General features: G+C 42.8%; 1 protein-coding gene across 3 annotated transcripts; it reads right to left on the bottom strand.

Moving 5' to 3' along the window:
• Positions 1–15907: 15907 nt before the first annotated feature.
• On the bottom strand, positions 15908–50602 carry TEKT3 (tektin 3). 3 transcript variants are annotated; one of them, XM_086358749.1, is made up of 8 exons: positions 50462–50602; positions 41550–42157; positions 38214–38297; positions 32979–33049; positions 28073–28216; positions 26218–26440; positions 23964–24118; positions 15908–17770 (listed from the first exon to the last, which is right to left on the bottom strand). In XM_086358749.1, exons 2-8 carry the CDS (start codon positions 42126–42128, stop codon positions 17554–17556), a joined length of 1473 nt encoding a protein of 490 aa, XP_086214875.1. In that variant the 5' UTR covers positions 42129–42157; positions 50462–50602; the 3' UTR covers positions 15908–17553. The 3 variants fall into 3 exon arrangements, with proteins under 3 accessions (XP_086214875.1, XP_086214876.1, XP_086214877.1); XM_086358750.1 differs by lacking the exon at positions 50462–50602 and adding an exon at positions 44874–44996; XM_086358751.1 differs by lacking the exon at positions 41550–42157.
• Positions 50603–72089: the final 21487 nt, after the last annotated feature.

The raw sequence follows: 72089 nt of genomic DNA, 5'->3' as shown, positions 1-72089 counted from the left end.
GATGAGTCCTTGTAGAGTCATCAACTGTAATAAACATACCATCTGGTGGGGGACATTGATAATGGGGAGGCTATGTATGTGCGGAGGTGGGTAGAAGCTGTATGGGAAATTCCTGTACCTTTTCCTCAATTTTCCTGTAAACTTAAAACTTGTCTTAAAAATACTCATTAAACTTATCTTCACAGTGATAAGAGAACAGACTCTGTATGATTTCAATACCTTTAGACCATGAAGTTTTTGTACCTTGTTTTATATCCTTGGGTATGTTCCAACATCTCCTAGTTTATAGTCTATGGGAACTTAAATACGATTACTATCTTACTGTTGTATGAAAATTGCATAAATCTTAATTATTTTGAATTGGCTTATGGTGCTGTTCGAGTCTAGTATGTCCTTTTCTGTATATTCATTCTATTAATTTTTGAGCATTTGATATTGAACTCCAACCAAAAATCTTAAATTATCTACTTAAAAAATAATTGTAATATATAGTGGAACTATATATAACTTTGTTCTGTATTTTCCAAGTCTGCTGTAAAGGTGTTATCACACTTTCACAACTTAAAAAATAAAAAAGAAAGGGGAAAAAATAGTCATTAAAAAAATCACTGGAAGGCACAGGCCTGTGTCCGTACTCAGATACTGCTGACACCGTGAATACCAAGTCCAGCTGTTGAGAATCTAATTACACTTTATCGCATTTCTTTCTTTTTTTAATTTCCTTACTGATGTTCTCCTTCTAGGCTCTGGTCTTGGAAGGCTGAGACTTGTCTTACCACTCTTCCATCCCTATGGCTAACTTCAGTCCCTGGCATAACATACACACTTTATTAATATTTGTTGCATGTATGAATGAAGGGGTTGTTTGAAAAAACATACAAATCTCCACACCTCTGTGTTTCACTAGAAATCTGCACATGAAGGTAGGGATCCCCTGTTTATATGCACCACACTCTGACTGTTAAATATTTCTTTGAGTTGCTTTACAACTCATTTATTTATGTTACTTCAACATTTAAAATTTCCAACCTCTTGGCTCATCAACTATCCTTTCTGCTGCTTGGACTTCAAGGTGGGTTTAAGGAAAATAGATTTTGGTACGGTAGAATCGTAGGATGTCTCAAGAACGCTGGGGCAGTGATGAATGTGTTCTTGAAGGTCTTTATCACTTTAGCATTTATCACCTTTCTCATCATTTTCTATGTTTCTTCCTGAAGGCTAAGGTGTGCAGGAACTTTGAGAGCTTCCCCACCACAAAGTAGGAACCCTCTTTGCTTTTTAATCTGACTAAAAACCTAGAGCATGTATATGAAGACACACTATTATTTTATTTTTTTGGCCACACCCTCCAACATGCAGGATCTTAGTCACCCAACCAGGGACTGAACCCGTGCCCCATGCACTGGGATCATGGAATCTTAATCTCTGGGCCACCAAGAAGTCTCAAGACACACTATTATTATCACTGTGCTCAGTCGCTCAGTCATGTCCAACTCTTTTCGACCCCATGGACCGTAGCCTGCCGGGCTCCTCTGTCCATGGGGATTCTCCAGGCAAGAATACTGGAGCGGGTTGACAAACCCTCCTCCAGGGGATCTTCCTAACCCAGGAATCGAACCCAGGTCTCCCGAATTGCAGACGAGTTCTTAACCATCTGAGCCACCAGGGAATTGTTTTATTATTCCCATTTTAAACATGAGGAAAGTGGGGTTTTGAGTATAAAGAAATGTCCAAGTCTATTAGAATTGGACTCTCCTGCCACCAGCTCCATCTCAAGCATCAACTTTCTCCTGGTTCACTTTATCTCCAAGGATAAACACTTCATGGTGCTCGGTCTCTCTAACAGTGGATCTGATAACCCTTGACGAGCGCCGCCTGGAACAGGCTCAGGATTTTATGTGAACTATTTGGAGGCCTCTGATGGAAGGCTGTGTGGTATGAACATTCAGTCATGTTCAAAACATCTGAGGGACTGAGCTATGTTTATCCAGACCTGGCAGTTCTTGTGTTCAGAACTATTTTCCTGGAGCACACTGTGGAGGGGCTTGCCTTTGCCAGAGAATGTTCCTATAAGCTTTCTCTCAAGTGAGAGGAGAGCATCGTCCCTGCTCTGAGGCCCTCCTAGGGGTGTGGGAACATAGTTTTCATCAGATGCTTATAGACACCTTGTTCATTACATGGCCCTCCCAGAGCACATGTGGAAATGCCACAGCCATACAGATTCACAGCATGTCCACACCGGCTTACAGACAAGCCCAGGGGTTGTGATGCTGGGTTCTACCACTCTTTTCCTGACCACGAACTCCAGCCACAGGCCACTTGTGGTCTGAGTCCTAACCCAGCTCTCAGCACATGTGACCACATGATTTCTGGACAAAATAATGGGCTGTGTGAGTGGGGATCCAGCTCTGGACCCTGGGGTGCAGGAGGCATCAATTCTTTCCTGAATGGGATGAGCCATTAGTGAGCTTAAAAAGCAAGCCATTTCTTACAAGCCGGATGACCCAGTTTTACCTTAATGTGTCTGGTTCCTTTTTGCTGTGTCGCAAATTTTATGAACAGTTAAAGCTAGGCTTTTTCCAGTAGCCATGTACGGATGTGAGGGTTGGACCCTAAAAAAGGCTGAGCACCAAAGAACTGATGCTTTCTAATTGTGATGCTGAAGAAGACTCTTGAGAGTCTCTTGGATGCAAGGAGATCAAGACTGTCAATTCTAAAGGAAATCAACCCTTAGTGTTCATTGGAAGGACTGATACTGAAGCTCCAATACTTTGGCCACCCATGCAAAGAGCCGATTTATTGGAAAAGACCCTGATGCTGGGAAAGATTGAGGGCAGGAGGAGAAGGGGGTGACAGAGGATGAGATGGTTGGATGGCATCACCAACTCAACGGACATGAATTTGAGCAAACTCTGGAAGATAGTGGAAGACAGAGAAGTCTGACATGCTGCAGTCCATGGAGTCACAAAGAGTCAGAGACAACTTAACAATTGGACAACAATAAACTTTACAGAAACTTGCCTTAAATGTTTGCTCTCAGCTATGTTCTTAGACATTAAAAGAAGTCACTTTCCACCCATCGTGTATCATTTGCCAGGATGGCCCTAACAAAGTACCCTAGAGAAGACAGCCACCTTCTCCCTGTGTCTTCACCTGGTCTGTCCTCTATGTATGTCAACATCTAAGGTGTCCTCCTCTTATAAGGACTCTAGTCATGCTTGATTAAGACTCACCTATACGGCCTCATGGTAACTTACCTCTTTAAGAATCCTGCATCTTTATACATCCCATTCTGAGGTACTGGGGTTAAGACTTGAACATGGGAATTTTAGAGAACACACTTCAGCCCATACCACATCCCTACACAGAACAGTGTTGGAGGACTTGGTAATTAATGAGCAATTATTCAAAGGGAAGGAAAATTTGAGAGGAGAGAATTGGAGCTTCACTCCTAAACTCCCTTCCCCCCAAAGGAAGAGACTTGGGGTTTCTGGGCTCCTTCCTTTTTCCTTTTGGGGTGACATACATATTCAAACCATAGAAGCCAGTGAACACTAGTGCCTGAGAGAAGGAATGTCTTTCTCTACTTTTTCATACTTTGGTTCACAGAAGAATGGACTTTCTCTCTCCTCCCTATAGACAACTTTTAAAGGGGCCCTGGCTGACTTTTCTCTCCCACTTCCCAGGGTCCTTCCCCCAGGTAAGAATGGGATCACTGACCCATCGAACATGAAATTCATTCATGGCACTGGGGTCACTGGGTTCAGACCACTGCTCATGGGCCCACACTGTGGTATTTTCAGGGGATTATATGTAAGGCCAGCTAGTTATCCTCACTCCTGGGTGACAGACAGTAGCTGAGGGACTTCCCTGTGGTGGTCCAGTGGTTAAGAACAGACCTTCCAGTGCAGAGGTCGTGGATTCAATAGCTGGTCAGGGAACTAAGATCCCCCATACCTAGGGGGCAACTAAGCCCACACACTGCCGCTACTGAGTCCATGTGTCCCAGCGAAAGATCCCATGTGCTGCACCTAAGACCCAAAGCAGCCAAATAAACACGTAAATAAAATAGAACAGGGCGGGAAAAGTCAGTAGCTGAGTCAGGAATTTTCAAGGCCGTGCCTCTCTCTCTCTCCATTGCCATCTGAGAATGTGGTCCCAGATTTCAATTCTGGGGTAAAAGCCAGGAAGTGAGAGACCCCTGTCTTTGATCCCAAGCTTGAGAACCCTCTTCTAATTACCCACACTTTGCATTGGGATATTGGGCTCTGAACTGGTGTACTCAATATGCCATTAAAAAAGGAAGCATGCAAATGAAAATGTTTCTCTGTTGTTTAGTGAGACCTGTGTATATAATAAATAGCAGGAGGAGAGAATGTCCCTCCCAACGTCTTTTCACACCATGATAATTAGAAGGTTAAAGGGAGGATTAATTAAAATAATTGGGGCATCTCTTGCAATAAAGGCCAAAAAAACCCCACAAATTGGTTGGAGGTATTGAGAAGGACATTGTCTGATAGAATGGGGGATCATATTCTCTGAGGAACTACAAGCTTTGAACTTTTCAGATCGTCCCCATTTCCTAAAAATAAAGACAGAAAGTTTTCTACATTATCTGTCTCTAGGGGTACTGAGTGTTGCTTATACTATTTCCACAAGTCAACTTTTACTGAACATCCTGTTCAAGGACATCTACCTAATTCATTTAAGAACTTCGTTTTATTTTCTCTTTAAATTTTTTTTTTCAAAAATTTGTCATTGTTTTTTGTTATCACTCTGCTGTTTTAAATCCTCGGTTCACAGAAAAGAATCAACGGCTCCAAGGTGGTTTGTTAAGAATAAGAGTATATTGAAAATAGTAATGTTAATACTAGAGCTCAGAATAGCATCATAAATATAAATAGGAAAGAGGATTCCAGTACAGTTCAACTATAGACTATGAATCTGCATGTGCCAGAGCCGTGATAGGAAAACAGATTTCCCACAAACAACTCCAACTGGAGGGTTGAATGAAAAGTCTGACAAGTGAGTTTTTAAATTGGATTTCACTGGATGAAGGAATTTCTTTCTTTCTATTTCTGCACTGATTTGTCCTGATCAGAAACTTCGCTAAATAGGAGTATGAAGATTTTGCATCATTTTTCACCAGTGACCTCTTTAATAAACCCACTGAGCAATTTTTTTCTAGAATGACCACAAAATACTGCTTTCCAGTCTTCAATGGAATCTTTTTCTCTAAGAAGTCTAAAACTTCAAAGCCAACATTCAAAGCCTTCTCCAAAGCATCAACAGGTTGAGTCAAAATATTTTCCCAAAGTTCACAAAACCAATTTCATAGCCTTTGACACATTTGTACTCAGAGAGTAAGTCAAATGAGCATGTGGAAATCATTAGGGCATTCACTACCCATTTCTAGTTCTCTGCCTCCTGCGTGCCTGACAGCACTGCATCTCTCAGCTGCCTCTGAAGTCAGGCACAGCCACATGACCGGCTTCAGTCTGGAAAAAAAGGTGGATAAACAATTTTCAGAGTTCTCTCTAGCCTGCTGCCAGGACTTGTCCATGTTCCAGCAGTGGCTGTTTCACCACCCTGGATCTCAGAGTAAGGATGATGTACAGCAGTCTTCAACTGCCTCGTGCCAGTCACAAACTTTGCTGAGTGAGATCAGGGGCTCACTTGTTACTGCAGCATAACTTAGCTCAACCTGACTGATGTGTAGTGATGGGATTTATTCATCAGTTCAGTTCAGTTCAGTTCAGTCGCTCAATCGTGTCCGACTCTTTGCGACCCCATGAATCGCAGCACGCCAGGCCTCCCTGTCCATCACCAACTCCCGGAGTTCATGCAGACTCATGTCCATCGAGTCGCTGATGCCATCCAGCCATCTCATCCTCTGTCGTCCCCTTCTCCTCCTGCCCCCAATCCCTCCCAGCATCAGAGTCTTTTCCAATGAGTCAACTCTTTGCATGAGGTGGCCAAAGTACTGGAGTTTCAGCTTTAGCATCATCCCTTCCAAAGAACACCCAGGACTGATCTCCTTTAGAATGGACTGGTTGGATCTCCTTGCAGTCCAAGGGACTCTCAAGAGTCTTCTCCAACACCACAGTTTAAAAGCATCAATTCTTCGGTGCTCAGCCTTCTTCACAGTCCAACTCTCACATCCATACATGAGTGGACACCAGATGGATGATGCCCTGTATTAATAACATCTAATGTGAAAGAGCAACGTCATGAAGGCTGGTGGTAAGGCTTGTGTTTGTTTTTGGTTTGTGGTTGGATAAAACCCTGGTGTACCAACTTTTGAACTCACTTGGAATACGAGTGAATATCTCAAGGAAGAAAAAGCTGACAACTTTTTCTGTTGGAAACTTATAGTACAGAAGAGGTATTTATTTTAGTGAGCAATTATTGTGTGAGTCATGCTGAGGACTGGAAAATGTGCGTTGGGAACACTAGCTAAGTAGGTATGGTGAGAGAAGGAGCTGGTGAAAATAAATGTTGGGATTACCAGTGTGTGTGTTATTCATGACGCAGTAAAGCAGGGAAGATGCTCAAACTGGAAATTTAAATCAAGCGGTGCCCATTCAGCATAGGCCTTTTGACACAGGGTGTGAAGGTATCAGCAGGAGGTATAAGATTTTATTCTCTACAATAGACTGTATTGAGTAAAAGGCACTCAAATGAGTATTTGAATTTAGGAATGAGCGTTTAGATTTTTAAAAAACATTACTTCATGGCACTGATAATATCTCTTAAGCCCAACTCAGTGATGCCCAGGGCAACAACAGACTGGTTCCAAATAGGAAAAGGAGTTCGTCAAGGCTGTATATTGTCAACCTGTTTATTTAACTTATATTCAGAGTACATCATGAGAAATGCTGGACTGGAAGAAACACAAGCTGGAATCAAGATTGCCGGGAGAAATATCAATAACCTCAGATATGCAGATGACACCACCCTTATGGCAGAAAGTGAAGAGGAACTCAAAAGCCTCTTGATGAAAGTGAAAGTGGAGAGTGAAAAAGTTGGCTTAAAGCTCAACATTCAGAAAACGAAGATCATGGCATCCAGTCCCACCACTTCACAGGAAATAGATGGGGAAACAGTGGAAACAGTGTCAGACTTTATTTTTCTGGGCTGCAAAATCACTACAGATGACGACTGCAGCCATGAAATTAAAAGACACTTACTCCTTGGAAGGAAAGTTATGACCAACCTAGATAGCATATTCAAAAGCAGAGACATTACTTTGCCAACAAAGGTTCGTCTAGTCAAGGTTATGGTTTTTCCTGTGGTCATGTATGGATGTGAGAGTTGGACTATGAAGAAGGCTGAGCACCGAAGAATTGATGCTTTTGAACTGTGGTGTTGGAGAAGACTCTTGAGAGTCCCTTGGACTGCAAGAGGATCCAACCAGTCCATTCTGAAGGAGGTCAGCCCTGGGATTTCTTTGGAAGGAATGATGCTGAAGCTGAAACTCCAGTACTTTGGCCACCTCATGCGAAAAGTTGACTCATTGGAAAAGACTCTGATGCTGGGAGGGATTGGGGGCAGGAGGAGAAGGGGACGACGGAGGATGAGATGGCTGGATGGCATCAGCGACTCAATGGACATGAGTCTGCATGAACTCCGGGAGTTCGTGATGGACAGGGAGGCCTGGCGTGCTGCGATTCATGGGGTCGCAAAGAGTCGGACACGACTGAGCGACTGATCTGATCTGATCACACTATATATTTGGAAATTCATGAGGATTTTTCAGGAGATGGACAATTGGTATAAATGAATAAGTGAGTGCTAGTCACTCAGTCAGGTCCAACTCTTTGCGATCCCAGGGACTACAGCCTGCCAGGCTCCTTTGTCCATGGAATTCTCCAGGCAAGAATACTGGAGTAGGTTGCCATTTCCTTCTCCTGGTATAAATGACTTAATAGCAAAGAATTTGACTCTTTCCCAGTACCTGTTGATTTTTTTTCCATTATTAGAGGAAGAGAGAGATGACATTGTTGGGTAGACAACATCTTAAAACTGCAACCAAAATGATGTCACAGAATTTGAAAAATTAAAAAACTCAATTCAACCAAAAAGTGCATGAGGAAATGTTCACTGATCCTTCCCAGTTTTTGACTTTCACTTTTATTGTTCTTCTGGATGTTTGAATAGATACAGAGAGTGTATACTTTCATGATACTTAAAAATCTATAGTCATCTATAATTTATACTAATTTGTCTTACTAAATTACAACCTAAATTAATTTTTTTGGCAAATTGCTATTTATTGAGTGATCCATCCTCCCTCCTACCATTATGGAGCATCGATTTTATTAGATCCACATATATAAGGGCATGATTTTGGACTTTCCTGTTTCAGTGATCTGTCTGCCTATCTCAGCTTTAATTACTATAATTTTAAAATGCTGCTTCTGTAATAAGTAAAAGTAGCTGAAAGATTTTTAAGGACACTTAGAGAAGTCTTACCTTAGAGTAACTTTAAAATTGTTACCAAGTAACTCATCTCTTTAGAAGGTAATATACGTAATCTGACTCCTCCAGTCTGATTTCTTCCTCTCTTCCTTGGCTTCTTCTCTATACTTGCAAACGTGAACAACGTATTCATATCTTGAAGAAATTTGCACTGTCTTGGATGTTGCAATCCTGCTTTGTCCCCAGCAGCTCTGGACATCTTCTGGGTGTGGGAGAAAGGAGCCCTTAATGAGAAAAAACCTCAACACGTGGTTTTCCTAGAAGCTCTCCCATCTTTCCGTTCTGACCACCACAAGTGTATCCTTCCTTCTTCCTCGGTACCTTCCACTGAGAAGTTCGTCAGAAGCTTCTCTGGCCTCTTGCTGCCAATAGCTCAAATCGAAATCTCTCAGCCTGGAACTCAGGACCACCAGAGTAAGAGCACAAACTTACTTGGCAGCATCCATACCCATTGCCACCCTAGTTAACATTTGGCCTGAAAGGGTCTGCGTTTCAGTAGCTGTGTGATCTTGGGCCCTTAGCCTCACTCCCTACAAACCCTGAAGTCCACCAGGAAGTGGCTTAGCCAGTGGGATATTGAGTGTGTCAGACAGTGAGGAACCTGCGGGATTGGGAGCCCCGTCTTTAGCACACATGCAGAACACGGCCCATCTTGTAGAGTGGTGGTGGCAACACCTCTAGGCTCCTGGAGGTAAACACTGGGACCCTCCCTTTTTCTTCTGTGTTCTTAGAGGTCACCAAGTGGTTCTCTTTTCTCATTGCTCACCCTTTTTTGACCCAATGAAACTATTTTATTTCTTGGCATCCCCATACCTGCAATTACCCTTAATAGATGCTCTATAAAGCTTTGCAAATAAATAGAGACCACATGGCCACAACACAGAGAAAAGATCCCTGAGAGTCAGAAGGTCTGAGCTTCATCTGGATTTGTCCTCTTCCAGTTCTGTGGTACTGAACCACTAAATAGCTTTCCTGAGTTCCAGTGCCCTACATTTTCATTTGAAGTGGTGTTAATTTTCTGTATTTAAGAGTCACATGTGGCTGGTGGCTACTCTTTTGGACAGAGAAGACATAGGACATTTCCATCACTGCAGAAACCTCTACTGGACGGTGCTGAGAGTTAATACAGCACAAGAAGAAGATGCTGTGGCTGGCAGACATGTCATAAGATAGTCTTTATGGGAAATGCCTGGAATAGAAGCTTCACGGTCAGCAGGAACACGGCTGCATTGAATGGGAGAGATGGTCAGTGTCTGTGAGAGGCACTCCAGGGCTTCAGAGGAATTAGATTAGCGGAGATTCAGAAAAGCAACTGAGAAACCTCATCGGAACCATCTGGGAGTCATCTGAGCTCACTGAGTCATAGGGAGGAAGAGGGGAAAGTGGCCCCACCTCATGTGAGAGTCTGCAGCATTAAACTCAAGCTATGGCACAGCTCCCCCAAAGTATTGTGAGGCTTCAAACGGAAAACAGTGGTGTTCAGATCTTTAAGCTTCTTAATCGATTTAAGAAATTGAGCCTGATGAATGCAAGGAAGTGATTACTGGCCTTAAACAGAAATGTTTTGGTGAAGTAACAGAAATGGAAGCCTGATCACAGGAGGCAGAGTGAATGGACACAGCCTATCATGAAAAGACTCTTCACAAATGCAATGAATTCTCCAGCTCCTATATCTAATCTCAGAACCAAGGTCCTATGCCTGCATTCTAGCTGTAACAACTACTGGGGGAAAAAAATCCTAAAAGATGCCTAAAAATAAAAATCAAATTGATAGAAAGAAGGCCAATATCTTCAGAAGCATAACATCTTAAATTCTGAAGCATTGTGCTTTAAAAAGGATATGAAGAACTGGAAAGTTGGAAGGAAGTTCTGGGAAGAAATCAGATTTATTCCTCTTATAATCTGAAACATAATAACAGTACCTTTTATTTGTATGGTACTTTAGAGTTCAAAAATGGCTTTTAATACATCTTTCTCTGAGTTAAAAAAGAAAAAGAAAGAAAAGAAAGAAATTGAGCTTGAGTTGGGAGGCAAAAACATGGTGTTTAGCCCAGAGAAAAGAAGACTGGGAGGACACATATGAGAAATGATACCTTTCCCAACTCAGAAATGTCCTGTTAACCTATTAACCCTCTGTTCAATTCTCAGGATCCTCTTCAAAGGACACCCCTTGGCCAGGTTCTTTGTACCAGCTGTACTGTAAGTTTCTAAAGGGCAACAACCATGACACCACTCCCCTCCAGTCTTCACATCACAACCAGAGCATCCTTCAGGAATTGAGACGATGACCCTCCTTGAGTCACACCCTCCAATGGTTACACATCACAAGTAGGGTCAAGATCAAACTCCCACAGCCAGGACCACCTATGAAAATGCAGGGCTCCTTGTTCAAAAATTATTAAGAATTTCAAGATGGTGACAGCAGAGCACTGGCCCAAGCATGAGCTCCCCTGAGTCCAGGGCCTTGAGTGACTGTGCAGGTCTCGTGCCTATGAAGCCAGCCCTGCCCATTTGTAACTCTCTTATGTTAGTGCTGTCACTCAGTCACGTCTGACTCTCTGATCCCATGGACTATATAGCCCACCAGGCTCCTCTGTCCCTGGGATTCTCTAGGCAAGAATACTGGAGTGGGTTGCCATGCCCTTCTCCAGGGCTTCTTCCTGATCCAGGGATCAAACCCGGGTCTCCTGCCTTGCAGGAAGATTGTTTACTGTCTGAGTCACCAGAGAAGCCCTGTATGAAGCTCCTCAAATGTTCGGGGTCTTTGAAAATGCACTTCTCTGTACCACTGTGGGCTCTCCCACCCCCAGCACATTGCACATTGATCCTGTCCCTTTCAGATAGTTGCTTAAATGTCACAATTTCAAGACAGCCTCCCAAGGTTCAATCCCTCTCATAAATTGTCATAATTAGCTTAGTTCTTTGTTAAGAACTAAGGGTTCTTAATTCTTAAATTTGATTGGGTGGCCCGTCAAATTCACTGGGCTGTCACCTCCATGAGGGCAAAGACCATGTCAATCTTGTTTACTGTCTTATTTCCAGAGCTCAATAAGCACAAACACATGGTAGGAACTCAGTAGAAATCTATTGATTCAGTGAATGAATAAAGAATGAACTGCAAATAACCCACATATTTTCTTTTTTTGCAAGTGCAATGTGCCACTTACTGAGAGATCTTCAACTTAGCTATTGAACTTTTGCTATTGATTTCTAACATAATTCCACAGTGATAAGAGAACAGACTCTATGATTTCAATACCTTTAGACCATGAAATTTTTGTACCTTGTTTCTTTTCTTGAACAATAAACACATCTCAAAACTTCTCTAAGAAGGTAATTACTCATCTGACCAACCAGAACTCAAATGACTCTTGAAATTCTCCCTAGGTAGCTATGCATCGGTAGGTTTGAGGTTTTTGTTGACTCCTCATCTCTAAATTTCATAATTAGAGCCCTTTCTACATTCCCTAACACTGCTATTCCACACTGCTTAGTACCCATTTTATTAATACATTCCTGTGTATCCTCAGCTCCTTGCAAACAAAGAAAAATGTGTCCTTAGCTAAGGGTCTTAAAATCCTCAAGATAAGATGAACAGAAACCAAACCAAGGTGAGAAAGGGAGGGACCTACTTCTAAATTCTCTTTTCTGTCTAGAGGAAGTTAGCTATTTCTGTTGCTATAACTCCAGCTCAAGAAGACAGTCCAAAATGCACACATACGGGAAAGAACCTATTTTAGTTAACTAGCACTAAAATGTCGGTGTCACAAAGCACAATCGTTTTCCATTTGCAACTGAACACTCTTAAGGAAAAACATGCTGTCAAAGACACAGGCACATGGAGGGCAATTCTACAGTCCATCAGTATCAATGGCTATTGCCAACAGGATGCTAGAAGAGCTTGATTCCTAGAACTGAGTACCTTCTGTCAAGCTGTTTGAGATTTTTTCCTTCTATCTGTAAAACAGAGTATACACTCAGATATGGTTCTTAAATTCTATTTAAAGATATACTCAAAGAAGTTTAGATCTAGGACTTTGCAATATTTTGGCAAAATTAATTCACTAATATTGATGAGATTGATTGTTCAAAATATTATATCCTCATGAATATCTGTTGGGAAAAATAATACATCGGTCTTAAAATAATTTTCTTTAAACCACCACAAGCTTTGATAACGTCTAATTTATTCTAAACAGTCAGAGTTCCCTCCTCACTGTACCATGGTGTCACTGGAGCTGCTTTTTGGTCTTGATGAGCTCTTTAGAAGCTCTTTGCTAAAAGGAAAAAGTTGGCAGCAGAAAGGGTCTTCTATTAGCTTCCAGCAAAATGAGTGAACAGCAGGGTCCCCAGGGAACCAGCCATCAGTCACAAAACAGAACCCTTCTGATGTCAGAAGAGAAAGATCTGGGTTGAGGGAGAAGTCAGAAGTGTTAGAGCAGAGGCTGCAGAGTCTGTGCTGCTGCTTCTTCATCCTGGGCCCCTGCAGGCTAGACTCCCCTTCGGATGTCTAGATTCTTACCTGTGTGAACACACACGTGGCCCCAGAATCCTTCTCAACATTCTGAGTAAGCACAACTGTGGTCTAGAGCTGGTCCTCAAGATCAGATAGACTTCCCACCCCTGGAGAAGAGATGAAGTAGTGTCTCTTTTCCCCATGAATGCATGAAGGTATAGGGTTCAGGAAATACCATCATGGCACCCTGCGTAGAACGCTGGGTGCGTAATCTCAACAATGCTGGGTCTAGCACCACTAGGAACAGCTGAAGGGCCAGGGCTAGAGGAGTGGACACTGACAAGGTCAAAGGGGACACATCAGTGAGAACCATTCCACCTCCTCCTGCACTGGGTCAGCCCCACATACAAAAGGAAGGACTCCAGCCCCGTTTTCAGGGCAAAACAAAAATTATAACTGAGCACTAGACCCCACATCAGCTATTTACAGCATGAACTCAAGACTCAAAAATGCCTGGCGAGGTGTTTATGACAACACTCTCCAGGGACATAAAAGGAAATTACTAAAATTATAGGTGACTTGGCTATTTAGGGGCAGTTACACACATTTCTAAATCGGAATGATGCTTGGCTGGGTGGAAGCCTTTAACATTCCACAGCCTTTCTTAAAGCCACATAATATTAAAGACAGTTTGAGCCTGAGGACACGAGGCCAGATCACGTGTTGATATTTGCAGACCTGGGATTCTTACACAAGATCACGCTCTGTGAGTCTTGGCTGTTCGTGGGTCCTTGTGTTTGAATATTTGCCCTGGTGAAGTAGTTGTGACATTTAGACCAGAAACCAAATGTTTATTTGTGGAATTTTGCCTTGCCCACGCTTTACCAAAATAACAAGAAAACTAGCCTTTTCCTATGTCTGAACTGCGTCTTCTTCCCATCACATTCTTGTAATCCTGGGAACATATGTTTAAGTAAAAGGACTCCATATTCACACATTCCTCAAAAAAATACAACAAATTATAATTCATGGAAAAAGTAGGCAAGACTTTTCCCGAAACACACAACAAATAAGAAACATGTGGAATTTATGTTTTTTCTCACCATTGTCTAAAAATGATGACCACCAACACTTGATTACTCTAATTGCTAAGTGTTTGGTGGCACGTATATATCTTTGTTTCCATTAGAAGCAAAAGGAGGATGATGAAACCTACAATTTGATGTCTAAAATGATATACTGGGACTACGAAAATAACACGAGGACAAGCTTATCATGTTTATGTCAATCCTACTAGCGTTTTGAGACGTTTTGTGAGGTTGACTAAACCAAGAATTGCTGGAGAAAAAACTTTAGGAAACAGAGATAGAGAGAGAAATAGACTTGGGGTTAGTAGACAGCGGTTAGGACAGAGCAGAAAGAACTCAGGCAGGAAAAGATGCTAATGAGAGAGAGAGATGGGCATGCAAGACGCAAGTAGCGAGAAACAGGAGAGAAGAGACGTCCTTCCCCAACCCCCACCCCCTGTAATTTCATCTCCCCATTTCAGAGTTTCTAGATCAAAGGATTCAAAGCTAGCATGCTCTCTACATCATATCAAATTGAATTCCAGATGGTTAAGTGAAACTTAAGAAGTCATGAACTGAATTAGAAGAAATTATAAGTAAATAATCCTGCGGTGAGAAAGAGCTTTCCTGGTGTAATTCCAAAGAAATAAATCATAATGGAGACATCTACACAGTTCACCCTCTGAACATTAAAAACTATAAGCAAAATGTAAACACAAGAGGCATATAAAGAATGTATGTTCTGTATGTATATGGCTAAGTCTCTTCGCTGTTCACCTGAAACTACCACAACATTGTTAATCACCTATACTCCAATACAAAGTAAAAAGTTTAAAGTTTTTTAAAAAAGACTATATATTCTTGGGAATTCTCTGGTGGTCCAGTGGTTAGGACTCAGCGTTTTCACTGCCTGGGGCCCAGGTTCTAAGACCCTACAAACCGCGGAGCAAGTGCAGCCAAAAGAAAATATGTTCAGCACGTAGGATGAAAATGTGTGTCACAGGATATACAGGGAACTCTTAAAAACAAATGAAGAAAAGATAAATCCTTGGGGGAAACAGGCAAATAACAAGGACAAGCAATTGACCAAAGAAAGTCAAGGACCCAGTAAACAATGTCCTACGTCATCATTTTCCAAAGATGAGATGTGAAAGCAATAGAAGCACTTTCCTGTGATGGGAAAGACGCAGAAAGTCAGGCCCTCTCATGCGCTGGTGGTAGGGATGCTAAGTAACACATTCTCTCAGGAACGCCATTTGACAAAATACCGTAAAAGCCTTTCCCAATGTGTGCCTGAGTTCTGATGTAATGATTACATATCTAGGAACTTAACTTAAGGGAAATATTAAAGATGTTTGCAACTTTGCAGACATTTCACTAACAAGATTCAGTCATGGCTACCTTTTTATAAAGAAAAGTTCCTTTTTATAAAGAGGAATTCCCTGGAGGTCCAGGGGTTTAGGACTCCATGTTTTCACTGCCAAGGGCACAGGTTCAATCCCATCCCTAGTCAGGGAACTAAGATCCCACAAGCTGCACAGTGGAACGAAAAGAGGAAAAAAAAAATAGTTATTAAAAAATACACTAAAAAAGAAGAGTCAGCCACAATAAAAATATCCAATAATGGGGGATAGGACATAAAGCGTTCTAAAAACTCAAGACAATGGAATATTAAAAAGCCATCAAAATGATGCTGTGGAAAGGGATTAAATGACATGGAAAGAGTATACATTTTCAAGTGGAAAAAGCATAAATGAGTTGAGGTGAGCAAGGCTCTGGGGATGGAGTCAGTCACATAATAAGTTTCAGCTTTATAAGGGCTCCTTTATTGGGAATTCCATTTCTGAATGGAAAATGTGCACAAAATCACAGAAATAAAATATATGTATATCGAAACATCTAGTTAGTTTAAAAGTAATTGAAAGTTTTTATTTTTCTCTTTTGCTCATTTGTACTTTCTCTTTTTTATCAAAGTATAGTTGACTTACAGAATTATATTAGAGTCAGGTGTATGACAGTGATTCAGTATTTTTACAGATTATAATCCCTTTAAAGTTACAACATAAAGGCGGTATTTCCCTGTGCTTATGGATTTTATACATAATAGTTTGTACCTCTTAATCCCCTACCCTTCTCTTGCTCCTCCCCCCGCCTTTGCCCACTTGTAACCACTAGTTTATTCTCTGTGAGTCTGTTTGTGTTTTATTAATTTCATTGTTTGTCTTATTTTTCAGATTCCACATATAAGTGATAACATAGTGAAATAAATCAGCCATAGAAAGGGAAATATTCTGTTATCCCTTGTCTGTGTTTTCTGACATTTCCACGAGTGGTATTTATTGTTTTTACAGACACTGAGGCAAGGTTTTAAAAAATGATGCTGTGTATTAACAGCTAATGACAGAAACCCATTTGAATAAGGAAATGAGATTACCAATCAGCAGCATCATCCAAAATGTTATTAATCATGTATTTAAATACAAGCATTACATATTATACCTATTTGTAAATAAACATAAACATTGCATATTACCTATATATGCAAATAAATTTTATATGTACATATATTGTAATAGAAAAAGGACTGGAAACACGTACCATAAAATGCTAACAAGCTTCAGTGATTATTTCTGGGTGTTGTGAAAATAAAGCAATTTTCAGGGGTTCTGTGTGTGTGTGTTCCCTATTTTCCAAAACAGGTATTCAGCAAATGTTTTTCATTTATAATACACAAAAAGTTTTTTTAAAAAATACACAACCCTTGAGATAAGGCAGGACCTCCTACAATGTAAGTGATGTCCCGTTTACTGGTCCATCCAGCATCAGCACCTTTTTGTCACCTTTTTGGACGCTCTGCACTCACAAGTGAGGTGAGCAAGTCCTGCTGATTCATTGCACCATGTCTGGCGTTTCTCCCCTCTTGGTTTCCACGGCCATCTCTCTAATTCAAGACTCTCCTTCCCCAGTCATGGCTTTCACAAGGACATGTCCCCACCCAGAGATGTCCACTGTTCCCCCAATCGACATGGAACTGAAACCCTCCCCCAACATTTCCAGGCGTCTCACCCATCCTATTTCTTCATACACGCCCTCCATTAGGAATCACAGCCAACTGTCCCCTTACTATTGTCCAAAGGCACTCTGTTTTTCCAGCTTCCTTTTTGCTCCAAGAACCCTGACAACCACCTTCCCAGAAACCTTTCTCCTTCTCTCAAAACCCACCTGCCAGGACAGGATCTCTGTCCCCACACCTCAGAGGAAATACACTTCTCCTTTCCAGCCCATTCATGTTACACAGAATAAGAGGAATAATACAAATAAATGTTCTTACCTAGTCTGTTACATTGTATTTATCTAGCTCAGGAGCCTAGTAAATCTAGAGAATGAAGGTTTGGATGCAAAGAAAGGGTTTTCCAAGACAGGACCCCAGTACGTATCTATAAATACGATCCTTTAATAAGTGAGCAGATCATCCCTTGCATAAGCGCAGGCGCAGGGCCCTGGTCCCGCCTGGTCCCGGGAGCGCCACATCTGGTCCGGGGAGAGCACCTAACAGAAGCCCACCAGGCGCAGGGTGCTGGGGAAGCTTCTGCGCATGCTCATGCACTTGTCCTGGTCGATGTACAGGGAGTTGGCCTTGACTGCCAGGTCGTGCTCAAGCGTGGCCTTCGTGTGGGCCAGCGACTGCAGCGTGTCCTCCGCGTCCCTCAGGCGCTGCTGCAGGGTCTGGATGGTGTCGTCCACCTCGTACACCTCGTTCACCAGCCTGCGTGGGGAAGAGGCGCCCGTTAGGTTAGCAGAGGTCAGGCTGGTCATTGCTCCACCGGGGGCGTGTGTGCTTACTGCATTCCCACCGGTCACCCCAACCTCAGAACTACTTCACGTCACACGGGAAACAGTATCGGTGTGCAGTTGCATGAGACCAGGAGGAAATGTCAAAACCCAAGAGAACATGAAAATGACAATGCATGAAATCAGCTACATGAGCCATGAAACAAGTTGCAGTTCTGATTGTGCTGCTGATGAAAAACATGAAACATTTTCCTTAAGACTGAAAGGAAAAAAGGCATGATTTTATATTAAAAAAAAATCTAGCATCTCCCTCTCAAATTATTTTAATCCACATTGTTTTCATTTTCATTTCTTTAATTATCAGTGAACCTTTCTTCAATGTCTATTGGGCATTTGCAATTCTGCAAAAACAATTTGGCAAGTGTTTTCCCCAATTTGTTTTTGACTTTTAATCAGCTTATGATAGTTTTGTTAAAAGTAAGATTTCAATTTTTAGTAAGATGTCTTTGTGATTTCTTCTATTGTATTTATATTTAGAAGCCTTTTCTCTTCCCAAAGAACAATTAAGCAAGGACTCCTTTACAGTCTGACCTGGCCAATAGTATCCAAAGGATATGACCACATGGTCAGTCAAGAGAAAGAATATGAAACAGGTTACAAAATGACAATAATAATGATCATTAATTTATTGACTGCATTAGTGTATGTGTATATATGTATATATATATATATACATGCATGCACGCTCAGTCACTCAGTTGTGTCTAACTCTGTGACTCCATGAACTGTAGCCCACCAGGCTCCTCTGTCCATGGAATTTTTCAGGCAAGAATACTGGAGTGGTTTGCCATTTCCTCCTCCAGGGGATCTTCCCAACCCAGGGATCAAACCCACATCTCCTGTGTCTCCTGAACTGGCAGACGGATTCTTTACCACCGAGCCACCTGGGAAGCCAGTGAAAACACCAACTCCAAATTCATCAAATTTTGACCAGCGATTAAAAGCTAGTTTTCCTTATTTGGAGGTTCATTTATCAGGAGACTGGAGTGCATGAAATTAACTAAAATGTACCATAATCTAAAGAGAAGAGTGACAGTAAACAAATAGGATGGGGACATCCCTGGAGCTAGAAAATGATCTCATGATCATAGAAGAATATTTAGACCATGTTTAAATCGTTATACCAAGGCCATCTTATAGCTCCACAGAACTTTGCAACTGAAAAATAAATGTGAGAGGTCATTAAGCCACGTTTCCTTGTTTTACAGTTGAAGAAACTAAACACCCCAGGGACTGATGAACTGCCCTCCCTGCAGGCACATATCCATGTTTATACACAGCATGGTCATCCAGGAAGATGGAAGGAAATCAGGGGCCTTGACAACCATAATAAAGAACTGGGTCCCATTTCCTGCCCGACCCGCTCAGCATCCAGAAGCAGAGAGCAGGGAAGTTGGCCTCTGCACTCTCTCCTACTCATGAATTTGAACAAAGTGAAGAGTTTGACATAGAAGGATAAAAGAATGATTTCTTCATTGTGTTAACTTGTGTTGAATAATATTAAGTGAGAACAAGAAGAAATAACATCAATGTCTGATGATAACAGACACCATAGCTGGATGATGGGGTACTACACAGTCATACCTTTTACAAAAGAATTTGTTCTTGCCTTGGGATTCCCTGGTGGCTCAGTGGGTAAAGAATCAGCTTGCAATGCAGGAGACGTGGGTTCTATCCCTGGGTCGGGAAGATTCCCTGGAGGAGGGCATGGCAACCCTTGTCTAGAAACCTATGGACAGAGGCGCATGTCGGGCTACGGTCCATGGGGTCCCAAAGAGTTGGACATGACTGAAGTGACTGAGCATGCATGCACATGGGGAAAGAGACTCAGAATATAATGTTGGTTGAAAACATTAAGCTATTTGGGAGCCTCCTGCAGCCATCCCAAGGTTGGGGTCACTGCAAAGCACCCCCAAAAGGCTCATGGAGGCAACGACAAGCCTGTGCACACCCACACCATGACTTCATCTGAGAACCTAACCTGTTTTCTTATGTTGCAAGGGGGAGGGGAGGAATTAAACTTTTGTGCGAAAGTTTCCTTTGGTCTAAAATCAGTAAATGCAGCATCTGAGAACAGAGCTAAAAGCATATTTTGTTGTTGTTGTTGTTAAGATCAAGTTGGATTTTAAAAGTTAAGTTATTTTTTGAAGATCCCAGGGTTTACAATACCACTAGCAAAGAAACAGGTCTTCAGAGAGACTGTTGGATAGGGCTGGTGGTAGGATTTACGAGGGCCCGTTGTTTATAATCACACCGGCCTGCTTCTCGTCTCGCATCCTTCACTGAACTGTTTTCACTGCTTCAAAAGGAACTCTGAACCCGAAGGTAGGGACGGAGCAGGATTATATGAGTCTTTACTCCTCCAAGCCAAATATGTTAGTCTAGTGGGAAATTTATCTGTGAGAGATCTTCTGAAGAAAGACACATTAAAATATCAATTTCTTAAAAGGAATACAATTTCTTAAAAAGATACTTAGAATGCAGGCAGCTAGCATCCTTGTTTCCCTATTGCTGTGTGAAGGCAGCGCAGAGGTATTACGCCTCCCTCAACTTGCGCCATTACAAATACATTTTTCCTCCTCTTTCAAGGCCACGTTCCCCTCTCAGTTTCCTTATTTTTTTGGCAGATGGCAGAGAGCCATTCCGCTGGAACCACTCCTTCTGGGGGAAATCACAGAACTGAAAAACAGTTTGCATTCAAATACAAATAAAACTACCATCGTTTGAAAAAAAAAAATCAAGATGAAGTACAGCAGAGCCTGGTCTGGCCTACCACCAAGGATGCCAAGAATGTTTAGAATTGCTCTTGAAAGAACCCATTTAGAAAAACTTCAAATGCAAAGCAAAGTGTTGAAATGAAAACAGCACTTCTTCTCTGTCCCCACTCCCCTGAGTTCACGGTTCTTATGTTTTCTTCACCCAGACAGCCAAAGGCTGCTTTCAGAATGCTCGATGAGAAAGAAAAATAATCCCCTCCCTCAATAATCATCCTCAATTCCACAGTTGTTCCTCTAGGACCATATTTTTGGCAACGATATTTTAACAAGAAATCTTTATGGAAACAAAAGCAGGTTTTGTCCTGAAGTTGGTAAAGGAGCAGAGGAAATAGACACATGGCAGGGTCGCCAGGAAGTAAAGGAAAAAAAAAAAAAAGCAAATTCTGCTCAGCCAGGAAGGGCAAGAAAAGAAGAAAATGCATTCAGCATCTTAGAAGTGGCTGTAAACACCTCACTGTCTGATAACTGCAAAGTCAAATTTGACCATGACCCAAGCCCTTCTAGAAAGCAACCCTGGCTGGTCTGATGGCAGCCTGGACAATTTCTCTCGCCCTGCCTCTATTTCGATGACTTTGCAGAAATTGTCAGAGCATGAAACTGCAGCTCAGCTTTTCCTAATAATATTTGCATAAAACCACAATTCATGATCTACTGGCCAAATGGGTGTGACCCCACTCAATACCAGGTTCCTGTAATAAGCAGACACTTCCGACTGGCTGCCTCCAGAGTGGAGGCCCACTTATCCTCCGAGATGGGCTGTGTGTGAGTCGGGGTTCTGCGGAACCCACTTGGATAAAGGTGGCCTGGGTGGGTGGCCTCCTCCAAGGGATGGCCAGACGACAGCTCCACTGAGAGAAAGGCAGCTGCTGCGGGAGATGAAAGCCAGTGGCATGTGGTCTAGAGCCCGTCTCTCAGTATCCAACACAGACAACATGCGTGCTGCCCGTGGAGGGGGCTCTGCAGTGATGCTTCCTCTGTGAGCCTCAGGTTCATCATCTTCTCCGAGAGCCAGATGTAGCCTGTGCTCGGCTAAGATATCCCATGGCAATCCAGAAGCCAGAGGAGCTCAGGCCTAGGACTGGGGGTGCCAGGGGCCCCACCCAATGAAAGAGAAGCAGAAGCAAATCGCTGGGTTGGCTGAACGGAGCTCAGCAGCAGACAGACAAGGATTCTAACTATCCTTCCAGCAGGTGCCAGCCAGGCCACGTCACTCAGCTCACGTCTGCCTCAATTTCCCTATTTATAAGGTGAAGATCATGCAGGAGGTAAAGTGTGCAGGACAGCGCCCAGCACAGAATAAGATCAATAAATGACAATGGCCCTGGTGATTGTCAGGCTTCCCTGGTGGCTCAGACAGTAAAGTACCTGCCTGCAATGCAGGAGACCTGGGTTCAATCCCTGGGTCGGGAAGATCCCCTGGAGAAAGAAATGGCGACTCACTCAAGTATTCTTGTCTGGAGAATTCCATGGACAGAGGAGCCTGGTGGGCTACAGTCCAGGGGGTTGCAAAGAGTCGGACTTGACTGGATGACTAACACTTTCATGGTGATTGTCAGCATCACCACCTTTATCATCTTCATCATTTCCGGCCTCACAAAACTGCCCCCCCCACATTGGACATATGTATACCTACGGCTGATTCACATCGATGTTTGACAGAAAACAACAAAATTCTATAAAGCAATTATCCTTCAATTAAAAAATAAAAAAGACCCGCCCCCTTTCCTTCGCTCCGGGGAACACACAGCCTCACCCTCCTGCTTGTTCCCTGGGTAAGAGCTCAGAGTCCTTTTGTCCCTAGATAGAAGGGAACTCTATCATGGAGCAGGGCAGATGACAAGGCCAGTGGCCTCTCCCCTCTGCACAAGTTCAAGTGCTGCCCCATCGCTCCTCCAGTTGATATAAATTTGACTTGCTTCTACACAAATTGTTTCAAGACCTAAGAAGAGCCATAATGAAATCCAGAAAGAGGCAGACAGACTGGTACTGAGAAATTAGAAATAAAGCCAGAATGGGGGTGAGGGTGGCCAAGTCCACATGAGGCCATCTAAAAGGAATCTTCCAGGTTAAAATGATAAGAATAAAATATACCTAGTGTCCGGGCACATGTGGGAGATGCTTGATGAAGACCAGCTGCTTTCAAGTTCTACTGAGAACAAGAACAAACTGAAATGAGCTGAGATGAGCTGTTGAGGTTTAGGGAATCCTAAGGATGCTCTGAAGGACCAGGGCAGGTATTAGCTCCCCAAAGTGGTGAAAGAGAGCAGCGGTGAGAGCAGACAGATGGGGTCTGGGGAGCTGGTGCCCAAAGTCCCTTTTCTTATGAGTCCGGGGGACTGAGAAGCTCATAGTGGCCAACCTCTGAGCTGCTTCCAAGACAGGAATCTGGAAACCCCAGAGACTCTAGGCAGATGTAAAGGAACCCAGCGCGTCCTCCATCTGCTGAAGGAGGCTAAATGTTTGTTAACACTTTTCTTGTATGTAGCGTTGATGTCATTTCCTTTTTTCTCTATCCGTGGTAAAATACACATAACACAGAATTTACCATCCCAGCTCTTAAGTTTGTGGCATTAATACCCTCACAATCTTGTGCATCCATCACCAACTTCTACACTTCGAGAACTTATCATCATCCCAAGCTGCAAATACTAACACCATTACTGACACTTTAAAGAAGGCTCCTGTCAAAGCTATGGTCTTTCAAGTAGTCATGTATGGATATAAGAGTTGGACCATAAAGAAGGCTAGACACTGAAGCATTGATGCTTTTGAATTGTGGTATTGTAGAGGACTCTTGAGAGTCCCTGGGACTGCAAGGAGATCAAATCAGTCAACGCTAAGGGAAATCAACCCTGAATACTCATTGGAAGGACTGATACTGAAGCTGAATCTCCAACACTTGGGCCACCTGATGTAAACAGCCAACTCACTGGCAAACATCCTGATGTTGGGAAACATTGAAGGCAAAAGGATAAGAGGGTAGCAAAGGACAAGCTGGTTGGATAGCATCACCAATTCAATGGACATGAACTTGAAACCTCCAGGAGATGGTGAGGGACAGGGATGCCTGCCATGCTGCAGTTCATGGGGTCACAGAAAGTCGGACATGATTTAGTGACTGAACAACAATGACAACAAAAAAGTCTGCAGCACCAAGACCATCACTAGGTTCCCCCACATCCCCGAGTTGGCGGACACACCTTTGAAAGCAGCTCAAAGCTGCAGGCAGGCTGGGGGCTTCCCCAGAAGAGCCCAAGCAGACCCAGGAGGCGCCCCCCACCATCACCATGACCCCAGCCTGGTCCTCCCCACCTCTTGCCACCCACTCACCGCAGCTGAGCCATGTCTCTGCACAGTTCTATGTTGGGTCTCCTGGTCCGCTCGTCCAGACGGGTCTGAGCCACCTTCAGGAAGGCAGACTTCTCCACGATGGCCTTCTTGATGGATTCAATAGTCATCTCTGTCTGGAAAATCTCCTGCAGAGTCTGTACCAAGAGAAGCAAATGCCTGAGGCTTTGGTGCTGAGCCACCAACAACCTGCTTCCCACCCTGTGCATCTGGGACCCAGACTTGTCCTCTGCTGGGAACAGGGGTTCTCTGGGGGCCTCCTCCTTTCAGTGCCATCTGGGACCTGTGGTGGGAGGTACGGCACCTGCTCGCACCCTCCAGAGAGCATCCTCCAGACGTGGCATGTGAACACTGACACCACAGAAATGGGCAAATGCTGCAAACCCAAGCTCGCTGTCCTCCTTTCCCCAGATCACGGGCTGTTAGACATTGACTAGTGCACATTTGTACGTGACCCAGAGAAAAGGGGGGCCAGGAACTTTGAGGGCACCCACTTCCCTCCCAAATTTGTATGCCCTTAAGTCTTTATCTTCCTGCTGTCTCTTCTCACTAATCTTAAAGAGGTTTTCCTGCCAATGGAGGATTTGCCTTGAAGCAAGTCAAGGTCAAGCTTTAGGGTGTCTCCATGGAAGGGAGGAGCGCTGGCAGTCTGGTAAGCCCAAATTTATATTCATTTTGCCTTAGAAAAGGGTTGCCCCAGTTACCTAAACCTGAATCCCTCCCCACCTGGGAAGCCCTTGAAGAGGTAACGAAGTTAAAATGAGGTCATTAGGGTTGGTCCTAATCTAGTCCAACTGGTGTCCTTATAAAAAGAAGAGACTGAGACAGACATGCATGCAGGGGAGACCACGTGATGATGCTGGGAGAGAGTGACCATCTACAAGTCTAGGAGAGAGGACTTAGAAGAAACCAACCCTACTGATAACTTGACCTCAGACTTCAGCCTCCAAGACTGTGAGAAAATAAATGTCTGTTGTTTAAGCCGCCCTGTCTGAGTGCTTTGTTATGGCAGCCTGAACAAACTTAATACAGCGGTAAATAAAAATCTGTTGAACAAAGGGACTCCATCGTGTCACTTTCTAAAACGCCTTTAGATGATCTCTCACTGGCCAGGGGACCATGCCTCTAGATGACCTCTCACTCCCCTTTAGATGCCCAGGGAATCGTAACCCTTCCCATCAGTGAGATCCACGGTCTGGCTCCAGCTAGTTTTCCAAGCTTCTCTTTCAGGACACACACTGTCCATGCCAGCCAGACCAGGCTCTTTACAGACCTGACTCAGCCCCTGATCTGCCCCCTCTCGAGGCTTTGTTCATGATACTGCCCCACCCGAATGTTTGCTTCTTTCTCCAAACCCCGAAAACAATTTCTTTATTGGCTATTTGGCAACCACAACTTGTAATTTTCTATTGTTTTTAATTGTGTGTGAGCTTTTCAAGTTACACACACCTTCTCTACAAATATAAGCTTCCTGGAACAAAAACTACCTTTCATCCATCTCTCTGCCCTTCTCCGAAGTAGAAGCTGTCTGGCCCAAATGTTTGTGGCCCAAAGAATTCACTGTGAGAAGGGAAGGTGAATTCTTACAGCCTGGGAAGAATGGCGACCTCAATCAAATAGTACCTCCTTAGAGAAACACAGCCAACAGTGTAAGATTCTTAAAAAGAGAAACAGAAAACTATATACAGCATAATCCACAGAAATAATAAGAGCTCCAAGCCCGAAACTAAGTAATATAAGAGCTCCTTGTTTATCTTGAAACCCACGAATTCTGCCTAAATCCTTCATTTTATTGTCCTTATAAAACAAAAGCACTTTAAAAAGTTCAATATCAGAAACATCTTGAACCACCTAATAGTTTCCTGTGTTTGGTTTTATATTCCAGAAAAAAAAGGGGGCTGAAATAATTTAACAGAAAACATCCCTACCAATTCACTTGCTAGTTACATACAGTAATTCATTAAACTTTAATAATAATATTTTTGTAACTGTTAAATAGTAGGAGCCTTTCACAATATAGTGCATTCTTTGTGCTCCCCAAACTGGTGGATTCCAATTTCATTCTGACACCTGGCTACCTGGCTAACATAAATGGTGTGCTTCCTATTGGTTCTCATTTTCTTTAGCCTGTATGGCCAGGAAGTCGTGTGCCTTATGGTGGAGATCTGTGGTCCCAGGGCCCCTGCCCTGTCTCTCTAGGTCAGCCGTGGGGCCCACCCCCCAGTACCAGGCTTACCTTTGCCAGGTGAGTCTGAATCTTATTTTTCGCATCCGCGGTTTCAGCAATGCGGTTGGTGAAAGCCAAGTTCACCTTGTTGAACTGATTCCACATCTCATTGGCTGTCACCACCAGGACGTTTTGGATATCGTCTCTCAGTTTCGCAGAGGCGGCTCGCTCACTCTGGGAGCGAAGAATGTTGTCGTCGGTAAATTTGGCCCAGGACTCGGGCACTGAGACCCTGAAGAGAAAGGAAACAGATCCAGACAACGGAAACAATGATGCATCAGCCTAGACGGTCTGCAGGCAATCGTCCATCCGGCGAAAGGAAAAAAACAAAAAAACAAAAACAAAATCACTTGATTCTGGTTTTATTGCATGAAGTGTAAACAGCAGAGCAAAGCGCCTTTTAAACCTGTCTTAATTGCTCCTTGTTTCACTGCTTACTCTGGAAAGCCACAGCATGTATTAAGTTCACTACCAAGGTAGGGGGAGAAAGGATTGCTGAAGGGTGTGAGTATGTCCATTCATTAGAAAGGTCTCACCAGCCCCATAAGTGTTACGAAAAACTATTCAACCTCAGGACTAATCAAAGAAGTACTGCTGAAAACAGCTTGCTAATGACCCTTTGTCAGAACAGCAAAGAGCTAAGAAAACAATTATTTTCCAGTGAGCATGTTTAGAAACAGATTCGCTCATATCCTGCAGGTATATGCGTTAGTCGTTCAGTTGTGTCAGACTCTTTGCAACGCCAAGGACTGTAGCCCACCAGGCTCTTCTGTCCTTGGGATTTCCCAGGCAAGAATATTTGAGTGGGTTTGCCATTTCCTCCTCCAGGGGATCTGCCTGACTCAAGGGTTGATCCTGCATCTCCTGCATTGGCAGGCATTCTTTACTATCTAAGCCGCCAGGGAAGCCCTATCCTGTAGGTAGGAATGTTGAATTGCTACAGGCCTGGTGGAGAGCAATGTGAACTGAGTCTCTCAAATGTCATAACCCAGAAATTATACTTCGAATTGACATGTAGCATTACATCAGTTTCCAATGTGCAACATAATGATTTGATTTATGGATATATTGCAAAATGCCCACCACAGTGAGTCTAACTAACATCCAGCATCACACACAGTTACAAATCTTTTACTCAGGATGAGAATTTTTAAGATATCTTCCTGGTGGCTCAGACAGTAAAGAATCTGCCTGCAATGCAAGAGACCCAGGTTCAATCCATGGATCAGGAAGATCCCCTGAAGGAGGGCATGGCAACCCACTCCAGTATTCCTACCTGGAGAATTCCATGGACAGAGGTGCTTGGCAGGCTACAGTCCATGGGGTCACAAGAGTCAGATAGAACTGAGTGATTGAGCACACACACAAAGAAAGGTAACACAGGGTTATCAAGATGCAGAGAGACAGGTCCTCTCAGAGAAGAGACCATCCATCCCAGATCGCATCCAGGGGCCTGGCAAAGAAACCATGGACAGGGCAAGTCTAACAAAGAGGGGAAATAAATTATTCAACGTTCAGCTATTTTTCAGCTTCTACTCCTATCACCCCACCCATTCAGGGCATCTAATATACTGGTAATATTTTATTTTCTTTATGTTTAATTGTGTTTTCTAGGTTTTCTGCCTCAAGCAGGTGCTATTTTCATAGTTAGGATTATAAACAACAAATAATTCTTTTACAAAAGATCACAGGATACAAGTGGCCACAGAACACGTGAGCTTACTGAAGACTTGTCCATAGCAGCTGAGTCTTACCTTTCTGTGTCCTCCCATGGCTTCCAACTTACCTGTATGCTGCATCCTTTGGAAAACGGAGAGAATGGACTCAGGAGCGTGGAAGTCACAGGCAGCCTGTGCCTACTTACGTGGCATCCACCCTCTCCACTCCACGGAAGTAGCTGACGCCGTCCGACGTGTTTCGCAGGTGGTGGCATTTATCGTCGATCCTGTAAGCCGACTGCTTGTCACTCAGGTCCTTCTCCAGCTCGTGCTGGGCGGCTCTGTTGGCTCTAAAAGGCAGAAAGAGACAGAGCTTCAGGCTTAGGAAACAAGGTCACACAAAGAAGTGTGACTGCCGTTCTGGGTGGGGAACCACCCCTACCCCCTCCCTACCCCCATCCCCACACCCACTCCCTCCCATGACCTCCCATGAAAGTCTGCTCCTTCACACAATATCCAGCTTCTCCATTAAAAGGAGCTTCCCCTGCAACCTAGACGTCCATCTACAGATAAATGGATAGAGTTGTGGTACATGTATGTGGTGGAATATTACTCCATGAAAAGGAATGAATTTGAGTCAGTTGAACTGAGGTGGATGAACCCGAAGTCTGTTATACAGACTGAAGTCAGTCAGAGAGAGAAAAACAAATATTGTATATTAAGGCATATGTATGGAATCTAGAAAAAAATGGTACTGATGAACCTATTTGCAGGGCAGGAATAGAGACACAGATGTACAGAACAGACTTGTGGACGAAGCCAGAGGAGGAGAGAGGGTGGGACGAATTGAGAGAGTAGCACCAAAACGTTCATTCAATTCAGTTCAGTTCAGTTGCTCAGTCGTGTCCAACTCTTTGCGACCCCATGAATCGCAGCACGCCAGGCCTCCCTGTCCATCACCAACTCAGACTCATGCCCATCCAGTCAGTGATGCCATCCAGCCATCTCATCCTCTGTCGTCCCCTTCTCCTCCTGCCCCCAAATCCCTCCCAGCATCAGAGTCTTTTCCAATGAGTCAACTCTTCGCATGAGGTGGCCAAAGTACTGGAGTCTCAGCTTTAGCATCATTCCTTCCAAAGAAATCCCAGGGCTGATCACCTTCAGAATGGACTGGTTGGATCTCCTTGCAGTCCAAGGGACTCTCAAGAGTCTTCCCCAACACCACAGTTCAAAAGCATCAATTCTTCGGCGCTCAGCCTTCTTCACAGTCCAACTCTCACATCCATACATGACCACAGGAAAAACCATAGCCTTGACTAGACGGACCTTTTTTGGCAAAGTGATGTCTTTGCTTTTGAATATGCTATCTAGGTTGGTCATAACTTTCCTTCCAAAGAGTAAGCATCTTTTAATTTCATGGCTGCAGTCACCATCTGCAGTGATTTTGGAGCCCAGAAAAATAAAGTCTGACACTGTTTACAGTTTCCCCATCTATTTCCCATGAAGTAATGGGATCGGATGCCATGATCTTCATTTTCTGAATTACCATATGTCAAATAGCTGGCTAGTAGGAAGCTGCTCTATAGTACAAGGAGCTCGTGACAACCTAGAGAGGTGGGAATGGGTGGGAGGTGTGAGGGAGGTTCAAGAGGGAGGGGATGTATGTATACCTATGGCTGATTCACATTACTGTATGGCAGAAACCAACACAACACTGTAAAGCAATTATCCTCTAATTGAAAAACAAAAAGGAGCTTCCCCTGGAGATGTCCATACATATGAGTGATGAGAACGCTGTCCAGACTGCCCCTGTTATGGGCAGAAGATGTGTGGGCACACAGAACTGGGTATCTGCAACCCGTCAGGCTGCCCCCCATCTTCCTAACACACAAACCGCCCCAGACAGGACACTGGCTTGGAGCAATCTGTCCACATCTGTGCTTCCCTTTCCTTCTTCCTTTTCCTCTTCTACATCCTAACCCCTTCCCCTTCTATTCCTGGAGAGCAATCCCCTGTGGAGTTATTAGGAATTCGGAGTCAGCCTCCTTCCATCTGAAATGACCTCAGTTTGTGGTCACCGCAGGTCTGAGAGGTTTGCCAGGAGATAGAAACCAAGAGTCAAAATGAACCTCCGTGGTAGGAGCCAGTGTGCAGAAAGAGATCAGGAATTGTGGTACCCAAGCTCGTGCCCCAGCGGCCACCCTCCTGGGAAGGAGGAGCCCTTGGGGAGCTCTGAGATGCTATAATCACAGAGTGCCTACTCAGCACCCAGGAAGCAAAGTGGACAAAGCAAAGGTCTCCTCCCCAGAGGAGCATACATCCTACTGCAAGGCAACAGGCAGTCCCCATAAGGAATAGACAAATCCTGTGGCTTGTTAGCAGAACAATTCAGAAAACAACGCAGGAAAAGGGGGCCAGGAATGTGAGTGATGATGTTAAACAGGATAGTCAGGGTAGGACTCCTAGAGGAGGTGGTGCTTGACCCAAGACTTGCAGAGGGAGAACCAGACCAGACAAAGCCTTACTGGCCATTGGAGGGAGTCAGGTTTTTCTCTTAGATGGAATGAGAGACCACTGACTCACATTCTTACAGGATCATTCTGATGTGGGGTTTACAACAGACTTCAGGGGACAGAGAGGTCCCATTAGCAGACACGTGCAGTTACCCAGGTGAGACACGGTGGTGGCTTAGACCAACAGGGCGGGGGGGTGCGGGGAGGAGGAGAGCAAGGTTTAGATTCTGGAGATGCTTTAAAGATAAAACCAGGGGAATCTCCTAGGAGATCAGACATCGGTGAAAAAAAAAATAAAACCTGATGTTGAGTCACTGGAATAGCAGGAAGCCATCAGTGGAGGTGGGCAAAATTGAGGGTGGGTGGGGGAGAAGAACACAGAAGGTCTTGCTTAATGTCTAAGTGTCTATTAAACATCCAAGTGCAGATATGAAGTGGGTTGTTGGAACTGGGGAGAAAGTTCTGGGCTAGAGTAAAAATTGAGGAGGCAATCGCATAAATCACATACAGAGAGCACCTGAAAGACGCAAAGAACTGGATAATCCTAGTCATTTCTGAATTCTGGTCTCAGCACAGAAAAGCCACCCAGGAAAACCTGCATGGGACTCAACCAGCTGATTTCTAACTTGGCCTGTGGCTTTGGGTACTTCACCGGACCTGTCAGAGCTCTAAATTTTGTGGTTTGTCAAGTAGAAATGAGGATAGCGGCATGCAGGTCGTCTGCATTTTGTGAGTTCTAAGTCAGTGCATCCGTGTTCACAGGATGAAAGAAGAGGGAGCTGCCTTCCTGCTGCTTCCCGAGTCCAGTCTCTCGCCTCAGGTACTGGGTTGAATCTCTGGGACTCGAAGACCTTCCTCATCTGTCGTCTGGGATCAAGATGCTCCCCTGGCTTCCTCTCTCGGGCTGACACCCTTGACCTCCTCTGACCTGACTTCAGAACCTCCTTAGGAAGGTCTTCCCTCCATCCACTACCCTAGCGCCCAAGACAGGAGAGATCTATGCTGCCATGTTGGTTCCTAATGAGACTCCATTCTCAACTGAGATCCTTGCTGGTCTCGTTTCTTCATTCATTATTCCTCCCAAGACAAGTAGAGTTGAAACCCCTCTCCCATTGCCTCTACTAGACCAAGTCCAGTAACCATGTTAGGGATTCCAGCCCCCATCTCCTGGATGGAGAAACCATCCCAGGAAATTAGGTGGGCATTTTGGCCACTGTGTATTAAAGAGCAGAGGATATGGAAGATGGGTGGCAGATTTTAGATTATGAAAAAAAATGAAGATTAGGAACTGGACCAGAAGAAAACAGAACAATCATTGGAACCACACTCAACTGATTTTGCAATTTCCAAGGAGCAGAAACCAGAAATTAATATCACAGCTGCTGTATCTTGTATTTATAGCTTAAGTGAACTGTTCACTTACTTAACCAAGCCATGGGAAGTCAGCCATCCATAACCAGTCCTTAGCTATTTCTGAATTTAAAAAGCCCTTTCAATCACAGCTTGAGAGACACCTTAGCCACCTGAACCTGACTGACCTTCACAGCATCCATCCTGAAGGTCAGCAGACTGAGAAAAACCACCACTTTCAGAGCACCTGTTCCCTTGGCTGCATCACACATTACTGCTGACAACATCAGTACAGGCAGAATGATCGTTCCCTTTGTGTGACATATTCCTCACTACTTCTTTCCATGGTCATCACCAAATGCATGTTGATCTTTCTAGTCCTTTCAGCCAGTACTTTTTCTATGCTGATAGTTGTTATCAAGGCTTCGAACCCTCCTTTGACTATTCTTCTTTGCCCTCAAACTCCACTATACATTTTAAGTACCTACTATCTACTATAGAGTCAGACAGAGGAGCCTGGTGGGCTACAGTCCATGCGGTTGCAAAGAGTTGGACCCGACTGAGCAACTGAACTGAACTGAACTATCTACTATTGCCAAGAGAAGAATAATTTGTATTTGGTTAGAGAGGAGGATGGATGAATGATTGCAATGCCATGGATGTAGTGAATGCAAAGATGTCATCACAGCACCAAGGACCATGTATTAGGGTTGCAGGAAACCAGTGAAAGCTGAGTTTTTAAGGAGGAGCAGAGTAAATATAAAAGTGAAAGTGAAAGTAGTTCTCAGTCATGTCTGACTCTGTGCAACCCCATGGACTACAGCTTGCCAGGCTCCTCCATCCACGGAATTCTCCAGGCAAGAATACTCGAGTGGGTAGCCAGTGCCTTTTCCAGGGGTAAATATAAAAAAGTCATCACTTTTCCAGCTGTTGATCTGAGCATGTACAAGTCAATCTCTTATCAAAAAATAAAGTCTTTTGAGTTAAAAGAAACCTTGGTCATACCTCAATTTAGGAAAAAAATCCTTTCTAAACCATTGTGAAAAAATATTTCTTAAAATAAAAATGTAAAGTAAATATCCCAAGTATTCATCTTAACCTCTAAATAAAAACATATATGTGCATATGGATGTGTGTCCATGTATAAGAAATCCTTACATAAGAAGTTAAGAGAAATCTGATTGGGAGGCATGGAAGTATAGTTTCATGATAGATATTTTTAATTGTATAGAGAAGTTAAAGTTCTTACGCCAGTTGGGCAATGGCCTTGTCCAAATACAGCTTCATCCTTTCTTGACAACACAGAATAATATCAACTTCCTACTCAATTGAAAGAAAAGGAACATTAATGTTTTGATTATTGAACATAACGTTCAAAGTCAACAATGTAACAAAACATCAATGAGGAAAACCTTGTTACTGGGAGAATTGTGACATAAAATAAGAAAATAATTTGATACCCCCTTATTTACCTATATGCCCCTATGACATTGCTGTCTCAATAGTAGACTGAAATTCATCCTTTACAGGGTTATAGGGAAATTATATTATGGAACAAGTTGGGACAGGGGTAACATTTTAGGAGTTTTCTTTATCTTTTATTGCTGGTCTTTAATTAAATCAATGGATCAATGAATCAAATTCTGGTGATGCACAAGGTTGAATTGAATGCATGGCTTCTTCTGTACTAAGTACTCTTCCGAGAAAAGCAAATCTGGGAGGGAAAAGGAGAGCCTAAAAGGCAGTTCTCTCTGAAAGTGCATGTGACTTTCAAATAACCCAGCTGTATGTTCCAGACAGAGCCCAACCTCCACCCTGGGAGGCCAGCCCTCCCTCACCCAGCCTCTGCCCTAAGCCCAGCTCCTATACTGGTATAAAAAGCTGCACTATCCTCACATCTGCTTGGCCACACACGTGGTACTTTGATGCTGCTAGAATGTATGTATACACTGTTGACATACATTGTAGCAGAGATTGTTTCAATATTTACTTCCCTTTGAATTTCATATTCACATATCAGAACCCTAAATAGCACCAAGAAGACATTTAAGAAGTGCACATAAGCACTGTTACCACTTTTTCAAGTGAAAAACGATCGCACCATCCTATTGAACAATGAACTCCTGAACACTCTCCTGTGACATAAAACAATACTGTGATAAACAACCTCAAAAACACGTAGACACCACTAATGGGGATGCCTTTTTTCAAGGTTTTGACAAGTGCAGCCAAGTTGCCCTTCAGAAAAGTTAGCCCCAGTTCTTAATCTAGCAATAAATGAAGGTGAATTTCCTCACCCTCACACCCAGTGGACACTATGATCACTCTCAATCTTTGCCGACGTGACAAGCCCCCCACATAAAAGCACACTTGTCCAGATTTGCATTTTAATATTATGACTATGTATTTGTTCATGATTTGACTTTCTTCTTTTGTGAACCACCTGTTCATGTGCTTGTATACCTTTTCTGCTATGTTTTTCTTATTTATAAATATTCTTATGTTTATAATTCAATCTTTTCCCATTATATGTCACAAGTATAACATATGTGTCATAAAATATTTTTTTACCAGTTTGGTCCTTGCCTTTGTATTTTGTGTGTAGTGTTTTTGATACAGACATTTATGATTTCTATGGTGTTAAACTCTTAAAAGTTCCCCCTTTGGGTTTCTGCTTTCATTAATTTGATTTGAAAGTCCTCGTCTCTTCAATGTTAATTATTACTCAACCATATAATCTTCTTATTCTTTCACTGCTTAATTGGTGAACATAAAAATATTATGCCTAGAGCTTATTTCAGTGATAAGCCTCCTGCCTGATCCTCTGATCCTCTGAATGATTGGAGTAAATGAAAAGCTAAATTCCCACAACATGTGACCAAGTTCCCCGACTCTTACAGGCAGCAAGGATGTCTCACGTGTTCTCATCGGAGGTTGTGCGTGTCTTTGATTTTTAGTACTATGCAGTCTTCATCTTTCTCTCTGACCTGGTGTGTGTGTGTACAGCTAGTTCACAGAGGTGTTGACCAAGGATCCATGGAATACTGCTGAGAAAACACCACTTGAAACCCAAAATCTCAGTGAGCTTTTATGCTCTGTGTACACAATGCACACAGAGGGAATTCCTGGAACTTCAAGTGGAAAAAAACTACATTTAATGAGACACTTGCTATGAGATCCTTCAGCAGTATTTTTTACATCTGAATTTAAATAATGTCATATGATGAACATCATGGTTGGAGGTAGAAGGCTTCGTGGGGATAGGGAATGCCTGAAACCAAAGACTTTTGGAACCCGTTCCCCAATGCTAACACCTACTAATCCATACTCATACATGGGCCTCCAGCAATGCTCCCAATGGAAGCAAATGCAGGTCAAACGCCTTATCCCCTCAACCACCCATGAAAAGAACATGTACAGAAGATGGTGGACACAGACAGAGGGCAGAAGTGAGAAAAGCCCAAATGTAATCAGATCAATAGCTACCACCCGACACCCAGGGAAGCAAACAGAGATCATGGCAGGAAACCCAAGAACAGCATACTAGGAGCCTGGCAAGTGGGCCCACTCCCTCTGGATCCTGAACTTGGGGAAGAACAATAAACCTCATGAATAAAAAGGTCACGGTGACTGCTCTGCATTTCTCATAGTCTCAGTGATCAGAGTGAATATGTTGTGCTTTAAGATGGAAAGAGAAGAAGAAGACACATCCAGGCATTTGAAGAATCTCGAATGAATCCTACTCTTCGAGCAGGTGAAACCTTTGCGAGGCATCTCGTTACTTCTCCTCTTGGGAGCTATATAGTCTCGGGATGGGGAGAGGGGTTGGGGGATAGAACAGAGACTTCACAGCCTTTGGCTTCCCCTCACCTCAAGCAAAACCCTGCCTTGTTGCCTCACACTCCTGGGTCTTGGGTGGGATAGTGGTTAAAGACACTTTGGCATCAGTTAGCCCAGCTCCAAGGCTGGCTTTGCAGATTCTGGGACCAAAGGCAAGTTATAAACTAAGGGAGATAACACTTACCTCTCTAGGCTGCAGGGTAGATAATTACATGCATCACAGGTGAAAAGTTCTCAATAAGACGTGGACCTTACAACATGACATAGGTCATAGTGCGTGACTTAGAACTTGATCCTCATGCACAATGTGGGCTCCGCCCTATTCTCAGCTGAGGGACATCGGCCAGGTCACAAGAACCCTGAATGCTGACCACACGTGTGGCTGTGTGCTGACTCGGCTACAGCCTGAACTGTGGACATACAGTCATTTCTGGGACCTCACTGTTAAACCCAGACCCTGCTTCTAGCAGACTGTCATTCTATGTATCCACGTTAACTGAGCCTTTTTAAGTTTGGGGAAAGTGGGTCATAACATGCTCTTAACAGACAGTTACTAAAATCAAACTTTAAAAATCAAATTGTAAGTCCGATTGTATCTGGAATCTGGATGATGGCAAATATCACCTATAGGAGTGGACACTCCATTTCTTTGTGGGGTTGTTTTTGTTTTGGTTTGGTTTTTGTTGTTGTTGTTGGGGGTTTTGTTTTGTGGAATCTTAGTTTCCCAATCAGGAATCAAACCCATGCCCCCTGCAGTGGAAGTGTGGAGTCTTAACCACTGGACCACCAGGGTTTCTATATACAGTGTTTTGTAATGATAATACTCTCAAATTCTCACGTATCCTTGAGTTTGGGATGCAGAAGGTGTTTCCTTAGAGATCTGCATTCTCAGTATTTGCTCCTCCATCACTTGAAGTTGACCCATCACCCGGTTAGTTGTGAGGGGGCTGTAGTCCCCCAACCTATTCAGAGGCGGAAATCCCAGATAGGGAAGACATGTCTTGCTACTGGCGGTGAGAACCCAGCCAGACATTCTTTCCATGCTGGCATCAAGGTTCTATTCAATACTGTCTCGGAGCAGAATCCTCCTTGGACAGAGTCATAGAACCAGTAACAGGCCCCTCAATAGGAAGGGAAGGCAGAAGGCATCAGGGTCCAAGAACAGTTCACTTTCAGGCTTCATGAACATGAACGAAAAAATGAGTTACCAACAGACATATGTTTGGCACTTGGGGATGCAGAATGAATGCTTAATAGAGTATGCAAACTGAAAAACAGAAACGGGAAGAGTACCAGGTACATAAGAGCTGAAACCTTTAAGGAATGGCAGAGACCTTGTGAGAGAGAGCCTAGGAGGTAAGGTCAGAGAATGGAGAACAAAATCATCTTTAGCTGGTGGAAGGTGGAAGAGAGCCTAATGGGAGGACCAGCACCATACATCAGATATAACTATAAGCTTCTGGATGGCAATTTTGCTGCATGTCCCCTTTGACAAATCAATTGGATTTTCAAAAATGTATTCTAAAGAAATAATCAGAAATACATACAGTTATTAATACTGTGCCTGTACGAGGGCAAGGGCCACTTGGAAATCTCTGTACCTTTCCCTCTGTTTGGCTGTGAACCTAAAAATGCTCTAAAACATTGTCTTAAAAAGTAGCACTGCCTTTCCAAATCTACATTTAAGAATAAACACCATTGAGCGTGTATCCCACCAAAAAAAGCACTGTTCAAATTCATAGATATAGTATAATTCTAATCTTGAAGATACATTTGTGTGTCTTCAGACTGGGTGACATCTATCTAAGTGTGATTAAGAAAAAGACCAAAACACTCTAAAATGAATAGTCATTCCTAACTGAACTTTGAGTGATTTTATCTTTTCTTTTTTTATCTTTTTTATCTATTTTTATATATATTGCATTTTTCAAATTCCCTCAGGAAATATCTATTACTTTTATAACCCCCCCAATATACCTTTATTAAAAAAATAACACATTCATAGCACAGGGAACTATATTCAATATCTTGTAAAAAACCATAATAGAAAAGAATATGAAAATGAATATATACATGTGTATATTTTATACACACACACACTCATATATGAATCACTCTGCTGTACACCAGAAGCTAACGAAGTGAAAGTCGCTCAGTCGTGTCCGACTCTTTGTGACCCCATGGACTATATATATAGTACATGGAATTCTCCAGGCCAGAAGTACTGGAGTGGGTAGCCTTCCCCTCCTCCAGGGCATCTTCCCAACCCAGAGACTGAACCCAGGTCTCTCACATTGCAGGCACATTCTTTACCAGCTAAGCCACAAGGGAAGCACAAGAATACTGGAATGGGTAGCCTATCCTTTCTCCAGCGGATCTTCCCAACCCAGGAATCTAACCGGGGTCCTCTGCATTGCAAGTGGATTCTTTACCAACTGAGTTATCAGGGAAGCCTGTTGTAAATCAACTACACTTCAATAAAAAAATTAAATGTGTTTTTTTCTAAATGCTATAAATATCTGATACTACAACTCCATACTTATAAGTGTCTTTATGTAACATCATTTTTGTTTCTATACAGTAAATGGTAAATGCACATTTGCAAGTAAGTTTCTTGTTATTGAAGGATTTGCCCCATATTTACCGTCAGCAGCTCTTTTTCCACTTCATCATGAACTAGATCGATTCCCATTCTCTTCTCTCGATGAAATAGACATTCTCGGGCTACCTACAGACACAGAAATAATGGGAAAAACGAATGCAAACTGACTAAAATCAGTGACCAGCGCTTCTAATAACCTGTTTCTAAGACAAGTCAATAAATACTCCCAATACCAACTTTTCAAGCCATTTTGGTGGAAACCAAACAAGAAACTCACTGTGACAACTAAATGAATCCTTACTGCTGGTGAAAAGGTAAAGAATTTGAAAAATTACTTGTTTGAAAAATTACTTATTTGGGAAGTTGACAAAATGAAGCAGATGGTGTCCTACTTAATCCTCACAGATCATCTGAGAAAATTATTTGGCATTAATTCCTTCTAGAGAATAGTTCAATAACCCAGATCATAGTCTTCAAGGTATTATTTCTAAATATTTTCTACTGAGAAGTGAAAGGATAAACAAGTGATTATTTAAAGACACCAAAACATTTGTGTAGCCAAAAATCCAGGTGATTGTTAAGTACCATTTATTGCTTTCCTAATTATAAAAAAATACACTTTAATCATTAGAAAAAAAGAGAGAAGTTGAAAATTTTATTCATACTCTTATCACCACTGTGTTTGTTTTTAACAAAACAGAAGTTATAATGCCCTCATAATTTTACATTTTAGGATCGATATTAAATAGTAGACCTGAAATATTGTCTTTGAGACAAAGTATGTTAATGACTCCAATAGAAAACAGCTTAGGTAGCCAACAACTAAATTATGTATGAAAGAACTTTATGTGTTAAAATACTGTTTTTCAAAGAGTATTTCATGTCATGGGATGACTGTATAATGTTAAAATTTTTTAAAGCATAAAACATAATAGTATGTATACCATAATCTGGATATAATATCATTGAACAAAGTCTTGGAGTGAATCTCTAATTTTTTAATAGTACAATGTACACTTACTAGAAGATGAATTAATGGGTTGAAGGAAACTCTGATTTTAATATATATTACACAAAATTGCTTTCCAGCAAGTTTATACTCATCCATAGTCTACTAACAATATACGGAGCATCTGTCTTCTACATTTTTGCTGACCCTATACATAATCAGTTTTCATTTTTGCAAATTTGAATGAGCCAAAGAAGTTTACTTCATGCCTTAGCTTGTATTTGTTTCAGCTTGGATGTTTATCATTGAGTTTTAATATTTTTTCTTACATACAGTGGACCATCAGTATATCCTCTTTTGAGATGTATCTGTCACGTGACTAATTCTTATTTTAATTAGGGTCTTCTGCTACTGTGCTGATTGTAAATGTTTAAATACACAAGATATCTAGACCAAAAAAACTGCAGAAAAGAAATTTAAATTATATCCATCTTATGGAAATCAGTCATCACTGAAAGGAATGGTAAGGGAAGAAATTTAATCTCCTCTGGAATTAAGTAAAAGTAAGTGGCTATCATTGTAAGGGTTCATTAAAGTGGGAGTGGCGAGGGATGTAAAACAGACCAGAAATCCTCAAAATGATCCAGAGCTCAGAGAAAGTACAGAAGGACTTCTGATCCCCAAAAACAATTCATGATAAGTTCATTTAAAACAATCTCGTTAGCGTGCTATAGACCTTTCTCAGAGTTTCTGTGGTTCTGTGTATTTATGTGCCCTTGTGTTCAGTGGGGAGGAGGCACAGTGAGAAGTTACAGTGTGGGGGAGGGGTCTCCAGCAAACCCTCCAACCCACTAGACTTCCGGCTTCTCAATACTCTAATCTCTTCTACTACAGATGCCATAAAATAAGACCTACTGGAAATGCTTATCACTTGGAAAATGAGTTATACAAACATGGAGTAAAATGGTGTTAGCCTTGTCCATCCACATACATACAACTTCTCAAATAATTTATCATTTGCACATCTTCAAAGACAGAATGTTTTCTTTCAATGGTAGTGGATAGAATGGGGTCAGGGTAAGGGGGCGGGGGGCAGGCGGGGTAGGGAGCAACATACACTCAGAGGGTTAGTGGTAACTGGATCTCCACTCAGAAGCCTAATCAGAGGCCAGTAACCAGATGAAAGGCTGCCTCCAAGACCACAACTGGCTCAACCTCCATCCCATTTCTCTATTTAATCAAACTCATTCCATCTCCTAAGAAGGTCTCATTTGATCATTTCACTGTGCCCCAAAGTGGAATCACCACATGCACACCGAAGGCATGTGTGTTTCATGACATGTGTTTCATGACATAGACTAAAAGAACAGCTTATCTTTTTCCTTTCAAACAATGTTTATGTTATACAATGGACAGCAATGACCAAGCAGCCTATTTAAGAGATGGGAAAATGGCATTTTCACCGTAAAATACTGTGTGTCCTAAGAATGTTGCTTTTTCATACTGTTTATGGGGTTCTCATGGCAAGAATACTGAAGTGATTTGCCATTCCCTTCTCCAGTGGACCACATTCTGTCAGAACTCTCCACCACATATGGTGGGAGAGCTGGACTACATGTATGTATGGATGGATGTGAGATACAGTAATGTATGGATGTGAGAGTTGGACCATAGAGAAAGCTGAGCACTGAAGAATTGATGCTTTGGAACTGTGGTGTTGGAGAAGACTCTTGAGAGTCCCTTGGATGGCGAGGAGATCAAACCAGTCAATCCTAAAGGAAATCAGTCCTGAATATTCATTGGAAGGACTGATGCTGAAGTTGAAACTCCAATACTTTGGCCACCTGTTGCGAAGAACTGACTCATTGGAAAAGACCCTGATGCTGGGAAAGATTGAAGCGGGGAAGAGAAGGGGACAACAGAGGATACGACGGTTGGATGACATCACCGACTCAGTGGACACGTAATTGAGCAAGCTCCGGGAGTTGGTGGTGGACAGGGAAGCCTAGCATGCTGCAGTCCATGCGGTCACAAAGAGTCGGACACAACTGAGTGACTGAACTGAAGAATGTTGTTTTAATTAGCCTGTATGAAGAATTTTCTCTTCTTTTTTTTTTTTTTTTGGCTGTGCCACTGGGCCTGCAGGAGATCTTTGTTCTCTAATCATGGGTTTTACCAGTGACCTCAGCAGTGAAAACACAGAGTCCTAACCACCGGACCACCAGAGAATCCCCAAATTCTTTCTACTTAAACGCTGTTCTGAAAAATGTGTGAAAAATAGCAGTGGTTTTATCATCAATGAAACCTGTTACAGATATATTGATAGGGGCTTGGCACCTACAGGTTAAGTGGAATATACTGCAATAGATAAATGATCTTGACAATTCAATGACTGGGTTATAATCCTTTTAATAAAGTCTTATATTTACCTGAAGAGGGGCTTCTGTCTCCATCAAAGCCCTCTCCAATCTTTTCTTAATGTCAGTTAGTTCATTTGTCTCTCCAATCATTGCATCCAACTCATGAATGATTTCAGATTTCCAAAACCCTATGTCGTTGACTCGTTCTCCCAAATTTTGGGTGGAGTCTGCCTGGGTTTTTCTTGTTTGTTGGTATTTGTCTTGAATCAGGCGAGATGTGTCCACCCTTAGTCTCTCTGAATTGTGTCGGGAAGTGTTGGACTCTTGAAAGTTGGTTAGGTTGGACCTGTACCAATCGTCAGGTGTATACCTGGTGAAGAGGGTGGTTCTGTTGGAGACAAAAGGTAGCATGGTGCTCTTGGACACCCTCTGAGATCTGGTGCAGTACGGGTCCAAGGTTGGCCAGTTGGAGGCTGCTTTGTAGTATGTGCTTGGTCTCCAAGGCAGGCTCAGGCTATGGGTCAAATTGTAGTGAGGAAAGTGATCCCTGTAGGTTGAAGCCATGGTACTGATGGCTGGTAGGAAGTTGGTTGGTGTTGGTCTAGGGTGGGCATAAGTTGCTGTTAAGGTAGAACCTAGAAGCTCCATGATGCTCAAACACTATTTGTAAATTTCTCCTGTTTAAAAGAGGTCGGGGGGTGGGGGTGGGGAGCAAAAATAGATAGTCACATAAACTAACTTAGGCAAAAACTTACACATAAAAGGTCACATCTGGCTTACTATAATTAGCAGTGATAAAGTATTAGATATTTGTTTTAATTCAATGTCCACCTTTACTAGTGATAACATACCCCAATTTTTTTTAATCTCTGTATCTCTAGACTGTATTCAAATCACATTTTTGTAGATTGGCCATTTGAGTTTTTGAAATATTTTTTTTTAATTATGAGAGTAACATTGTCTTGTAACAGATTCAAATCAAGAGCCTGAACCATGCTTTTTAACAGATTGGGTTCAAATCTTGGCTGAGCTCTTTACTAGGTGTGACACCTTGTGCAAATGATTTAACCTCTCAGTGCCTCATCTCTAAATTGGGAATAATAATAGCAATCACTACTTTGGATTCCTGTGAGCAGTATTAGCAGCAAGGGGTTACTTAGTATTCCCCTGCCCCAGCCCACATCGAGCTTCCTAAATAAACATGCAATCAGAGAAGCAATGGCAAGTATGGAAACACAGGTCAAGGAAGTACCCTGATACCCTTTTCCTGGCAACTTGCCACCTCCAATATACATAGACATGTAACTCAGCCCCTGCAGGGCTATGAGGATTGAGGAGGACGAGGCTGAGTGTTTGGAATACTTTGCACAGTTCCAGGCACAAAGTAAATGCTCAATAAATGTTAACTTTAAAAACTACTAGTGTAGAGGAATAAACAAAGTTTATCCATTCTTTCCCATCAAAAAACTACTCTTCAGAAGTATACATTGTGAATAGTTCATTAATAGTTTCATCTTTCCAGATTTTTCCTTTTCTTATACTAACACATATACTACTTTAAAATCTATATACATCTCCTAACATACATACGCACAGGGCTTTTTAATACAAAAACTGAATTATCATAATCATTATATGTATCATTCCAATAACATGCATTTTTTAAAATAAATGTATTTTGGATCTCTCTCCTTATTAAAACATATAGATGCACTTCATCCTTTTGGGGAGCTTCCCAGGTGGTGCCAGTGGTAAAGAACCCATCTGCCAATGCAGGAGATGTAAGAGACACAGGTTCGATCCTCAGGTCAGAAAGATCCCCTAGAGAAGGGCATGGCAGTCCACTCCAGTGTTCTTGACTGGAGGATCCCATTGTCAGAGGAACCTGGAGGGCCACAGTCCATAGGGTCGCAAAGAGTAGGACACAACTGAAGCCACTTAGCACACCCTTTTTCACCAGCTGAAAAGTATTCTATTGTCTGGAATTTGAGGTCACTGTCAGTCCACAAAGCCAAGGATGCCATAGACTATGACATACATTTCAGCATCTAAATGTCATTCTACTTGGGGGTTAATGTCTATGGACTCATTTACTGAAAATAAAAAATAATATCAGATCTGATTTTGTAGTCTGCTCAAAAAAAAAAAAAAAAAACAGACAAACAAAACAAAAACAAGTTCAACGATTCTTTAAATAGCTGTTTTGACACCATTCCTACCCAAACCACAAAATGATCTATTTGTCAAACTGTAGCTAAATCAAAATCCACTCAGACCACATGTGATGAAACAGCTGCCCGCCGCCACAGGTGGTATCTCCCGCCACACTAGCTCCCTGACTATTTCCTACTTCTCCCCTCCCTCAGCCCCCAAATGCCTTATACTGGCCAAGCTGAGGTTACAACAGAAAAAACAAAAGCCTTAACAACCACTTTCCATTGTGAATCTCTGTTTGAAACACACTGCTTTTTGAAAAAGCAAATTCAAAGTAACTTGAGACCTTAGGGTCCTCGTGGCTACTTTTAGTTTCAACCTCTTCCTCAAGTCCCATATAGAAATAAACTGGTCGGTTTCCTTTGAGCCAGAAGCTTCAAGTAAGACTAGACCACTCTTGACCGGCTTTTTTTAATTACTGACAATGAATCGAAAAGTTAATGTCACACTTGGTTCTTCAGCCATGGAATTCCAGGTGTAGAATTACTACATGTATTTAATCAACACCTTTGATGTTGAATCTTAAGGCATTTCAATCCATGTTTGTCAAATATTGGACCATGAGTCATCCACTCCAAAGGGTGATATGTGAAAGGCTGAGGTACAAGCCAGAGAAGACCTATGAATCAAGAAAATCAATATGGCTTGAAAAAGCATCCAGTGATATTTTACAATTAGAGATGGGATATAATTTAAAACCTGGAATCTGCAGTATAAACTCAGTTGTTTAAAAAGTTCCCAGATATAGAGCTCCTCACATATGGCAGTAAGTTTCACATGAGAGACAATATTCTCTCTCTATTCCATACTCCAATATTCCATATTCTAACTCCAGTAGGCCATCTTATCAGTCATGACTCTGCTCAATTGCTCAGTCGTGTCTGACTTTTTGTGACCCCATGAACTGTGGCCTGACAGGCTCCTCTGCCCATGGAATTTTCCAGGCAAGAATACTGGTGTGGGTTGCTGTTTCCTATTCCAGGGGATCTTCCTGACTCCAGGGCTCGAATCCATGACTCTTGTGTCTCCCGCACTGACAAGTGGATTCTTTACCACTCCACCACATGGGAAGCCCTATAAGTCATTTAGGAAGGCCTAATAAAAGACAACAGCATGGTAATTTTTTTCCCCACATTGGCCAAGAAAATTAAGAATCTCATGGCCCATAAAATACTTAACTCAAAATAGATTTCTGCCTTCAACCAGGATAGAGCAATAAAAAGTAGACTTAGCCTCTTCCAACTAAAAAACTAGACAAAATATACGCAGCAACTGTTTTCAGGCAGCACAGGACTCCAAGCCCTGAGAGAAGAGAAACAAATACGGTGAGCCCTCTGATCACCTGGAGGCAATTTCCAGACCATGGGGAAAACAGATGAAAACCAAACAGCCTGGACGCTCTGACCTCAATTTGCGAGTTTAGGAAGAGGTCAGAATTTGGAAAGTCTGAGACAGCTGGAAGTTGTGATGCAGGATTCTGGAATAAAATGATTTATGCAGAAACAGAGCTCCATAAATCTATGCAGGGTCCACTTGAGTCTTTGCTGAGTAATAGACTGTACAGACATCAAGAGACATTCCACAGACCTTAGCAAAGAATGATGGCAGTGTTGTTAGCTGAACAATTCCTAGAGCCAGAGAAAGCACAGAGACATTTTGAACCCAGACCAGCTGGAGTAGAAACCTGTTAGTGATCACCTACAGCATTCGGTGGAGACCCCAGAGAGGTCACTCATTAGAATGGGACTGATACGTCTAGAATGAAGGTACTAAAGACTCTAGCAAAGCTTGAATACAGGCCTCAAAGAACTGAAGCTAACCCACAAGTAAAGTGCCTGACAACACCAAGATGCTGAAACATATAATATCACAACGTCCAGCACCCAATCAAAACCATCCAGACATGCCAAGAAGCAGAAAAATGTGACATAAATAAAAGTCAGTCAACAGAAACAGGCATAAAAATGGAGGAAATGTGATGGAGATAGAAAACTATGTACAAGTATTTAAAGAAAGATGAGAACGTAATAGAGATATGGAAGACTTAAAAAAGAACCAAATGAAACTTTAAGGATAATGTGAAACAGATCATCAGTCCAGGTTCAATGCATGAGACAGGGTGCTTGGGGCTGGTGCTGGGGATGGGGATGACCCAGAGGGATGGGATGGGGAGAGAGGTGGGAGGGGGGTTCAGGATGGGGAACACATGTCCACCTGTGGCTGATTCATGTCAATGTATGACAAAAACCACTACAATATTGTAAAGTAAATAGCCTCCAATTAAAGCAAATAAAGTTTTTTAAAAAGAAACTTTAAGGATAAAACATACAATATATATTTTCACAATTTCACTGGATTGGATTAATTGCACAATAGACACCAGAGAAGCAAAGATTAGTGAGCTTAAATCTAACCAAACCAAATCACAGAGTTTTTTAATTAACTGAAAAAAAAATGAAAGGGGGCTCAGTAAACTATGGTATAATATCAAGTGGTCTAACATCATGTACTCGGAATGTCATATTGGGAGGAGAGGAGACAAAATATCTAAAGAAAAAATGGCAGCAAATTTCCCAAATTTGGTGAAAACTATAAACCCCTAGGTCTAAGGAGCTCCACACACTCCAAGAGGATAATAAGTACATGCCTGTGTGTGTGCACACACACCACCACTACAATCACCTCCTCAAGGCTCATCTTAATAAAAGTTCTGAAAGTCCACAATAAGGAGAAAACTTTTAAATCAGAGGAAAAAACACATTAGGTAGGCAAGAAAAAAAATAAGTGAAGAATTCTCAGAAGCTCTGCAAGCCAGAAGACCATTAAACAACCTCTTTAAAGGACTGGAAGAAACTGTAATCCTAGAATTCTATTCCAGTGAAAGTATTCTTCAAAGATGAAGTTGAAAATAGAAGTTTTTCTTAGTAAAAGAGCAAAAGCCAAGAAAATTCAGCAGCAGCAGAACTGCAGTAAGAGACTTGGTAAAGGAAATTCTTCAGGCAAAAGGAGATTATACCAGATGGAAACTTGAATCTGCCCAAAGGAATGAAGTGTCAGAAATGTTAAGTATGTGTGCTAATAGAAAAAAAAAAAGAAAAAAAAAAAAACCTTTTCTAACTCTTAAATTTCTTTAGAAGATGGTTGTTTAAAGTAAAAATAATAAAAAATATACTGTGAAGTTTATTACAAAAAAACAAAAGTTGTATGATAATAGCACAAATGATGGGAGAGCTGAAATGGAAAACTACTACTGTAAGGTCTTATGATTAAATGGAATAATGTTATTTAAACATATACTGCAATAAATCAAAAATGCATACTGTAAACTTTAGAGCAGCAGTTCTCAAAACATGATCCAGGAAACCATAGGCTTGCCTCAGACCTCCTCTGGGGTGACAAGGTCAAAATTACTTTTATAGAAAATACCCAGATGCAATTTGCCTTTTTCATTCTTGTTCTCTCACAAACGTACGCTAGAGGTTTCCAGAAGTGACATTATATGTGCTATCACGACAGACAATACAGAAATAGATATGAGAGCCGGATAAGAGTAATTTTAAAACTTTACCAAAAATGTAAAACAACACCACTCTTCTCAATTTGTTTCAGAAAACATGGTTTTTCAATGGAAAGTGTTATTTATGCTACTAAGAGGCTTTCGTCATTATTTTTTAAAGAGTTAGTATTTTTAATTTCTCAATTTTAATTTCTAATAAGTATCAACAGTGTAATTAAATTAAAGCTCTACAGGATATGTTCTCTGACCATATCAGAGTTAAACTAGAAATCAATAGTAGAAAGGTATTTGGAAAATCTTCAGAAAGTAGGAAACTAAACAACACATTTCTAAATACCCTTTGGGTCAATGAAGAAATCACACAGGAAATTAGAAAATATTTTGAACTGAATGAGAATAAAAAACAGACCATATCCAATTTATGAAATGCAGCTAAGTGTATTTTGAGTGAGGCTTTTAGCTTTAAATGCTTATACTAGAAAATAATGAGCTAAAATCAATGATCTACACTTTCATCGTAATGGCTAGCAAAAAAAAAAAGAAAGCAAAGTAAACCCAAAGTAGAAGTAATAAAAGTCAATGAAATAGAAAATGAACAAATTTTTGGAAAGCAATGAAATCTTAACAGTAAAATTGATAAACCTCTTGCAAGACTGATCCAGATTTTAAAAAGAAGACAAAGTACTACCAGAAATGAAAGAGGGAATACTACTAAAGACCTTGCAAACATTAGAAAGTTAATAAGGTGCTATTACTAACAACCGTATGCCAAGGAATTTGACAACAGAGAGGAAATAGACACAATTCTTTAAAAACACAACCAACCAAAATTAACTGGAAGAAAAAGGTAACCTGAATAGCTATATAGGAATTAAAGAAATTGAATATGTAACTTAAAATTTTTCTTCAAAAAAAACTTCAGGCCCAGATGGGTCCAATGATAAATTCTACCAAAGTTTTAAGGAATAATATCAGTTTTTAAAAGCCCATCACTTACTTGGGTGATGTGCCTTTCACAATATTTAAATTATTTTCTAAGTTCTAACTCAGCCTCTTCCCAAGAGGCCATGAGCAGCACATACTAAGATCATTAACTGATGCTATAAATAGCTCATATTTGCAAGCAAACTAAACAAATTCTTTGGGAAGATGACTGAAAATAGCTGTGGAAAAATTCATCCCCTAAATCATGCAATTGTTTTTTTTTTTTTTTTTTTTTTGCTTTTAGTCATGACCAAAAGGCATTTTAAGAAATAAGACCTGTTACAAAGTCAAATACAGTATTTGACTGTATTCACTGAAGGTGGAGTCAATAGTTATTTACATACTGGAAAAATGCTATAATAGTCTTCTATAAATATTAACATGCTAAAATATAATTAATCCAACAGAGATTGTAAGTCCGGGAAAGCTCTATTTAAAACCCAAAAAGTGGCCTCAAGTTGGAGAAAAACATTAGCACATTTAGGCAAGGCTTTAAGATCATAAATATTTTAATGTATAAAAACCTATAAATTATAGTCTACAGAAGGCATGACAAGGACAGAAAGTTTCCATGAATTGTTTCACACCTTGTCTCAGATCAGTGCCCAGCACAGGCTTGAAAGAATCACACAAAACCTGTTTCTTTGGCCATATGTATTTAATTACAATTTCAAGCTGAAACAGAAATAAAACACTGCCCTTAACACATTAATAAGTACCAGACTTGAAGAAATTATATCATATTTCAATGTTTAAGTAATTTCTCCCTATGCATATATTAAATAAGAATGCAGGAAAGGTTTAATAACTCTTTCTTCTAAAATAAAAGCTTGATAAGAAACTCTCTTCATTGCTCGTGAGAGTATAAATCACTACACATTGAAGAACTACATATGGGCCAGTATCTATTAAAATGGAAAATGCGCATTCTCTAAAAACCAAAATTCAATATATATTATATATACACACATAAATACAAAAACCCAAGTTTGTATACAATCAGAATGTACAAGAATATGCTTCTAGTAGTTTTTAAAAGGGAAGAGCCTGAAAGTCCATCGATAGGAGTATGCATGCGTAATTTGTAGTAAATTCATGCCAGAGTTATCACACAACAGTTAAAAGCAATGACCTAGAGCATGCATAGAATGGTATCATTATATAACTGTTCAAAAGGACACTATATATTGGTTTCTGGATAAATACCTAAGGAGTAAAAGTATAAAAATATGCAGAGTATAAATAAACACTATATTCTGGTAGGTGGGGAAGGAGAAAAAGGACATGAAATTCCCAAGGGACACATAAGCGGCCTCTTCCGTGTCTGTAACAGCTGTTTGGTTTTTTGTTTTATTTTTTAAACAAGGCGTACATGCATGCTTGAACACTTTATTTTGTGAAATACTTTCTTTTAAAAAGAAAAAGATTTTATCAAAACACTTGGCCTATAAGTCAAACAATTTGCTTGCTTTTTTCACAATAGCCAAATGAGTAATTTTATCCATTTCTAAAGGACTGAGCAGCTTCACTTTCACTTTTCACTTTCATGCATTGGAGAAGGAAATGGCAACCCACTCCAGTGTTCTTCCCTGGAGAATCCCAGGGACCTGGGATCCTGGTGGGCTGCCGTCTCTGGGGTTGGACACGACTGAAGCGACTTAGCAGCAGCAGCAAAATGTTTATTTACCTACACCTACACAAGAATCCAGGGAGAAAAAAGGGACTTGGTGTAAACTGTCAAAATACAAGTGAGCACGTCATAGCTAGAGCTAAACAGAAAAGGCCATGGACAGTGAGCATGGACACTGCCATGATCTGAATTTCAGCACCTCTTTGACAGGCCAGGTGAGTGCTTGTCCAGCCCCCGCCTTGTCTGCATTCTGAAGACCTGGGTAAGGAATCCGGGAGAACAAGGACCAAGGTTGGGGCACCGCACAGGTAACAGGTGTAAGATATTATACTTAGGGCCTGGGATTCTGACGCCCCCTTCCTGGTTCTGCATTTAGAAATAACTTCTCAATCCTTGAAAAGCATCAGAAATATGCATTAGGAAGGCTTGGGGGACTGGGTAAGGGTGCCTGTGGGTGTGTATAGTTTTTATTTGGAAGGGTGGGAGGAGAGAAGTGAAGATGGACGGGGAGGTGAGAATTCCAGGGTTTCCAAGACTTCACCCCGAATTCGGAGGCCAGACGTTGGAGTGCGAATCGGGGCGGGGGCGCTGTAGGGGTCGTCCCAGAGGCAGTCAGGAGCCCACGGGACCACTCACCTGTCAGGGGTGCCGGACCAGGGGCAGGGAAGTGGGCGGTGAGCGGGAGGGGTCGCAGTGGGAGGGGTCGCAGCCCCACCACCTACAACCCGCTGAGGCTCCGGGGATCTGCCCCGCCCTGGCCCCGCCTATCCCGCCTGTGACGTCAGCGCCCACGGACCACTCAACGGCCGCCGCTGAGGGCATGCCGAGGCAGCCGATTGGCCGGTGGAGAGAGAGAGGCGGGTGGTGGGAGGTGGAGGGAAGAGGGAAACCCGGCGGGCTGGTGATGGTTGCCATGGACGCTCTGACGCGTAGTAACCACGGCTCCCTGGAGACCTCGAGACGGGAGGGGTGAAGGGGTGAGGGATTCCCCGCCAGAGGTTGGTGGTCCATGCTAGGAATGCTGACAGGCACCCACATTTCCACCTGCTTCGCTCCATGAAGGGATTATCCAGCGAGCTTTCCGCGTTTCCTCACTCTCAGGAAATGATTTGGAGCTTCTGTAAATAGGAGTCCTCGCTGTTTGGATAGGTCTGGGCCACGTGTCTTACCTACATCAGGGTTCATCCACGCACCTTCCATTACTTGCTCAAGCTTGGTAAAGTTCACTGACTTAGGCAAGGAGAAACCAAGTCTAGGCTCCCAGATCCTTACCAGCGCCCTGCCAGCGTCATCCTGTTTTCCCGTATTCAGTTCAGTTCAGTTCAGTTCAGTCGCTCATTTGTGTCCCACTCTTTGCGACCCCACGAACCGCAGAACGCCAGGCCTCCCTGTCCATCACCAACTCCCGGAGTACACCCAAACCCATGTCCATTGAGTCGGTGAGGCCATCCAACCATCTCATCCTCTGCTGCCCTCTTCTCCTGCCTTCAATCTTTCCCAGCATCAGGGTCTTTTCCTTCCCATATTCCTTACCAGCAACTCTTTCTATATCTGGCATAAAAAACAATTACCCTGAGCTACCCTTTACACTGGGCTTCCCTTGTGGCTCAACTGGTAAAGAATCTGCCTGCAGTGCAGGAGACTTGTGTTCGATCCCTGGGTTGGGAAGATCCCCTGGAGAAGGAAAAGGCTACCCACTCCAATATTCTGGCCTGGAGAATTCCATAGACTGTATAGTCCATGGGGTTGCAAAGAGTCAGACATGACTAAATGACTTTCACTTCTCCCTTTTTACTGGGGCTTCCCAGGTGGCTCAGTGATCAAGAATCCACCTGCCAATGCAGGACACACAGGAGACTCAGGTTCAATCCCTGGGTCAGGAAGATCCTCTGAAGGAGGAAATGGCAACCTACTTCAGTAATCTTGCCTGGAGAATCCCATGGACAGAGGAGCCTCAGTTCATGTCAGTTCAGTCACCAGGCCTCTCTGTCCATCACCAACTCTCGGAGTTTACTCAAGCTCATGTACCTTGAGGTGTTGATGCCATCCAACCATCCCTCTGTTGTCTCCTTCTCCTCCTGCCTTCAATCTTTCCCAGCATCAGGGTCTTTTCAAATGAGTCAGTTCTTCACATCAGGTGCCCAAAGTATTGGAGTTTCAGCTTCAGCATCAGTCCTTCCAATGAATATTCAGTACTTATTTCCTTTAGGATGCACTGATTGGATCTCTTTGCAGTCCAAGGGACTCTGAAGAGTCTTCTCCAACACCACAGTTCAAAAGCATCATTTCTTTGGAGCTCAGCTTTCTTTATAGTCCAACTCTCACATCCATACATACTGGAAAAACCATAGCTTTGACTAGATGGACCTTTGTTGGCAAAGCAATGTCTCTGCTTTTTAATATCCTGTCTAGGTTAGTCATAACTTTTCTTCCAAGGAGTAAGCGTCTTTTAATTTCATGGCTGCAGTCACTATCTGCAGTGATTTTAGAGCCCAAAAAATAAAGTCTGTCACTGTTTCCACTGTTTTCCCATCTATTTGCCATGAAGTGAGGGGACTGGATGCCATGATCTTACTTTTCTGAATGTTGAGCTTTAAGCTTACTTTTTCACTCTCCTCTTTCATCAAGAGGCTCTTTAGTTCTTCTTCACTTTCTGCCATAAAGGTGGTGTCATCTGCATATCTGAAGTTATTGATATTTCTCCCGGCAATCTTGATTCCAGCCTTTGTTTCATCCAGCCCGGCATTTCTCATGATGTACTCTGCATATAAGTTAAATAAGCAAGGTGACAATATACAGCCTTGACATACTCCTTTCCCTATTGAGAACCAGTCTGTTGTTCCATGTCCACTTCTAACTTGTTTCCTGACCTGCATACAGATTTCTCAAAAGGCAGGTCACGTGGTCTGATAGTCCCATCTCTTTAAGAATTTTCCACAGTTTATTGTGATCCACACAGTCAAAGGCTTTGGCATAGTCAATAAAGCAGAAGTAGATGCTTCTCTGGAACTCTCTAGCTTTTTCAATAATCCAGAGGAGGTTGGCAATTTGACGTCTGGTTCTTCTGCCTTTTCTAAACCCAGCTTGAACATCTGGAAGTTCATGGTTCAAGTACTATTAAAGCCTGGCTTGGAGAATTTTTAGCATTACTTTACTATTGTGTGAGATGAGTACAATTGTGTGGTAGTTTGAGCATTCTTCGGCATTGCCTTTCTTTAGGATTGGAATGAAAACTGACCTTTTCCAGTCCTGTGGCCACTGCTGACTTTTCCAAATTTGCTGGTATATTGAGTGCAGCACTTTCACAGCATCATCTTTCAGGATTTGAAATAGCTTATCTGGAATTCCATCACCTCCACTAGCTTTGTTCATAGCAATGCTTCCTAAGGTCCACTGGACTTTACATTCCAGGATGTCTGGCTCTAGGTCAGTGATCACACCATCGTGATTATCTGGGTCGTGAAAATCTTTTTTGTATAGTTCTTCTATGTATTCTTGCCACCTCTTCTTAATATCTTCTGCTTCCATTAGCGCCATACCATTTCTGTTCTTTATTGTGCCCATCTTTGCATAAAATGTTTCCTTGGTATCTCTAATTTTCTTGAAGAGATCTCTAGTCTTTCTCCTTCCATTGTTTTCCTCTATTTCTTTGCACTGATCACTGAAGAAGGCTTTCTTATCTCTCCTTGTTATTCTTTGGAACTCTGCATTCAAATGGGTATATCTTTCCTTTTCTCCTTTGCAGAGGAGCCTGGCGGGCTACATGGTATTACAGAGTAGGATATGACTGGAGACACAAGCACCCTTTCTATTGCTTTTCCCATGCACAGTGTGTTGCATTTTGTATTAATCCTCAGAATTCTGGATGGGCCTTTCTGATGCCTCAGGCTGTGGATGAAGTCATTGCCACCAGCCAAAAGGCCTGCAGCAGTCATGAAACAGACTTAACTGCCTGCAAACTCATTTGAGATGATACTCAACCTTTGTGCCTGCACACAACAAAATGCCCAGTATCATTGCTAATTGAATATCAAAATCAGTCAATGTCTGATTCTAAAATAAATATGAAAAATGATAGCAGATTTGGTCTTTTGCATGATACTTTGAGTCACTGAAATTGAAAACTTCCTAATTATTGATCAACTCTGATCTCCACAGAAATAACTGGATGATTTCCTAAAATAACTTAGAAACCGTCCCTCCAAAAAATTGTTCCTTGATTATCAAGTCTTTGCCAGAATTAAGAGATTAGTTATCTCACTCTTTAGCTTTATTTTAGAATAGACACCTTCTAACTGCTTATTTTTCTCTGTTTATAAAGAGAATAAACCTAAACAACCTGCATTCTGTGATTCAATCTCACTCTTCTCAGCAGCTCCAGAAACTCAGGGATGTATCTGTTTCTTTTCATCCCTGTGTCTGCAGCATGTGGCTTAGTCCAGCCACACGGGAGGTGTTTTGTTTTGTTTTCTTGGTTAAGTGAAAGGATGTGTGTGATGATTAGCAATAGGAGATCATCAAAGGTATGGAGGACAAGCAATACAGCAGATCATGCCTGTTTTTTAACTTTGCTCAAGAAACACTGCTTGAGGCCCTCTCTACCTCTGACTTCCTTATCTGCTATGTTTCATCCCCTCAGCCCCATAACCACCCAGCCTCCTCGCCTGTCTCTCTGGGGCTTCCCATCACTCAGCCCTTTACTCTTTCTCAAAGATGCTATCAGCCAGAGACATCCCTGGAGGTCCAGTGGTTAAAATTCCACACTTCTACAGCTTGGGAGTTAGGGGAACTGAGATCCTGCCTGCCACATGGCAAGGCCAAAAAAAATTATTTTTTATTTTTTAATTTAAAAAAGATGCTATCAGCCCCTTCCCAGCTCTACTTCAGAAACAACATGTGGTCCCTCCATCTTCACTCCTGGATCCCCACCATTGTCTCCACCCCCACAGCTGGCTTGCCCTTGGCCTACTCCTCTGTTCCTCCTCTCAAACCCTGAGGTTGTGCGTTGCTTTAGATTTGCTGCTACTGGACATCAGTGCCATTCCTGTTTGGTCTAAGATCTGATGCTATTTGAAATCTGTTGACTCAGTTTTCCCTAATTCATGAAGGACTATTGTCCTAAAACTCCCATTTCACCCCTATTGGCCCAAGAGGCGTGGTAAATGAAAAGCTTAGCCTCCATCTCTATGAAGGCCTGTTCATCACCCTCCATACCTCACTCTTCTCTCACTCACACCCTCATCATTAGAGAAAAGTGAAAGTGTTTGTCACTCAGTCGTATCCAACTCTTTGCAATCCCTTGGACTGCAGCCCACCAGACTCCTCCATCCACGGAATTCTACAGGCAAGAATACTGGAATGGGTTGCCCTGCCCTCCTCCAGGGGATCTTCCCACCCCAGGGATTAAACCTGAGTCTCCAGCATTGCAGGCAGATTCTTTACCATCTGAGCCAACAAGGAAGCCCTCATCCAATAAGAAAGAAGATTTTTCACAGAAGCACACTGCCTCCCTCCACTCAGATGTCTGAAATATTTCCAGCATCTTTCACTTCTCTTCCTCCCTCAGGACCTTCCCTTCCACCTTCCAACACAACCCAACCATGGCTGGTACTGAATTAAGCCCCTGGGCGTTCCTGCTTCTCTGAGTTATTGACCTATACTGCCCTTCCTTGCCTTGTCAAATCCTTAGATAAATGATCTATGCACATGGCCTCTACACAGAATTCCTCCCTGATCTCACGACTATCCCAGTCTCCATGGGCTCAAGGTCCTGTCTAGTGGTCAGAATCTGTGTCTACATCCCTAGTCCAGTAGTCCAGCCTGGTTTGACACACTGCATGCAGAAAAGCCAGCTGTCCCAACCCTCCACTGGAACTTCCCTGGACTGTGAGCTCCTTAATCTATCATTGGGTATGGGATCCCAGTGGCCTTCATGAACAGAATATAACACTAATATTTACAGAAAAGCACTTTATGGAGGGTTTATTGGCAACTTGAGTGTGTGATGCATTCACTGAGAATTTTATCTTCTACAACAACAGAAAGGTAATAGCAGTTGTCACTGTTATGTTTTGCTTATGTTACTAGGTTATCTATAGGGGTGTGTTTTACCATCAGCTTTTTTCACTGAATGACTGTTTTCAATGACATGAAATTGCAGGGCACACCTTGTTGGGAATATTTCCAGAGAGCCAAGGTACACTGACTCCATCAAGTTTAGATATCACATTCTAGCTCCCTTGCTTAGCAAGTGAGGAACTGTGTCCTAGAGGCTAAGTGACATGCCCAGGGTCACATTTTTGCGTTGCTTTAGGATCAAGTAGAAAACAGTGGACGCTGCAGGTCCCTCACTCATTATGTTCCCATCCTCTGTGATCTCATTGTTGTATGTTTGCACGTATTGCCTTCCCCGTCAGACAATGTCCCTGGGAGGACAGGGACAATATTCTTCAATGGTTCCTTAGTCACAGGAACCATTTGGAAGCACTCCCTCTGTGCCAGCTTCATACACATCCTCTATGACCTTCATCATAAAATATGATCACCATAAAATTGATGATATGATCCCCCTTTGGCAGGGACTTACCAAGGTTAAATAAGTTGACCAAGGTCACATAAGCCAAGAGGTCTTAGAGTTAGAGTCTAATCTAGGTCTGTCTGACTCCAAACCCCACAGTCTTTCCTCTACATCCAATGGCTGTATTCCTTCTCGTATATTCTCCTTTCTAGCCTCAGCACACCATCAAGCTTGGTGTGTGAGTGTGCGCGCACATACACACGCGCATACATCCAAGTGTGTCCAACTCTTTGCAACTCCATGGACTATATATAGCCCACCGGGCTCCTCTGTCCGTTGGATTTCCCAGGTAAGAATACTGGAGTGGGTTGCCGTTTCCTTCTCCAGAGGATCTTCCTGACCCAGGGATCAAACTTGCCTCTCCTGTGTCTCCTGCATTGGCAGACAGATTCTTTACCACTGTGTGTCTCTTGAGAGAATGAATGAGCGCTTGGAAAAAGAAGGATCAGCTTCTCTCCCCTACTCTTACTGATGACGTGGTCTTGGGCAAACCCTGAAAACACCCCAGGTCTGTTGTAGCTCTCCATAGAATGGGGCTAATGATGCCTCATGGCCTTGAAAGGAGGAGTATTAATCCTATGCTCTGTTGAAACTCTTCCCAGAAAACAGATTGAAATTCAGATGCTCACTTACAAGTGATTCTGGAAAAGCTAAGGGTACTTAGCTCATCTAAGGGGAATGGCAACCACTTCAACAGGGCCAGTTGGGCTGCCTCCCCATCTCCCTAAAGAAATGAAACTCTAGGGATAAGCAACCCAGATTGGAGTTATCAGGGGATGTGCATTATAGAGTATTAATCAGCAGCTGAGATGGCTAGACAGTTTATTTATCTCCATAACCTAAAGTCTTATATGATCTGGGACGCCTCTAAAATTCAAAGTTCCATGTAGAATGTTCTGGTATTTATTGGCAGGCCAACATCATCAAGTAATCATCATCAACAACAAAGATGACTCATTTTAAGTGCTGTAACTTATATGCAGAGTACATCATGAGAAACACTGGGCTGGAAGAAGCACAAGCTGGAATCAAGATTGCTGGGAGAAATATCAAGAACCTCAGATATGCAGATGACATCACCCTTATGGAAGAAGGTGAAGAGGAACTAAAAAGCCTCTTGATGAAAGTGAAAGAGGAGAGTGAAAAAGTTGGCTTAAAGCTCAACATTCAGAAAACTAAGATCAGGGCATCTGGTCCCATCACTTCATGGCAAATAGATAGGGAAACAATGGAAACAGTGTCAGACTTTATTTTGGGGGGCTCCAAAATCACTGCAGATGGTGATTGCAGCCATGAAATTAAAAGATGCTTACTCCTTGGAAGGAAAGTTATGACCAACCTAGACAGCATATTCAAAAGCAGAGACATTACTTTGCCAACAAAGGTCCATCTAGTCAAGGCTATGGTTTTTCCAGTGGTCCTGTATGGATGTGAGAGTTGGACTATGAAGAAAGCTGAGTGCCAAAGAATCGATGCTTTTGAACTGTGGTGTTGGAGAAGACTCTTGAGAGTCCCTTGGACTGCAAAGAGATCCAACCAGTCCATCCTAAAGGAAATCAGTCCTGGGTGTTCATTGGAAGGACTGATGCTAAAGCTGAAACTCCAGTACTTTGGCCACCTCATGGGAAGAGTTGACTTATTGGAAAATATCCTGATGCTGGGAGGGATTGGGGGCAGGAGGAGAAGGGGAGACAGAGGATGAGATGGCTGGATGGCATCACCAACTCGATGGACGTGAGTCTGAGTGAACTCCGGGAGTTGGTGATGGACAGGGAGGCCTGGTGTGCTTCAATTCATGGGGTCGAAAAGAGTCGGACACGACTGAGCGACTGAACTGAACTGAACTGAGGGGAGGTCCTGGCCATCTAAAGGAAGAAGCAAAGGCACAAACAGGACAGTTGGGGTGGGGGAACTTTCCATTTAAAGTTGTTCAAAGTCATACAATGGTAAAGGTTAGGTTGTCAATTATACTTCATGCTATGTATGAACAAGCAGAGGACTATATCAAGGCTACTCAAAAGATCTGATGTTTTAAGATCTGAAGCCATTTTGTAATATTCTTGCAAAGATTCTTCAGAGACTGTATGATTTTTTAAATGTGACTGTTACAAGCAAAGAGACTAATAGGTCTGAGTAGGCTGGTTTTTAAGCAGCGATACACCATTTTTCATCTAGATGCCCTTTATCAGTTAAGAAAAATTAGCTTCTAAGTAAGTTCATCTGTATCATTTTTTTTAGATTCCACATATAAGGGATGTCATAACAATATTTTTCTATCTGACTTACTTCACTCAGTATGACATTCTCTAGGTCCGTATGACATCCTTTATGTGTGGACTCTAAAGAAACATGATACAAATAAACTTATTCACAAAACAGAAACAAACTCACAGACTTTGGAAACGAGCTTATGGCTGCCAAGAGTACGGATGGGGGGACGGGATAGTTAGGGTGTTTGGGATGGACATGTACCCACTGCTATACTTAAATGGATAACCAACAAGGACCTACCATATAACACAGGGAACTCTGCTCAGTGTTATGTGGCAGCCTGGATGGGAAGGGAGTGTGGAGAATGGATACATGTATATATGTATTGCTGCGTCCCTTCACCGCTCAACTGAAACTATCACAACATTGTTTGTTAATTGGCTATACCCCAAAACAAAATAAAAAGTAAAAAAAAAAAAGAGAAATTAGCTTCTGAACTCAGCTACCACTGAGAGGTTTTAAACTTTAGTGAAAGCGATAGACCATGTCAAACAGTCAGTGTCTCGAATTTATTGGACCAAATCACGCAAGCTACCGGAGTGTTTTTTAAACACTGGACATGCAAGGCAGTGAACTAGGTAACTGACTGTAGTTTGGTTTATACTGGCTCACAAGAGCCCATTGGTAAGTTCTCAGGAATTCCTTAAGCCTGCTGTTTTATAGTCATTATTAAAAACTAAATTATATCAATGTATAATTAAATAAATTGTATTGAGACAATGGCAACAAATACTCAAAACATCACTTTCTAATTCTTTTATAGCACTTTACTATTTTTCATCCTCTTGAGTTTATTTTCTCTCTCTCTCTCTTTCTTTTTTTTTTTTTATTTTTTTTTATTTTTGTCTTTGTTTTCTGGCTGCTCCACACAGCTTGTAGAATATTAGTTCCCCAACCAAGGATTGAACCTGGTCCCTCAGCACTGAAAGCTCCAGTTCCTAACCACTGGACCACCAGGGAAATCCCTTCGAGTTTATTTTCATCTCTTGCCCTGTTACGGTAGAAAATCAATACATAATGACAATATCCATTCCCATTTTTAAGTTCAGTGATATCACATTGGTAAATTGGAATTGACCCTTATGGGAGTATTTAAACCAGGAAAATCATTAAAAGCTATAAATCAAGGATTGATTTATTGTTTTCTTGATTGTCTAGACTCAAGAACATCATAAAAAAATGCTATATAATACTGATGAAACTTAAGAAAAGTCCTGTGTCTGTAGCCCTACACTGTGACAAACAAACAAAAAAAGAAGCTATATTCTTCTTACTGAAGGCAAACATCTGATTCAGCAAAGAAGCAGTTCATTTTATTAAGTGAAATTTTGGGATATATCTCCAGTTTTGTCTTATTCATTAACATAAAGGAAAATATTGACCAACGGTCAAGTTGAAACTCTTGGTCATCATTGCAGGGTTGGCTAGAGATAGAAGAGTGTAGGAAAAATCAATAAAAGTGTGTGGTGAAAATCAGTTGGCTGTGTGGAACTTACAATCCAGAGCCCTGTGATTTTTGCAATTATTTATAACTTGTATGTTACTAATATCTATCTTTGTATAGTAAAACGTGTAGTAAACTTATGTGTTTATATATACAGACATTTTCCCAAGAGAGCCAGCTGTTAAATGTTTACATCACTGGAAGTGGGCCCCTGTGCTTATCCTTAAAGAGATTATCATCTGGCAGGACCCAGGCAAAACGCCTGTGCTGCAGGCTCCAGGGTGGTGAGAAGTGTTAGAAAGGAATTCAATCTGGAGTTCTGACAGGGCAAAGCAGCAGTCATCCAGGGACTCCTGGAAGATTGGTTCACAGGTTACATGGAAAATCATGTAGCTCTTTAGACTGAGAAGTGTGTGGAAATAAAAATGGAGTTGGATATACATAGACATGCTATATGTGTATGAGATATTTGAAATGGCATTTCATATGACTTAATGAGAAAGTTAATTTATTTTTGTTGATGTGACTGAAAATAGGTTATCGCTTGTTTGTAAACTAGAAACAGGCAGAGTGTGGTTGGTGGTGATTGCGGTCTGCCTGGTGTTGGCCTTTGTCTGATTTCTGTCCACTTCAGTCGATCGCTTCTGCTGAGATCACGCTGTGGACAAAGTTACTAGAAAACTGAAGGTGCCTGCTACAACCTGCTCCTAGTTTCTATTTGGGTTTGTTGTTGTCATAGTCAGGCCATAGAGGAAAGACTTTTCAGTTGATGGAATCAGCCATGACCTCAGAGCCTGGGGAACAAAGCCTCTCCAGAGAGTTATTTGGGGGGCTGTAGAGGTGCTATTGGTGCCCCAATCCCCCCAACCTCGGACTCTTTGACCATTCTTGAGCACAGGTGTCTGGTGGGTTTTCCCTCTAGCAGTGGACTCTACCTCTCCCTGAAGAAGGATCTCCAGAATCTAGCTTGCCTGCACCAGAAAAGATGGGAAGACATGCATCACGCCAGCCCTTAACCAAAGACCAAGTTCAAGAGTGGAAAGAGTCCAGCTGAGACAATGCTGAGCAATTAGACAATCAGACAATGCTGATGACATATGCCATCCCCAGGGCTCCCCTGTAGGTTTGAACCAAAGTCACCCCCAACTCCCCACCACAGGGACTTTCCCTGCCATCACACTCTTGCTTCTCCTGACTTCCCTTCCAGACCCACTGCTTTGTTTCTCCACCAGCTTTTCCACAGGAACATCCTCTGATCAATCACTTCCACATGAATCCTCAGAGGAACTCAAGCTAAGACAATGGCCACATTCCACATCATGTGGTCCTCACTCCGTCTAGCACTCACGGCCCCAGCTGACTGGCCACAGGTGGGACAGGTAGCCTGTCTGCAGTTTGGCCAGCATGCTGAGGAGCTGTCACCCAGGCTGCTCTAAGCAGATCCGCTCTCTTAGAAAGTCTAATCTTGAGTCATCAAGAGAGTAGCCTAGTCATCACATTCGATGTTGCAAAATTCTGGTCGAGAATCACACACTTGGCCTGCCTGGGAGCCACCAGATACCCTGTCATTGGAACCTTATTGTCTCCTCGGTGACTTCCCAGTTTCCAAACAATCGTCCAAGAGATTTCTTACTTCTCCACATCCCCTTCTTCATATCCTGCTGGTAATCATTGTCTCTATTTCTCAAAGAGCCTAAAACACAAGCAAGGAATCACCTCTGGTGGACCCAATTTCCTGGCCACTCATTGTCAAATTCTTAGGGAAAGGGTCCTGAAAACTACTGTGGAGGCTGTAATGATTCAGCAGAAGCAACGTGAGGTCGAATTATTATTCATATCACTCAAGTAGTGAAGATGGAAGGAAACTGTATGCAATATTGAAAAGCTGGAAGAGGCAGATGAAGTTGCACAAGCAATACACAGAGTAGTTACCTGCACAGGGTACTGCTACTGGGTCACCTGCCACCCGGCCCGACATCACCAGGGAGTCTCCAGTGACCTCTTCGCCGACACTGCTGCCAGAGCCACAGGGCCGGCAGAGGCTGTGCTGGAGGAGAGGGCCCTGGATCAAGACGCCATTTTTGTTTTAATTTTAATTCATTACTACTACTAAGTCACTTCAGTTGTGTCCAACTCTGTGCGACCCCATAGACAGCAGCCCACCAGGCTCCCCCGTCCCTGGGATTCTCCAGGCAAGAACACTGGAGTGGTTTGACATTTCCTTCTCCAATGCATGAAAGTGAAAAGTGAAAGTGAAGTCGCTCAGTCGTGTCTGACTCTTAGCGACCCCATGGACTGCAGCCTACCAGGCTCCTCCATCCATGGGATTTTCCAGGCAAGAGTATTGGAGTGGGGTGCCATATGTAACACTAAAATCACAGTATGTAATAATAACATCACAATGTTATTATGATGTAATAACATCGCATTATGTAATAATAATATCATTGGAAAAGACCCTGGTGCTGGGAAAGATTGAAGACAAGAGAAGGGGACAACAAAGGATGAGATGGTTGGATGGTATCATAGATTCAATGGACATGAGTTTGAGCAAACTTCAGGAAACGGTAAAGGACAGGGAAGCCTGGTGTGCTGCAGTCCATGGGGTTGCAAAGAGTCGGACAAGACAGAGATGGAACAACAACAACAATAATAATATCACAGTCTGTTTTACGTGTTAAATGTATGAGAACGTATGAAATAGAAAGGGTAGGAAAAACATAAACGTGGGCCAGGAACATGAATTTTTTTCCAAACCAGGGGCCAAAGGAAGGTGTGTCACCTGCAAAGCACAAAGAGGAGGCAAAGAAGGTGACAGGACAGCGTGTGTTTGTCCCTGTGTCTACTCCAGGAAGGAGGTGAGGCAAGCCCTCTGCCCTGGTCCGGAACTGGGGGTTTAGTTTGGTCAGTGGGAGATGCTGGCTTGAGAGAAAAAAAGCCATCTGGTTACCTACACAGAACTGGTCCCCTGGTGACCACAGGTTGGTTTTGCCACAAAAAAACTGGGGTGAAGCAGAAGAAGCAGCTGGCTCCCCTTTATCTTCTATGCCCCTTCTCTCCCGAGGTGAGGCTCTCAACATAAGGAAGAGAGAAATCGCAAAAAGAAAGAATGGGAAGGCTATAAACCAGGAAACCCTATAAATCAGGGATGCTGCGGCCTTTGGCTTGGAGGTGCTTTTTGAGTCTTTCGCTGCCTTTTGCTTAAGAAAGCATGTGAGTTCTAGGGATCAGTGGAGACTGAGGCTCATTGTCTAGGCTTGCTCCAGGTTTGCCTTCTAACTAGATTTAAAAAGGAACTTCTGACCTAACCTGGCTCACCAGGGCCCCCAAAGAGGCAGGAGCTCAAGGCAGACATCTTTGTTCAGAAATGGAGGTTGAACCGTCCTCAGGGTAACCTGTCAGGTGGGGTGCAGAGAAGAGAGATGCCAGCTACAACCCTCCATATCGGAGATGGTAGACCAGCCCTCTGCAGACTCCTGCAAACAAACAGGATCTGTGCTCGCCTGGAATCAACATCAGCTCCTCCACGCCCACCCCACACTTCCCCGGAATGCTCATAAAAATACTAACTTCTTCGCATAGGCCAATAATTAGCTCACCAGTCACAGCACAGGGACGCTGTGACTCTGGGAGAACATTCCCCAGTGAGGAACAGGCCACATCGGAACTTCCCTGAGAGCTCTTAGAATGCAGATTTCAGGACCTCATCCACAGAGGACCTGATTCAGTAAGTCTAGGGTGGGGCCTGGAAATCCAGGCAAACTTTGTAACAGAGAAGGGCTTTACTTGGATTTGGGCAACCATAACAGATCTTACGTTTGTTCAGATAGCCCTTTCTTTAATCTTTATAAAAATATTTGGGGATTCTTAAAGGTGAAGAAGGCACCACCCATGGCTCATCCCATGAAGGGGCGCAACTCTGCAGAGGCCCCGCTGTCAACAGCGGTGGTTCCCTTATGACGTGCTTGGTGGGTCAGCACCCGGCACGCAGGCAGGGTGCCTCCTTCAGCAGCCAGGTCAAGGTAGGGCCCCTGGCCTCCAGCCTTGGCCAGCTCCCACTGCATAACTGCAGAATACACGTTTTCCTTTTCTCTTTGAGCCTTGATGTAGAAAGGGTTGGGTAACGCTGCTCAGGACTCCTATCTGCCAGGCATCCCTAAAGATCCCAGCATCACCTGCAGCGACTGGCTACGTCCCCTCCTGGTACCTGCCCCAGCCAGGAGCTGCGTGCTCCAGCAGTAGAAGAACCATGAAAAAGGTCTTTCTGTCTGATGTGGGCCCATGACGTGTTGGAAAGACGTGGGCTCAGTGATGAGACAGACTCAGGCTGCAGTTTTGTTTCTGCCTCTTCTGGTCCAAGATGATGAACATGCCATTTAAATCTCACTGGTTTCAACTACACCTTCTCAAGCGCACATGGAACGTTCTCCTGGATTGACTCCACGCTCAGCCACAAGGCAAGCCTTGGTAAAATTTAAGAAAATTGAAATTCATATTAAGCATCTTTTCTGATCACAATGCCATGAGATTAGAAATAAACTCTAAAAAACAGAAACACGTGGTGGCTAAAGAATATGCAACTCAACAACCATGGGATCACTGAAGAAATCAAAGAGAAAATAAAAGAATACCTAGAAACAAACAAAAACGAAAGCACAACGGGTCCACAACTTCTGGGATGCAGCAAACCTCACTGGTTTCCTGTCTGCAATGTTGGGATAGTCATCCCAACTCCCCAGCTTCTTACTTGGGTTCACTGAGAACACAGGTGGAACAGTCCCTGCCTCCCAGCCACAGAACCCGCTCATTCCCGTGGAACAAGAGAGAGGTACCTGGGGGGTGGGTTTGGAAACCTACACAGCCCCAGGCGGCTATTTTCTCCCCGCTGGAAAGGAAGCCTCTCACGACAGAACCGCAACAGGACAGGATGTAATTACAGTGGCTGTAACTCAGCCACAACCGGGGACGGTTCACCAGCCGTTCCTGAAAATGACCAAGGGCTTCTTGAAAGGTGACAACTATTTTTAAATAACTAGACCGGGGAGGGGGGAAGTTTTTTTTTCTTCTCCTCTCAGCTTAAGGCAGATGGGCTCTGAGTCCTGGGGCTAATTTTTTCGCCTAGTTCTACATCCCTATAGTTCCTATGCTTTTCAAGCACAAGCCTAGAAATAATCATGGAAATGGATTCCCTGATTCCTGACACACACACTCAGGAGTCTCTCCTCGGAGTCTCTGTGGGAGCCAGGAAGCAATGGTGAGGATGGAGGCAGGTGAGGACACCCCAATTCCGAGGATGCGGCCCAGAAGCACAGAGCAGACGGGGACGCAGGGAAGAGTCTTAGCTGGGTCTGGGGCACTGTCTGAGATGCAGCCCAGTTTTCTTCTCCAGCCCAGGGAAGACCACCGGACCTCTGGAGGTACTGGAACCCTTTCCAAGGGGCAGGTAGGCCCTCCAACCATTTCAGGGCTTCCGCTTCTGTACGTGTTCATTTCTACAGCCTACCCAGCCTCAGGGAGAAGGGTTCGGAAACCCTCCTCCTGGCTCCCCATCTCTTTCACTAACAGTCTTCTCTCTGACTTTCAGGAGTGTGTTGCCTTGGGTGTAAAACATCCCAGGATGTCCAACTGCAGGACACTTCAAAGACTTGTTAACAGGTTCAGAAAGTATATCACTCTGATAATTAGGTAGTGAATTCTGTTGCCAGTTCAGGGGTTTCCAATCAGTTTCCTACAAAATGGAAAGAAGACCTAAACAGCAGTTCACTCTTCAGATAAATTTTGGTGACAGATGATCTTGTTATTTTCGACACATGACTCAGAAGGTGTCCTATTTCCAGCTGTGCTGTGCTTAGTCGCTCAGTTGTGTCCAACTCTCTACGACCCCATGGACTGAAGCCCACCAGGCTCCTCTGTCCAGGAGATTCTCCAGGCAAGAATACCGGAGTGGGTCACCATGCCCTCCTCCAGGGGATCTTCCCAACCCAGGGAATGAACCCAGGTCTCCTGCATTGCAGACCGATTCTTTACCAGCTGAGCCATCAAGTAGCATTCACATAAGAATACTCTTTCCATAAATTCGAAGGAGAAAGAAAAGTAACATACGCTATCACTTACATGTGGAATCTAAACTAGGACACACACAAGAATAAATAATATACAATAAAATAGGACACAAATGAACTTATCTGTGAAAGAGAAATAGACTCCCAGACATAGAGAACAGACTTGCAGTTGCCAAGGGAGCGGGATGGACTGGGAGTTTGGGATTCACAGATGCAAACTAGTGTATATAGGGTGCATAAACAAGGGCCTACTGTATGGCACAGGAGACTATATTGAATATCCTGAGATAGACCATAATGGAAAAGAATATTAAAAAAAGAATGCATACGTATGTATAACTGAATCACTATGCTGTACAGCAGAAACTAACACAATATTGTAAATCAACTCTACTTCAATAAAGTAAATTAAAAAAAAAAAAGGAATATTCCTTTCACCCCTATCTGTATGAACAAGGTTTCTCAATATCAACTGCTGGAAAAATAAGGCATTGGCACAGAACTGACATTGAAAACAAGCCCAGTTTAGCAGTAAGAGTTGCATTAATTTAATCATGAATGTATGTTGTTTTGATTCACAGTTTGTTTGACTAAAAATCACCACAATATTTAAGAATGTGTTTGGGGGCTTAAATACTAGCCAGTAATGGCACCCCACTCCAGTACTCTTGCCTGGAGAATCCCAGGGACGGGGAAGCCTGGTGGGCTGCTGTCTATGGGGTCGCACAGAGTCGGACACGACTGAAGTGACTTAGCAGCAGCAGCAGTGAATGAAATGGCTCAGGCCAGTGCAAGATCTCAAGAAAGATGATAATAGGGCCATTTGTCCTTGGCGGTTCTGTCCACAATCGTCACACTTGTATAGACCACCCTGAATTCAACATTGATGGCTACTCACCCAAAGGAAGGAAGAGCAGACTTTCAGAACTAGAGAACAAGTCAAGTGGCTTTGTTTTTATTTCTTATTCCAGTATCAGTGTTCTGTTCCACAGGAAGTGAAAAGTATACATGCTTGCACTTTTTTTCTGGAAAAAGTTCATCCCTGACCTCTTCCTCCTGCTCTGCAAAACAAAGACTGCTGGAAATCTAAGGAAACTCAGGAAGTATGCATTCAGTCTCATCTCTTTACAAGCAAGGAAAGTAATGGGGAGTCCAGGGAATTTGGGTGAGTTGCCAGTCACGCCACTGGAAGATTCTGGACCAGAGCGCAGGTGCTCTGACCCCAGCCAAGGAGGAGCGTGTCCCAGCCCGAGTCAACATGGCTTTCTCAGAGAACTGTGAGCTTCACTCTGCACAGCTGACACCCTGAGGCTTTGATTTACTTTTCATTTACCTTTTTCCCTCTATTAAATATTCTGTTTCCTGGCTCCTTTGTTTATTTCCACATCTGCCCTTCTCTCTCACTTTAGTGGAATAAATCCTTACAGTTTCTGATGCGAAGCTCCATGGTCAGCAAAATGTATGATTGCCTTTTCCCCCTGAAAATGTCATATTTTTTCCTCACACTTGAGTCCAGGTCATCTCAGTAGTAAATACTGGGTTGAAAATAATTTTCCCTCAGAATTTTGTCATGAACCCTCCAGGGCTGCATGATACCATTTTGATTCCTTATCCTTTTTGTTCGTGACCTGGTTTCCCTCTTGGAACTTTCAATGCTTTTTAAAATCACTATTGTTCTGAAATTTCAGAAAGGTAGATTTCTTATGCATTTTTTAAAAAGAATTCTTATAAATCAATAGTAAAACAACCTACTTTTTAAAAATAATTTCATTTACTTGTTTGTATTTGGCTGCACTGGGTCTTGGTTGCTGCGTGGGCTTTCCTCTAGTTTCAGCAATCGGGGGCTGCTCTCTAGTTGCAGTGCACAGGCTTCCCACTGACGTGGCTTCTCTTGTTGCAGAGCATGGACTCTAGGGTACACGGGCTTCAGCAGTTGTGACTCGTGGGCTCAGTCGTTGCATCTCCCGGGCTCTACAGCACAGGTTCCGTAGTTGTGGTGCATGGGCTCCATAGCATGTGGGATCTACCCGGACCAGAGCTTGAACCAGAGACTCCTGCACTGGCAGACGGACTCTTTACCACTGACCCGCCAGGGAAGACCCTTGACCCACTGACCCACAAGGGGCTTGTTATTTGTTTGTTTTGTTTTATTCGTCATGATGATGATGCTGGACACTTGGCTGGTTACCATGTGGACTCTCCCATCCTTCTCTTCCAGAAAACCTTCTTGCACTATTCTTTAATAATTTTCTTTCTTCCATTTACTCCAGAACTAATATTAGATGACTTTATTTCCCTTAAATTGATCCTCTAATGTTCCCATCATTTCTCTCCTGTTTCCTATTACTTAGTCATTTACCTTTTATGTTCTGGAAGATTTCCTCAATTATATCCCCCAGACTTCCTGTTCCATTTGTTTTGCTCCAAAACTTTTAATTTCTAAGAGCCCTTTAACATGGCCCGACTTTTGTTTTATTCTGAAAACAGCACTCTTGCATGACTGCAATGCTATCTCATATCAGTTTGGAGATATCAAACTGCATGGTATCTTGTTTTCTTCTCTACCATGCATAACTAAACCCTCTTTTCCTGTTCATTTTGGACCCTTGCCTCAAATGTCTAGTGATCCCTAACTCCTTTTTATGTTTCAGACCGAGGCTCTAAGAAGGACACTGGAAGTGTCCTTCCAGTGAATAAGTCTTGTCACCTGATGGCCTCCACGTTCAGGCAGATTTCACTGTGCAGAGCCATTTTCTCTGGGGACGAATCCCCAAACCCCCACCTCTGCACGTAGCAGCGAGGACTCTGTGAACAAAGCTGGGGAAAGGGGCAGGGAGGCGGGAGGGGACCAGACACTCGTTTCATACCTCCCGCACCTTGCACCTGAAATGCCCAAGACCAGCTCACCTGCTGTTTAATCCGTGCAGAACACAAACCTGCAGTTTTCCGAGAGGAGCGGGGAGGACCTAGAAGACCAGGAGCCCCGGATGGAGACGACCCCCACTGGAGACAGTTTCCCATTTCTCGTCTCCAGCTCAACTCAGCTCTGACTTTATTCCATAAGTGATGCTTCTGAGTCCAGAGCCTTCAAGGGGTTTCATGAAATTACACAGCTTATTTTCCTTTAGTGTTCCCTGCCTACACACGTCAGAACATACCCTCTTCCTCTTCACTAAGTCAGTTTCTCTCTCTCATCTGTTTTCCATCTTGCAGAAACTTGTTTAAATCTCTTGTCCATTGGGAACTCCTGTCTGGCCTTCCTAGCCCTTACAAGCCTTATACATTTTGTCCTCCTATAATGTCATTTTAGGCTGGCCTTGAGTGAGAAGGTGGGGAGAGAAAAAAGATACACACATGTATTTCATCTGTCATCTTTTATTAGGTCTTTTGTTTTCTTATATTTTTGTCTAGTTTCAAAGTTAAGCTAATGGTACAAATTGGGAAGGTTTATATCTTTTTCTAGGCTCATATATTTCTCAGCAGAACTTGTCCAAGAAAGGATCTGGGCCTTGTATCCTTTCAAGGGTTTCTATCTCTTTTCAAAGTTGTTCAAAATGTATTCTTTGGAGTTTCTGGGTCTCAGATCTTTTACCTTTTGTCCCATCCTTCCATCTGTTTGTTCTATAATATAAAAGTCACTCTCGCTATCAGAGTCAGTAGGCAGAAGGCATTGCTTCTTGAAGGAGGAAAAGGGGGTTCCCCAGCCCAGCTGGCCTTCCAAAGGTGGCTTCCAACTGGCCCTCCCTGAAGTAACCCCAGGGTCTCCTACCAGGGGTCTCCTACCTGAGCCTGTGTTTCTGTCTGAAGACTCTGGGCTTCCTCACGTCACTGCATCTCGTGGTGGCCTTTCAATGGACTGTCCTGTGTTCTGGCTTTTCTGTGTCCTGATTGCCCCTCATCTTTAAAAATTGTCCTCCATCCTTGCTGGCTCATTTTGTATCATCATTCTTTCAAGAAGCTTTCATACAGGTGTTCAGCCCACCCCCTGGTCATGGCCTTCCTCTGTCTCCTTTTCGAAGCCTCTCTGGGTAGGAGGTTTCTTCTTAAATCAATGCCTAGTGGGTGAACTGAACACCTTTGCAAGGTGCTGACAGTTCACCATGCTGGACTGTACCCGTGGAGTCAGTCCCTGGGACACGTGCCCAAAGGAACCTTACTGGGACTTCCCTGGTGATCCAGTGATTAAGACTTCACCTTCCAATACAAGGGAGAAGGAAATGGCACCCCACTCCAGTATTCTTGTCTGGAGAATCCCATGGACGGAGGAGCTAGGTGGGCTACAGTCCACGGGTCGCAAAGAGTCGGACATGACTGAGCGACTTCACTTTCCAATACAAGGGATTCAGGTTTGATCCCTGGTCAGGGAGCTAAGATCATACATGCCTCTCAGCCAAAATACAGAAAACATAAAACAGCGGCAATATTACAGCAAAGGAAACTATAAGCAAGGTGAAAAGACAACCTTCAGAATGGGAGAAAATAATAGCAAATGAAGCAACTGACAAAGAATTAATCTCAAAAATATACAACCAGCTCATGCAGCTCAATACCAGGAAAATAAACAACCCAATCAAAAAATGGGCCAAAGGACTAAACAGACATTTCTCCAAAGAAGACATCCAGATGGTTAACAAACACATGAAAAGATGCTCAACATCACTCATTATCAGAGAAACGCAAATCAAAACCACAATGAGGTACCATCTCATACCGGTCAGAATGGCTGCTATCCAAAAGTCTACAAACAATAAATGCTGAAGAGGGTGTGGAGAAAAGGGAACCCTCTTATGCTGTTGGTGGGAATGCAAACTAGTACAGCCACTATGGAGAACAGTGTGGAGATTCCTTAAAAAACTGGAAATAGAACTGCCATACAACCCAGCTATCCCACTGCTGGGCACACACACCAAGGAAACCAGAATTGAAAGAGACACATGTACCCCAGTGTTCATCGCAGCACTGTTTACAATAGCTAGCACATAGAAGTAACCTAGATGTCCATCAGCAGATGAATGGATAAGAAATTATCCATTGGTACATATACACAATGGAATATTACTCAGCTGGTAAAAAGAATGCATTTGAGTCAGTTCTAATGAGGTGGATGAAACTGGAGTCTATTATACAGAGTGAAGTAAGCCAGAAAGAAGAACACCAATACAGTTTATTAATGCATATATAGTGAATTTAGAATGATGGTAACGACGGCCCTATATGCAAGACAGCAAAAGAGACAAAGATGTAAAGAACAGACTTTTGGACTCTGTGGGAGGAGGCGAGGGTGGGATGATTTGAGAGAACAGCACTGAAACATGTATATCACCATATGTGAAACAGAAGACCAGTCCAAGTTCAATGCATGAAGCAGGGCACTCAAAGCCAGTGCACTGGGACAACTTCAAGGGATGGGATTGGGAGGGAGGTTTAGAATGGGAGGGACACATGTATACCCGTGGCTGATTCATGTCAATATATGGCAAAAACCACCACAATATTGTAAAGTAATTAGCCTCCAATTAAAATAAATACATTACTTTAAAAAAAAAAAAACAGCAGCAATATTGTAACAAATTCAATAAAGACATTAAGAATGGCCCACGTCAAAGGGGCCTATGGCCAGTGGAAGGGGCTTCCCCCCAGGCTGCTAGGTGAGTGGATGCACCGTCTCTCACACCCCTCAGCCTCACAAGCGGTCCCCAGGAGCACAGGAGACCCAGCACTGTGTCCTCCCTCTGGGAGCAGACCGTCCAGAGGAAACACTGGCAGTTTTGATGCCAACGCCATAAAGAATCAATGCACAGCCATGGAGCAGAGAGTACATAGGCATCCTTTTGTTCACAGCAATTAGTGCATTCCAGCAGAGCCAGTTCTGGGCAGGGGGCAGAGGGAGTCACCACAAAATGGCCTTTG

Source organism: Bos grunniens, chromosome 19 (assembly GCF_055505025.1).
Source record: "Bos grunniens cultivar Pamir isolate PY7600 chromosome 19, Bosgru_T2T1.0, whole genome shotgun sequence".
NCBI lineage: Eukaryota > Metazoa > Chordata > Mammalia > Artiodactyla > Bovidae > Bos > Bos grunniens.
This window is presented reverse-complemented; position numbering and strand designations above follow the sequence as displayed.

What these genes read in the sequence shown, in the direction of transcription:
- TEKT3 (XM_086358749.1), bottom strand. Translation starts at nt 42,128, where the DNA reads ATGGAGCTTCTAGGTTCTACCTTAACAGCAACTTATGCCCACCCTAGA. An exon ending in TTCAGACTCACCTGGCAAAG is followed by an intron (nt 24,119 to 26,217) that starts GTAAGCCTGGTA and finishes CTCTTGGTACAG; the next exon opens with ACTCTGCAGGAGATTTTCCA. An exon ending in AGAGACATGGCTCAGCTGCG is followed by an intron (nt 17,771 to 23,963) that starts GTGAGTGGGTGG and finishes TTCCCCACGCAG; the next exon opens with GCTGGTGAACGAGGTGTACG.